This window comes from Solenopsis invicta, chromosome 5 (genome assembly GCF_016802725.1).
Source record: "Solenopsis invicta isolate M01_SB chromosome 5, UNIL_Sinv_3.0, whole genome shotgun sequence".
Lineage (NCBI taxonomy): Eukaryota > Metazoa > Arthropoda > Insecta > Hymenoptera > Formicidae > Solenopsis > Solenopsis invicta.
This window is the reverse complement of record NC_052668.1, coordinates 26356448-26428318: the sequence shown is the minus strand read 5'-3', so window position 1 is coordinate 26428318 and position 71871 is coordinate 26356448. Positions and strand designations below refer to the sequence as shown.

Genomic DNA, 71871 nt, shown 5'->3' with positions numbered 1-71871 from the left:
CACGTAGTGGTTTGTCTCTGGTATAACAGTTGCTCATAATGCGCTCATATTTTTTCGTTAATGGAAAAGTAAAAAGCAAAAGTAAAATATTGGCACTTTTAAGATAACGAAAGGAAATCGATTCTAAAGGCTAATATATATTTTTTATAGAAAAACGATAAAATAGAAAAGTGTTTGTTACAAAATGTGTCACATTTCCTGACAAGGTATGAAATTTACATGCCATCATATTAGAATTGTAGTGTTCAAATTTTACATAATTGATTACAAGTTTTAATGTGTACATTATAATTGAAAGAAAAACATAATTAATAACATAAAAAGTGAAATTTCACGTTCGTTAATTATTATTATAATTGAAACCTTTTTCGAATTTTGAAAGTACTTTTCTAAAAGGTTACTAATTTTGAACTATATTACTTTTCTGTATAACGAAACGATACATTGATTTTTGCGATTGGGATTTTAATTATAACCTTCTCAATAAGGATATTCCGCGTCTATGTTTACACTATACTTTCAAATATGCGTCTTGAGGCGGCCATGGTTAAAATCCCAATAAAAATAAGAGAATATTAATAGGAAGTCTACAATTTTTTTCTCCTGTATCAAATTAAATAAGATTGATTTAATGTCTTGAGCCTAGCGTAATTTAGATAAATTTTATTTTATATATTCTTACATTTAGAATAAAAATTGACCCAAAGTTATAACGTACAATGATTAATTGCTATGTAGTTTGGGTTTGATCTAGTTTAGGATTCCATTGTGCCTCTGTATTAATAGTTTTTTTGATATGTATTGTAAATTTTTTTATTTAACAAAAATTTGAAATTTTTTCAACCAGGCATACTTTTATTTTCGTACGTTTGTGTAGGACAAATTTTTATATTTAAAAAACGTTACATTCAATTATATTAGTTTTAGCAATATAAAAACTCTAATATTTTAATAATATCATAATACAAAAGAACATCTATTGTGTTCTTTTTGTTTAATAAAATTCAAATTTGTTTTAGCCAGGGATTCTTTTGATTTCGTAAATATGTACAAGACAAACTTTTATATTTAAAAACGTTACATTCAAATATTAATTTTAACATTCTTGAGTAATATTTAAATATTAACTGTAAAAAATTACAATTTGTATTCTTCTTTTTTTCATTGAATTTATTTTTTGTTAATGTATTACGTATGTACTGATACTCAAGAAAAAGTACGAAAAGATAATGATTTCTTCAGAAAGAGAAAATTTATTTAATTAATGTACAATATATTATTGGCTATAAGGTGTAAAATAATGTCAGTATTTAAATTTTAATAACATAAAATTCTAATATTTTGATCATATCGTAATACAATACAGCCATCACTTACAAAAAAATAATTTTACTTACGTAATTTTTTAAATTTGATCACTATCTTTTATTGTTTATATCTGCATCTTTTAAGCTTGATTAAGTACTTTATTGATTAAGTATTAAAATTTAATTCAAATTGATTAAGTATTAAAATACATTTTACTTTAACAAATTAAATGCATTTAATTTACTAATATTGTGCTAAACTTATAAATGGCACGCAATTCAATGTTGCACAAGTATAAGGTTCTTCGGTGTACACGAAGCAACAATTTACGACGTGCGAGTTTCTTAGAGTGTTTCGCTTTTAGACAAGATTTACTATTTTTTGTATAAATTATTCTGTATTACAACGATTTTTAATATGTAATCAACAGTCATACTCTCGTTTGCAAAATAATCGAGTCGACTTGCAAGATAATAAAAAGCAAAAATGGAAAAGAAGGTCCATGAGCAAGTGAAAGACAGCTCGCCGTCAATAGAGCGCATCTTACGTCCAATAACGTATACCTCCTGGCTCCTGGGTGTCGGTGTAGCACATCCGCAAAAGTGTCCTAAAGCTATAACGATAATCATACGTATAGTGCACATGGCTGTGTGTTCCTATGTCATGATACGCGAAACACAATATACCTTCACTATTCCCTTAATCAGATTCCTGACATGACATACCAGGTATACAACCAATGTACATATATATTCTAAACGAGGACGATGCAGTACATATCATCCTTTTATTACATTTATTACGGAATCGTGCAATACAATAAGTGGCCGAAACTGATGGACAGATTGAAAGAAATCGATCAGAAGATCAGGAAAGAAATATCCATGAATGACCGGTCTATAAAATTTGTCGAAGCGCTGGCAGTTTTCGTGACGTTCACTTTCTGCCCTTTGTGGCCGACTAGTCAACTTCTGTATTATTACATCTTTTCATATAATATAACTGAGATGACCATAGTAATGGTGCTGTTTTTCTACTTATTAGCGCAGTCATTGATCAATAGTTTTGTCTTTGACTTTGTCGTATATGTGTTATATCGCAGATTTCACACAATAAATAAATTGATCGGTCAGTTGGATAAGTTATCCGATGTGCAATGCATCGCGTTCAAGATTAGACGCATCAGAGAATTGCATGCCGGTGAGTTTTTGCGAATATTATATAACCCGATAATGTAGATTTATATAGCTCGAAATATAATTTAATACTATCTATGAAAAAATTGCTATAATATTATAGTCGATTTGTAAATTCTGTTATACAGATATTTGTGATCTCGCCAGCATGGTAAATGACATTCACGGTCTTCATCTCCTCTTTTGCTGCGGGAGTTGCTTCACCAGTGCTATAGTTTCACTATTAGATCTTTGTTTTTACATGTACTTTGAGCACCGTTTAATTTTTATAAATTATTTGTTATATATTGTATATTCTATGCAATTCTGTCTGATTTGTTGGATTTGCACACTCGCTTGTGAAGAATCCAATCAAACCGGGAGAATCATACACAAAATTATATTGAATTACAAATCTGAGAATCTTGATAAGAATGAGGCGAGTAATCAATCGAGTTTAGAAATGCATTCTTCACTGGAAGATTTGAACAGAGAGCAAAATTTTAATTGTAGCAGCAGTCACGATTCGTATGTCGTAGAAAATTTTTTGCGCAGAAATCTGGACCTAGAGTGTATCACAAAAGAGGTCAATGATTTTTCGATTCAACTGCAGCAGAATCGAATAGCATTTACGGCGTGTGATTTCTTCGAAATAAACATTTCTACGTACGGTTGCGTGAGTATATAATTTAATCACTTTATTACATTTTTTGTAGAAGAGAAGCTCCTTTCAAATTGCAATGTAAATAGTACGAGTTATCAGAACAATTAAACAAATTAAATTTGTTTTTCAGTTTGTCGGGGTGATCATCACTTACCTAATTGTCGTCTTCCAATTGTATCTACCAGAACTTTTTGTACGCTAAACGTATTTGAAGCGTTTTAAATGTGTTGAAGTTCAATTATTATATAGATAGCATCATTGTAAAAGTTATGTGGGATACATGACGTGCAACCAATTGCAGCTGAATTAGGTTCGTATCGCGACTCGTTACCTATACAATATAATTCAGTGATATACGTTGTTTTAATTAGCAATTAAAACTTTAAGTAAACATCAATTCGCAGAAAGTACTGTACACATAGATGTAAGATGTAAGCGTCTCGTGCTTTTAATTTCGTAGATGTTACACAGCGCTGTCGATTATCCCAATCGCTATCCTGATGCAACACATGCAATCCTCACAGAAATAATTATTTTCTTATAACAAGAGTAAAAGTACTCTTGAAGCACTTAATGTATTTGCAATTTTATGCAGTATTGGGATTTTAACTATGGCCGCTTCAATAAAGATAGTCCACGTCTATGTTCATACTACACACTTATATTTGAGAGTGTAATATAAACATTGACTTGAAATATTCTTATCGAGGCGGTCATAGTTAAAATCTTTGTTAGATTATTCATGCACACTCGATTAATATATATATATAAACGTTACCGACCGGGCTGTGGTCGTACAGCGCTATGCGCAGCGCAACACATTTATTTGTTTCTGTTTAGCTATCTCGCTCCCACATATAAGTTAGCGAATAAAGTCAGTCCATGTATGTTGCTAACAGAGTCAACACGTTTTGTATTAATCTGCCCTTTTATCCTAGCCAAGTATCCTAACAATCTTAATTGCGTCTGATTTTAGTTTTCAAGTTATAATTTCTTTAAATTTAGTTTTTAAGAAAAAAGAATAACATGAGATCAGTAATAACATTGGTTGAGCTTAATTTAAAAATTACACACAAAAATTTGTTTCAAGAGTGTAAATAATTATTTCTAATGTATGTTTTCTAAATACGAATTTGTTGTCCAAAGATGGTTAGGTTCACATCATGATTTCGAACAAAAGGGATCAAAACTGTCAAAGACACGACTTCTAAGGCACTATAATATTGACATTACATTCTTTTTACAAATTTTATTAATATACTATAGGAAAGCGTCAAGTAGTCTTCTAGCTTTAACATGCATTTTATTTTATTTTATTTTATTTTATTTTGACTTTTTATTTTTGAGTTATTATACAACTAAAGAACGCTGATCGCGTGCGTTCGATATTAACATCATAGTCAATATTATAATATTTTCTTGCAAGTGCGCACAGTTGTTTCCGAAATATTTCTCACTGCAAAATACAAATCCATTAATTTTGATTATCACTATTAAAAAAATATAGTTTTTCGGGGAAGGGAGATATTATATATGTTTTTAAAAACATTAATATTACTATTCCGGCTTTATGAGTGTGTTTTAAGTCCGACGAATATGCGACGCGTAGTTTAAATTAGAAATTGTAAAAATTAAAAATTATTATTTGGCACCAAGAACCACTGTGACTGGTATAAGCTTTTTCTTCTTGTGTTTTACAATTTCGTCAGTCCGATATAACTTATTATTGTTTAAAAAAATTTTATTAAGTTGAATAAAAATAAATTTAGATATTAAAATCACTACTATAAAGATTCTTGATACCAAATATGAATCCGCCGTCTAAATTATTTTATTAAATACTTTGAAAATGACTGTTTGTACTCATTATAAAAAAATAATACTGAATATGATATTAATATCGAACTGCAGTCGATCGATGCCCCTTATTTTAATTATATCTCGAAAACAAAAAATTAAATCGAAATAGTTGAAACTTTCGCATAATACTTAAGATTAACGAAATTTAGAGAAAAAATTTGACACCAGTGTTATAACATCCTAAAAAGTCGTCGTTATAACAACCTTCAAAGTCGTCGTTTTTTTACCTCTTTGACACCTTCTTTTCAAAATTGTGTGACGTGATAACCAACTTTGAACGACAAATTTGTATTCAGCGGACAAAAATACATTTGAAACGACTATCCGCACGCTTATAATAAAAAAAAGATCAGATTTTGCATACCCGTGTTATTCGATTTTTATTCAACCCTCTAATTTTACGATATGTATAGCAATATAAACATTAAACTGGCGAAAATCCTCTTGAGTCTCGTTCAAGATTCTCAAGCGCGCGGCTAATATTGTCAACGTTTCCGCCGTGCAAAGCGTCAAAGCAGTCTGGAATCCGTTCGGGATTCTCTTCTTTTTTTTATGTGTGTGTGTGTGTGTGTTCGATGCCGCATTTCGTCTCGAGCAATGCTGTTAAGTGGCATTTGCCGAGCGAGAAAAGCAACGCGAATGTGTGGCGGCTAAGAGAACGAGGAGGTCTCTTACGGGGGAAGAAAGAGCGAGCGGTCTGACACAAAGGAACACTTCGCTTTCTCTACGCCACCGCGGCGAGTCTCAGCTCCCTTTCGCGCGTATCGATCTTATTCGATTTCTCTCAGCCGCCCGTCGTTTCATTGCTTCATTCCGGCGAGACGATTCGCTGTATGGCGGCCGATATTAATATCGACACTTGATACATCGCGCGGCGATTTCGGACGCCGGCTACGTGCCTCACATATACCGAGTGACCTTTTAATATTCCACCGACGTCGCCACCGTCGTATGCGAATTCGAACGGCGTTCGGCCGAAATTTCGCCGAAAAGTGTCCGCGATAAACGCCGAACGTTTTCGGTTGCGGTCGGCCTCGTACGCCGTCGAAATTTTCTTCGACGTTTTCCTCGCATTTATTTTTTAGATATATCTCCTTTTTTTTATTTAAACTTTTTTTATACATCTAAACAAAAATAAATTAAAAGAAAGTGTTACATGAATTTGAGAAAAAACTCTCAAATTACGTTGTTTTATTTCATTTCAAATCTTTTATCTTTATTATGCACAGATATTTTGTTTAAAGAACATTTCTATTTTCAATTTTGGAAATTTGTAATCAGATTCTCTTCCCAAAATAAAATAAAAGTGATCCAAAATTTCTGATCATTAAAAAAAAAAACAATTTCTATTTGTTAGAGAGGGTGCGTTAAACTTCCGAGGATTCTGAAAGGATTCTCTTGACATTTTTCGTCTTTATCAAGAATAAAGATTGCGTATCAAATTTTAAAATAAAGTTGGAGGACTCTCATAAGTTTGACCGACATTTCAACGCGGGGAAGACAGTCTTAATAAAAGGATAAAGGCCGGACGGGGGTGAGACGCGAAATGAAATTCAGGACGCTGTGGACGTTCCGGAATATAAATATACTCGACGCGAGCTCCCGGATAATACATATATTATGACAGGTCCCGGCGCGCGTCCCCGGTATAAATCAAGATCCTGTTACTCTCGTGAGAGAAAAGCCGGACGAATAGCGGCGGGATGGAGGAGAAGGGTAGGAGGAGGGGAAAGTAGAGGAGGAGGAGAAGGAGGAAAACTCTCTCCGCCGGGCGAAAACGCTATCCCTCTTGGAGACCGCAAGGGTGGATAATGGCGTGGCATCTCGACGAAGAGCTTGCGGACGCGTACGAATGGTCAGCCGAAGAATGAGCTTTCGAAGTGCTGGGAAAATCGAAGCGATGTCCACGGCTTCGATCCTCTCGAGCGGCCGTTTCGAGACGAAAACTTGATGAGCGCACAACACCATTTGTATCCTTGGTTCTTTCGTTTCTCTGGCCTTCTAAGGGATCTGAGGCATCGTCCGCGAGCTTGATCCTCCACTCGCGATCGATCTGTCTTAATGTAAAAAATGGTCGAACGGCAAACGTCTGAATGCCTAAACAGGGAACTTACTGGGAACGTACTCTTTTTCTTTTTTTTAATTGTAGCGACGTGAACAGAATATTGTGCTTTGTCGCACGGACAGTATACCATTTGCTCAATCTAGCTGGACGAAAGTATTGCTACTTTGTTGAATGCAGATTTTCTGCATTCTTCAATTTTATAATTGCTTATGTTACATATATTAAAATTCATTCCTTCTTTTCGCTATGTTTCTTATATGTAAATATATACACTTTCCTCTAAAATTCCCAATTTAAATTTATAATTAGTATAAATAATGATATAAATAATCATAATATTAAATAATGCAAAATATTTACAAGATTACTAATATAATATACGTTAGATTTGAACACAAGGTGAAACAAGCTTTTAATCAAATTTGGAATTAATTACAAAGGCCAATAAGAGTCAAGCGCGATTGGTAATGCGCAAAAACAGATACATAAGTTATAGACAAAATTTTTTGATTATTTAATAAAAAGTTTGAACGTTTCGACTCAACTTTGGAGTTATCATCAGCATAGTAATAAGTTCAAGTAACAAAATTCAATTGAATATCTGGCCGTCGTCTATCTGATGTGCAGACAAGTCACTAATGGTTTCCGGACCCAAGGTGCTAATTTAATTTAATTTCAATTTGGTACTGGATATAATTGTAGGATGATAATTAGATAAGTGGCAATCATCCCAGCAAACTGAAAAAAATTTATTTTAGTCAATTGTTTTGATAACTTGTATTATTTACATTGCAATTTGAAAGAAGCTTCTCTTCTACAGAAATTGTAATAAAGTAATTAAACTACGAGTATGTACTCACCCAACCATACGAAGCATTGTTTATTTCGAAGAAATCACAGGCCGTAAATACTACTCGATTCTGCTGCAGTTGAATTGAAAAATCATTGATCTCTTTTATGACGCACTCTCGGTCCAGATTTCTGCGCAAAAAATTTTCCACGACACATGGATTGTAACTGCTGTTACAACTAGAATTTTGCTCGCCATTCAAAACTTCCAGTGAAGATCGCATTTCTAGACTCGATTGATTACTCGCCTGGTTCTTATCAAGATGCACAGATTTCCAATTCAATATAATTTTGTGTATGATTCTCCCGGTTTGATTGGATTCTTCACATGTGATTGTGCAAATCCAACAAATTAGCCAGAATTGCATGGAATATACAATGCATAAGGTATGATGTATCAGTCTTAACCACTGGAAAGGGGGGCTCATGAAAAAATAGTATAGTGAAACCACAGCCATGGTGAAGCAATTGCCGGAGCAGAAGAGGAGATGAAGACCGTGAATGTCGTTTACCATACTGGCGAGATCACAAATATCTGCACAACAGAATTTAAAATTCGACTATAATATCATCGCAACTTTTTCATAGACAGTATTAAATTATATTTCGTGCCATATAAATCTATATTATCGGACTATATAATATGCGCAAAGACTCACCGGCATGCAATTCTCTGATGCGTCTAATCTTGAACGCGACCCATTGCAAATCGGATAATTTTTCCAACTGGCCGATTAATTTATTTATTATTTGAAATCTGCGATATAACACAAAGACGACAACGTCGACGACGAAGCTGTTGATTAACAACTGTGCTAATATGTAGTAAAACACCGTGTCTCTTATAAAAGCTATGCAGGGTACCGGATATTCAAAGGTAAGATAATAATACAGAACTCGAATAATCGGTATCAAAGGACAGAAAGTGAACGTCATGAAAACTGCTAACACTTCGACAATTTTTATTGACTGGTTATTCATAGATATTTCTTTCCTGATGTTCTGATCGAGTTCCTTCAATCTATCCATCAGTTCCGGCCACTTGTTGTACTGCTTGATTCCGTGATAAATATAATAAAAGATTGATATGTAACACATCATTTTGTTTAGAAAATATAAGTACAGAAGATACGTGAATAAATCTCTCTGAATAATGAAAGAATTACTTGTGATGAAATATAGTATGTCGCGTATAGCGGCATAGGAACACGCAGCCATGTGAATTATACGTATAATTATCGTTATAGCTTTAGGACACTTTCGCGGATGTGCTACACCAACACCCAGGAGCCAGGAGGTGTACGATATTGGACGTAAGATGCGCTCTATCGACGGCGAAATGTCTTTTACTTGCTTATGGATCTTCTCCTCCATTTTCGCCACTTATTATATTTCTAGTGGACTCTGATTATTTTGCAAACGAGAGTATGACTGTTGATTACATATTAAAGATCCTTGTAATACAGAATATTTTATAGAAAAAATAGTAAATCTTATATAGATGCAAAACACTCACAGAAGCTTGCACGTCGTGAATTTTTCTCGATGCTTCATGAACAACAAAGAACGTTCTACTTATTGTGCACCAATAAAGTACGTTCCATTTAAAATTTATCACGATATTAGCAAATTAAATGCATTTAATTTATTAAAGTAAAATCTATTTTAATATTTAATCGCATTTTAATATTTAATTAATTACTAAAGTAATTAATCAAGCTTATTGAACGTGCAAATATGAACAATAAAAGATAGAGATCAAATTTAAAAAATTGCAAAATAAAATTATTTCTTTGTAAGTGGATAGATGTATTGTATTACGATATGATCAAAATATTAGAATTTCATGTTGTTATAATTTAAATATTTAAATTAGTTTATACCTTATACTCATCAATATGTTTTACATCAATTAAATAAATTCTTTCTTCCTAAAGAAATCATTATCTTTTTATGTTTTTCTTTGCGTATCAATACATACGTAATACATTAACAGAAAATAAATTCAATGAAAAAAAAAAGAATACAAATTGTAATTTTTTACAGTTAATATTTAAATATTACTTTGTGAGCAGTGTTAAAATTAATTTATTTTAATATAACGTTTTATAATATAAAAATTTGTTTTACACATATTTACAAAATAAAAGTATCTCTGGCTGAAAAAAATTGGAATTTTGTTAAATGAAAAAAACACAATACGAGAGACTAATACACATATACTAAGGTAACAATATATACACTTTATGGCCTACCTAAGCTTTGCAATTTTTTCTATTTTTTTTTTATTATTTTTATAATTAAAAAGTTATAGCCAAATTTAAAATAGGGAACATTTTTTAAAGTTAATTTAAAATGTGAAAATCAATAAAAAAATATAATTTTATATGCGTTTATATAAATAATATGTGTACGTTATTAATCATTAAATTATAATTTATTATAATTTTAAGTTTTAACAATAACGCGATCAATGCCAAGGCTCAGTGCAGCAACTCAATCTAGGTCGCTGTTGCAGTGATAAGTGGCGTCGCATGCGTCAGTTTGTTCTCGCTAACAAAGAATGATATGTTCACTTCTTCGTGACACCAGCGTAGGGGTGACCAGGTCGAACGACTAAAACTTATTCTATAATTTTGCAAAATTAAAGTTTAGTTTATTTTGGCTATCCAACAACATGTTTTAATTATATAAGTGTCATTTTTCGATAGCATATTGTTCCGCTCGCTGGATTAGAATTCACTTGCAACACTCGTAAAGAAGGAACTCTCTCTCGTTGCTTACAAAAAAACTTTATTAATACAGAGATACAACTTTATTAATACAGAGATAGAAATCAAGGCACAAGTTCAATATTTAACGAATCGAGAAGCGAATCTTTCCTACGAAAAAACGATTATTCCGCACGGTTACTTATCGGTAGTGCCTCGAACTGCGTAGCGATTAATCATTGTACATTATAACATCCTAGAAATTTTTATTTCAAATTTAAAAATGTTTACAATAAAATTTATATAAATTACTCTACTCTCAAGACAATAAATCACTCTTATTTTATTTGATAGAGAAGAAAAAAGATTGTGGACTTCATATTAATATTGCATTAATAAGTAATTTGTATAGTTGCAACAAGATTAAGTGCAACAATATTTTTACTCTTATTATTAAAAATTTTTTCTGAGAGAGTTATATCTGTTACATCGTGATTACGATTGAGATAAAAAACAGCGTCGTGTCACATCTACAAGATTGAAATTACGAGACACGTATATCCATATGTACAATCTTTTCTGCGGATTGATATTTTCATAAAATTTTAATTGCTCCTTAAATCAATAGATATCAGTGAGTTATATTGTATCGGGAACGAACCGCAACGCAAACCCAATTCAGCCTCAAATGGCTGCACATCATGTATCGCCATCTCACTTTTACAATAATGCTATTTAAATGATAATGAAACATTTGTCTTACATTTTTTACATAGTATTAGTCTCTTAATTTATTTTTACAAGCTAGACGTAAGAACATGGGATACAGTAAGACAATATTATATAATATATAGGTATAGACATTTTTCGAATAAGAAGAAATATTTACAATTAGTACTATAACGCAAAAAAAACATGACTTTGGATTTCAACACATTTTCGGTTCAAATACATTCTTAGCTTTTATTTTCAATTTTTGGGTCTTCATAAAATTGAATGAAGATAATTAAATAAGTAAAGATCACCCCGACCAACTGAAAAACAAATTTACTTTATTTAATCGCTTTGATAACTATTATTTACATTGCAATTCGAAAAGAGCTTCTTTTCTACGGAAATTGTAATGAAGTAAGTAAATGATATACTCACACAACCGAACGAAGCATTATTTATTTCGAAGAAATCGCACGCCGAAAATGCTACTCGATTCTGCTGCAGTTGAGTCAAAAAGTCATTGACCTCTTTTGTGACATACTCTCGGTCCAGATTTCTGCACAAAAAATTTCCCACGACATACAGATTGTGCCTTCTGCTACAATTAGAATTTTGCTCGCCGTTGTAATCTTCCAGTGAAGGACGCACTTCTATACGTGATTGATTACTTGCCTCGTGCGTGTCAAGATTCACAGGTTTGCAATTCAATACAATTTTGTGTATAATTTTTCCGGTGATATTGGCTTCTTGACACGCGAGTGTGCAAATCCAACAAATCAGCCAAAATTGCATGACATATACAATTTGATAAAATGAGTATATCAGTACTCGCGGGTAGCCATGGATGATGGCAATGTAAAAATTGAATAGTGCAGCGGCAGCCATGGTGAAGCAATTCATCGAGAAGAAGAGGAGATGAAGAGCGTAAATATCGTTTACCATGCTGGCGAGATCACAAATGTCTGCACAACAGAATTTACAATTTGAATATAACATCATTACAATTTTTAAATAGATAGTATTAAATTATATTTCTAACCATATAAATCTACATTATTGGGTTATATAATATTCGCAAAAACTCACCAGCATGTAATTCTCTGATGCGTATAATCTTGAACGCGATCCATTGCACATTGGATAACTTATTCAACTGGCCAATCAATTTATTTAATATTTGAAATCTGCGATATAACACAAAGACGACAACATTGAAGGCGAAGATGTTGAATAACGCCTGCGCTAATATGTAGTAAAACACTATATCTATTATAAAAGTCTTATCCCATATATTATAATTATACGATGATGTTAAGATACTGTAATAAGAAATATGAATAATCGGCATCAAAGGAAAACAAATGAACGTCATGAAAACTTCTAGCGCTTCAATTATTTTTATGGACCGATCATTTATGGATATTTCTTTTCTGATTTTCTGATCGAGTTCTTTCAATCTATCCATCAGTTCAGGCCACTTGTTATACTGTCTGATTCCGTGATAAATATAATAAAAGGCTGATAGGTAACACAACGTTTTGTTTAGAAAATGTATAAACACCATTATTCTAATATATTTCCAGAAAAAAGGACGAATGAAGAAACGTATTGTATCGTATATCATGCCATAAGAATACACAATCGTATATATTATACGTATCATTATCGTTATAGCTTTGGGATACTTTTGCGGATGTGCTATGCCGACACCCAGGAGCCAGGACATGTACGATATTGGACGTAAGATATTCTCCACCGACGATGAACTGTCTTTCACTGGCACATGGAACATCTGCTCCATTTTCGCCTCTTATTATCTTGAGAAGCAACTGTTTTTATTTTACAAACGAGAGTATAGTTGCTGATTACGTATTATAAATCCTTGCGATATAGAATATTTTATAGAAGGAATAGTAGATATTGTTTGGAAGCAAAACACTCTGAGAAGCGCGCACGTCGCGAATTTTCCTTGATGCTTCATGTACGACAAAAAACGTTCTACTGGTGCAACATTAAACTACGTGCTATTTATAAGTGTTGCGTGCATTACGAGGCACTGGAAAATACCGAGGGCGTGATCATTTAATGTAATTGTGGGAGTGTCCTCAAAATCAATATGAAATCATTTTGTAATTAGATGTAATCCTGAAGTCAAATGAAATCACCAGAAATCATAATAAAATCATATGAAATCACCATAAATCATAATGAAATCATATGTTGTTACATAAAATGTTATTAAAAATCGTAATAAAATCACCAGAAATCATTTTCGATTTTTGTGTAATCATTGAAAATTATGTGCTATTGTCATGAAATTTGTTATGAAATTAATGTAATTATTGAACTCTTTGTTCTTGTAACCAACGTTTGGTCAAAAATAGTTATTAGAAACCACATCATGCTATTTCTAAAAAAAGGATCATTAAAAATTTTTGTGATATTTCTCTAAAAAAAATTTTTTACCAATCATAATAAATTTCAATCACGAAAAATCATTGTATAATTAGACGAAATCACTGGAAATTGTGAAATCATATAAAATCACCAGAAATCTTAATGAAATAGTTTGCAGTCAAATGAAATCATGTAATCTGTGGGACAATATTTTAGCTAGTGGTTACCCCCTCGGAAAATCCTCAGTATACACACTTGAAGAACTGCTTTTTTTTCATATGACTTTGGGAATGATCACATATGGATCTTAGAGATTGTGAGAAAAATGCACTATTTGAATAATATATATCATTCATGATTTAATTGAATTCAAGGAAAGATCAGCAGTATAGATGTCCGTTACAAGAAAATTGCTCGAGATAATTATAGACTTGTATTGCTGAAATGTTTATAGCGCGTATTGCTCGAGATGTTTTCGTTCCAACGGTTAGTGTCTATTTGAATGCGCGCTGTGATATTCGCTCCTTACGACAAAAGATACTGATCACATTTAAAAAATTACAAAATAAAATTATTTTTTAATAAGTGGATAGATGTATTGTATTACAACATAATTAAAATATTAGAATCTTAAATTGCTATAATTTCAGTATTTATATTATTTTACACCTTATACCTATTAATATATTGTACATCAATTAAATAAATTTTCTCCTACTAAAGAACTCACTTCCTTTTCGTACTTTTTCTTGTATATCAATACATACACATACTCCCTTAACAGAAAATAAATTTAATGAGGAAAAAAAGAATACAAATTGTATTTTTTGTACAGTTAAAATATTAAATTATTACTCTATAATAAGTGTTAAAATCAATTTATTTGAATACAACGCTTTTTAAATATAAAAATTTGTTTTATATATATTTACGGAATCAAATGTATGGTTGAAAAAAAATTCAAATTGTGTTAAATAAAAGACTTATTAAGAAAAACTATAGTATAAATATACTGAGGTAACATTAGTGTATATGACCCATCTACGCTTCGCGATATTTTTTAATTCTAGTTCTGATTCCAAAATGAATTACTTACAGCCAAATTAAAAACAGGGAACATTTTTAAACATTAATTTAAAATGTGGAATAATTTCAAATATTTAACCCTCAACTTGCTGCAAACAAGTGAGTTAGTGCCTTACGATTAGTTGTTTATTACATAATTTTATTGTTATAGATTTTTAAAAAAACTTTTATAAATTATTTATTCAATGAACAAAAGTGAACCATCCTGTCTTTCAAAAACAGGTAGTAAAAGAAATAATATAGTTTACACTAAGCGCATCTTATAAAACAAGGTTTTACTGCGCAAGATGCGCAATGGTTGTTCAAAATACAATGCGCATCGAAACAAAATGAATTGGAATCATCGAAATAAAAAACTAATGTGTAATCATCATCGTCATTTGATTGTGAGTAAAATATGATAATAAAAGTTTAATAACAATTAATATTTAATTGTAATTTTTTAAAATTTTTCCTTTTTTCATAATTCTGATGTAATTTTCAGCTTTCAAATGCTTGTTTGTAATTAAAAATCGATTCAGTTATTCATGAGCTATGATCTGAAATATAAGGTTCTGAAAAATAAGGTTCATATACCAAAAAATCTCAAAAATTTATTCCAATGCCCACAGCAAACTGCTTACTCTCAGACGGAAATCTTTCTAGGTTGATATTTTCTTTCAAAATAAATTCAGAAAAATCATATGCGGTTGAAATCTGAGGTGGCCCAATAAAAAACTTTATTCGTAAAAGGGTTACATCCGTTAGTAAGATGATTACGATTGGGATAATCGAAAGCACTGTGTAATACCTACAAAATTGAAAGTACAAGACACATATATCCATACATATACAATCTTTTCCGCGGATTAATACTTTGGCAAATTTCTTTAATTGCTAATTAAATTACTGTATATCAGTGAGGAGGCGCAACGCGAACCTAATTCAGTTGCAATTGGTTGCGTATCATGTATCGCCACCTTGCTTTTACAATAATGCTGTCTATATAATAACTGGATTTCACATTTTCAAAGGCTTTAAATATATTTGAAGTACTTTCTTTTAATTAGTTATTGTTGTGGTAATTGTGGGATTATAATTAGATAAGTGACGATCAGCCCAACAAACTGAAAAACAAGTATACTTTATTTTTAATTGTTCTGATAATTCGTATCATTTAAATTGCAATTAGAAAGAAGCTTCTCTTCTACGGAAATTGTAATGAAAAAATTAAACTATATACTTACCCAACCGTATGAAGCATTGTTTATTTCGAAGAAATCACAGGCCGTAAATGTTATTCGATTCTGCTGCAGTTGAATCGAAAAATCATGAACTTCTTTTGTGATACACGTTTGGTCTAGGTTTTTGCCCAAAAAATTTTCCACAACATACGGATTGTGACTGCTGCTACAATTAGAATTTTGCTCTCCAATTGAATCTTCCACTGAAGCTCGCACTTCTAGACTTGATCGATTACTCGTCTTGTGCTTATCAAGATTTACAGGTTTACAATTCAATATAATTTTGTGTATAATTCTCCCGGTCCTATTAAATTCTTTACACGCGAGTGCAAATCCAACAGATCAGACAAAATTGCAAGGAATATATAATGCATAAGAAATGATATATCTGCCTTAACTGCTGGTCAGGGGGGCTCAGAAAAAGATGGTATAGTGAAGCTACAGCCATAGTGAAGCAATTCCCAGTGCAGAACAGGAGATGAAGACCGTGAATGTCGTTTACCATGCTGGCGAGATCACAAATATCTGCACAACAGAATTTAAAATTCGACTATAATATCATCGCAACTTTTTCATAGACAATATTAAATTATATTTTGTGCCATATAAATCTATATTATCGGACTATATAATATTCGCAAAGACTCACCGGCATACAATTCTCTGATGCGTCTAATCTTGAACGCGATCCATTGCAAATCGGATAATTTTTCCAACTGGTTGATTAATTTATTTATTATTTGAAATCTGCGATATAACACAAAGACGACAACGTCGACGACGAAGCTGTTGATTAACAACTGTGCTAATATGTAGTAAAACATCGTGTCTCTTATAAAAGCTATGGGTACCGGATATTCAAAGGTAAGATAATAATACAGAACTCGAATAATCGGCATCAAAGGACAGAAAGTAAACGTCATGGAAACTGCTAGCGCTTCGACAATTTTTATTGGTTGGTCATTCATGGATATTTCTTTCCTGATGTTCTGATCGAGTTCCTTCAATCTATCCATCAATTCCGGCCACTTGTTGTACTGCTTGATTCCGTGATAAATATAATAAAAGATTGATATCACATCATTTTGTTTAGAAAATATAAGTACAGAAGATACGTGAATAAATCTCTCTAAATAATGAAAGAATTACTTGTGATGAAATATAGTATGTCGCGTATAGCGGCATAGAAACACGCAGCCATGTGAATTATACGTATGATTATCGTTATAGCTTTAGGACACTTTCGCGGATGTGCTACACCAACACCCAGGAGCCAGGAGGTGTACGATATTGGACGTAAGATGCGCTCTATCGACGGCGAAATGTCTTTTACTTGCTTATGGATCTTCTCCTTCATTTTCGCCACTTATTATATTTCTAGTGGACTCTGATCATTTTGCAAACGAGAGTATGACTGTTGATTACATATTAAAGATCCTTGTAATACAGAATATTTTATAGAAAAAATAGTAAATCTTATCTAGATGCGAAACACTCACAGAAGCTTGCACGTCGTGAATTTTTCTCGATGCTTCATGAACACAAAGAACGTTCTACTTATTGTGCACCAATAAAGTACGTTCCATTTAAAATTTATCACGATATTAGCAAATTAAATGCATTTAATTTATTAAAGTAAAATCTATTTTAATATTTAATCGCATTTTAATACTTAATTAATTACTAAAGTAATTAATCAAGCTTATCGAACGTGCAAATATGAACAATAAAAGATAGAGATCAAATTTAAAAAATTGCAAAATAAAATTATTTCTTTGTAAGTGGATAGATGTATTGTATTACGATATGATCAAAATATTAGAATTTCATGTTGTTATAATTTAAATATTTAAATTAGTTTACACCTTATACTCATCAATATGTTTTACATCAATTAAATAAATTTTTTCCTCCTAAAGAAATCATTATCTTTTTAGGTTTTTCTTTGCGTATCAGTACGTACATATTCGTAATACACTTAACAGAAAATAAATTCAATGAGGAAAAAAAAGAATACAAATTGTAATTTTTTACAGTTAATATTTAAATATTACTTTGTGAGCAGTGTTAAAATTAATTTATTTTAATATAACGTTTTATAATATAAAAATTTGTTTTACACATATTTACAAAATTAAAAGTATCTCTGGCTGAAAAAAATTGGAATTTTGTTAAATGAAAAAAACACAATACGAGAGACTAATACACATATACTAAGGTAACAGTATATACACTTTATGGCCTATCTAAGCTTTGCAATTTTTTCTATTTTTTTTATTATTTTCAAAGTTAAAAAGTTATAGCCAAATTTAAAATAGGAAACATTTTTTAAAGTTAATTTAAAATGTAAAAAACAATAAAAAAATATAATTTTATATGCGTTTATATAAATAATATGTGTACACGTTATTAATCATTAAACTATAATTTATTAGAATTTTAAGTTTTAACAATAGCGCGATCAACGCCAAGGCTCAGTGTAGCAACTCAACCTAGGTCGCTGTTGCAGTGATAAGTAGCGTCGCGTGCGTCAGTTTGTTCTCGCTAACAAAGAATGATATGTTCGTTTCGTCACAGCGTAGGGGTGATCAGGTCGAACGACTAGAACTTATTCTATAATTTTGCGAAATTAAAGTTTAGTTTATTTTGGCTATCCAACAACATGTTTTAATTATATAAGTGTCATTTTTCGATAACATGTTGTTCCGCTCGCTGGATTAGAATTCACTTGCAACACTCGCGCACTCGTAAAGAAGGAACTCTCTCTCGTTGCAAAAAAAACTTTATTAATACAGAGATACAATAGAACGCACAAATCGAGGCACAAGCCCCATATTTAACGAACAATCGCGAGGCGAATCTTTCCTACGAAAGAACGATTGTTCCGCATGGTTACTTATCGGTAGTGTCTCGAACTGCGTGGCAATTAATCATCGTACCTTATAACGTCTTAGAAGTTTTTATTTCAAATTTAATAATGTTTACAATAAAATTTATATAAATTACTCTACTCTCAAGACAATAAATCACTCTTATTTTAGTTGGTAGAGAAGAAAAAAGATTGTGGACTTTATATTAATATTGCGTTAATAAGTAATTTGTATAGTTGCAACAAGATTAAGTGCATCAATATTTTTACTCTTATTATTAAAAATTTTTCTGAGAGAGTTACATCTGTTACACATTGTGATTACGATTGGGATAAAAAACAGCGTTGTGTAATATCTACGAGATTGAAATGATCTACGAAACACGTATATCCATATGTATAATCTTTTCTGCGGATTGATACTTTCATAAAATTTTAATTGCTAATTAAATCAATAGATGAGTTATATTGTATCGGGAATGAACCGCAACGCGAATCCAATTCAGCCTCAATTGGTTGCACGTCGTGTATCGCCATCTCACTTTTACAATAATGCTATTTAAATGATAATGGAACATTTGTCTCACATTTTTTACATAGTATTAGTGTCTTAATTTATTTTTACAACATGGGATACAGTAAGATAATATTATATAATATAAAAGTATAGACATTTTTCGAATAAGAAGAAATGTTTACAATTGATACTATAATGCAAAAAGACATGACTTTTGATTTCAACACATTTTTAATCGGTTCAAGTACATTCTTAGCTTTTTTCTTAAATTTTTGGGTCTTTATAAAATTGAATGAAGATAATTAAATAAGTGAAGATCACCCCGACCAACTGAAAAACAAATTTACTTTATTTAATCGCTTTGATAACTATTATTTACGTTGCAGTTCGAAAAGAGCTTCTTTTCTACGGAAATTGTAATAAAGTAATTAAATTATATACTCACACAACCGAGCGAAGCATTGTTTATTTCGAAGAAATCGCACGCCGAAAATGCTATTCGATTCTGCTGCAGTTGAGTCGAAAAGTCATTGACCTCTTTTGTGACATACTCTCGGTCCAGATTTCTGCACAAAAAATTTTCCACGACATACGCTGGACTGTACTGCTACAATACAATTTTGCTCGCCGTTAGAATCTTCCAGTAAAAGTCGCACTTCTATACGTGATTGATTACTTTCTTCGTGCGTGTCAAGATTCACAGGTTTGCAATTCAATTTAATTTTATGTATAATTTTTCTGGTGCTATTGGCTTCTTGACACGCGAGTGTGCAAATCCAACAAATCAGCCAGAATTGCATGGCATATACAATTTGATAAAATGAGTATATCAGTACTCGTGGGTAGTCATCGATGATGGCAATGTAAAAATTGAATAGTGCAGCCACAGCCATGGTGAAGCAATTCATCGAGAAGAAGAGGAGATGAAGAGCGTAAATATCGTTTACCATACTGGCGAGATCACAAATGTCTGCACAACAGAATTTACAATTTGAATATGACATCATTATAATTTTTAAATAGATAGTAATAAATTATATTTCTAACCATATAAATCTACATTATTGAGTTATATAATAATCGCAAAAACTTACCGGCATGCAATTCTCTGATGCGTCTAATTTTGATCCATTGCGCATCGGATAACTGATCCAACTGTCTAATCAATTTATTTAATGTTTGAAATCTGCGATATAACACAAAGACGACAACATTGAAGACGAAGATGTTGAATAACGCCTGCGCTATTATGTAGTAAAACACTATATCTATTATAAAAGTCTCATTTATTATATTATATGATGATGTTAAGATACTGTAATAAAAAATATGAATAATCGGCATCAAAGGAAAAAAAATGAACGTCATGTAAACTGCCAGCGCTTCAATAATTTTTATGGACCGATCATTTATGGATATTTCTTTCCTGATTTTCTGATCGAGTTCTTTCAATCTATCCATCAGTTCAGGCCACTTGTTATACTGTCTGATTCCGTGATAAATATAATAAAAGGCTGATATGTAACACAGCATCCTGTTTACAAAATGTATAAACGCCATTATTCTGATATCTTTCCAGAAAGAAGGATGAATGAAGAAACGTTTTGTATCGTATATCGTGACACAAAAATACACAGCCGTATAAATTATACGTATGATTATCGTTATAGCTTTGAAATACTTTCGCGGATGTGCTATGCCGACACCCAGGAACCAGGAGATGTACGATATTGGACGTAAGATATTCTCCACCGACGATGAACTGTCTTTCACTTGCACATGGACCATCTGCTCCATTTTCGCCTCTTATTATCTTGAGAAGCAACTGCTTTTATTTTGCAAACGAGAGTATGGCTGCTGATTACGTATTATAAATCCTTGCGAGAATATTTTATAGAAAGAATAGTAGATATTGTCTGGAAGAAAACACTCTGAGAAGCGCGCACGTCGTGAATTTTCCTTGATTCTTCATGTACAACGAAGAACGTTCTACTTGTGCAACATTAAATTACGTGCTATTTATAAGTGTTGCGTGAAGTGAGTAGTAAGTCTATGAGAGTTCTAACTATGGGGCAACGAGTAGAGGTGAGGTGCGCGGGAGAAATGTGGGTGTGGGGTGGTAGGAAGAGGGGCCCTTACAAAAATAATTCACCGTTTTGGCCCGTTTTTAGCACTCGAAAACAATCAATTTGAGTGGTGAAAACGTGCAATCCGCTCGATGAGTATGATCCGTTTTTAGGTCGCAAACAGGTAATTTTCCGGAAAAATGAGTTCTTAAAACGGATTGCACACGAGTATATCCGAGTAGTAATAACGTATAGTTGAGTACAAAGTATGTGTATTTATGAGTGATAAAAACGTATTTCAGCTACGAGTACAAAATACTCATTTAGCACTCACAAGCACTCACATTGCACATTTTGAAAAATAAAACGATTCAATAAAAATTATTAATTAATATATAATTATTAAAATTTTTATAAATCGTGCTATTTTACAATGTGCAATGTGAATGCTATATATTTTATATTTACACACATGGTTATTATTTGAAAAACGTATACATATACAATCTCGTGTGATTTTTGTAGATGTATACATTTTCAAATAATTGCCATAACAATTTTGATATATGGATAATATTTTAATGTATATTTAAACCAACTTAGCAATTATAATTTTTATTATTATTATACAAAGTAAACATTTTTATTTCTATACAAATAACCAAAAATAATTATATTAAGATTTTTAATAACAAATAAAATATTTTTAAAATCCATATTAATTGCTTAAAAATGTTTTTAATGTTACAATGTTTACTTTAGAATTTTCTTCATTTAGAAAACAGCGATAATAAATTTTAAAATAAATTGTGATAGTCTTGCAACTAAACTTAGTGTGACAAATTAAGTTCTAAATTAATAGAAAAGTTTATATAAACCAAAGAACAATTAGAGATATATAAAAATAATGAAACAAATATTATACATCAAAGATACCGGTTCAGAGGGATTCATATGTTGAAGTTGGCACAGGCATAGATAAATTGTCATTGGAATAATGATGATATTCGCCACTATCAATACAATTAGAAAAATTAGAAAAAAATGAGTAATCGGTCTTCTGTATTTTGTTTAAATGCTGCTGATCAGACGGAAGAGAAAAATTTGTACTGGGATAATTGTATGTGGAATTAGAAAAGTTATATGACTGAGAAGGAAGAGAAGGAAAAACAGGAGGTGCGGAATGAGGAGCAGAAATATAATGGAGTTGATTATGAGATGGGGCACTAGAATAGAAACCATGTTCCGTAGAAGATAGCTTATGGAGTTCGTCTTTTGAATGTACTGATGCACTATACTGAGATTCTGTGACATTTGGTTTTGTTCCCTGAGCACTGAAAAATACAGTAATATTAATATATAAACTTATAAAAAAACGATATATTTCAATCAGTTTAAATAATCAATGTCAGTTTAAATAATCAATGTAATTACGTTATGCAGGATAAAAAAATGTAATGCAGAAAACAATATTTACATCATTTGTAATACAGGATGCAATGAATTATTATTTTGAGTTGGCATACTATTATTGTAGGAATGAGTATTATCTCTTGCAAATGTTTTGTTTATTGACATATTAGACTGAGCATCTTGTAAAGTTTTCTGATCGGCACTATAAAACAAAATAAATTATTATAAGTTGAAAATGTGTGTTTTTCATTTGGTGACACAAATATCGTACTAATCATTGAATTTTAAAACAGAATGATGTTTATGTCGACTTCTGTCACAAAATATAAAGCACTAAATAATATTTTACTTCTAGATTTGTCACATGATCGAATACTTATAACAAAAGAATTGTGCTAATATTATATATTATAATATTAGACATTGTACCTCGGTGGTGTCAAAGGTGGTGTTAAATGCTTCCTTTTATTATTGTTACTCGTCTGTTTTTGATTAGTGGAAATGTCAGAAAATTGAGGCACTAGTAAGAGGCACTAGTAACTAGTAAGAAACACTAGTATTCGGTCCGAGTATTTTTTATCCGTTAGCTGATAGTTAATACTGCCTCTTAGCGGAGGGGCAAATGGTACAAATCAATTTTAGAGTCGGGAGAATTTTAGAGTGCTTCGAAGGGTGGTTTTTCGATTATAAGGGTGCCTTCCGACGCACGTATTCGGTCCGAGTATTTTTTATCCGTTAGCTGGTAGTTAGTAATGCTTCTTAGTTGAGGGGCAAATGGTACAAATCAATTTTAGAGTCTGGAGAATTTTTAGAATGCTTCAGAGGACTGTTTTTTGAGCGTAATGGTGCTTTCCGACGTTCGTATTCGTACGAAGCGTTTTGTTTTCTTGTTTATAGCATTTAACAGTCATTGTTTGACAAAGTAGAATCATGAAAAATAATTTTTAAAAAATTGCTCCAGGAACGTTCCAAACTTCAACCAGCTCGGAAAATCTTCAGTACACATACTTGAAGATCAGCTTTTTTTTCATATGACTTTGGGAATGATTACATATGGATCTTAGAGATTGAGAGGAAAATGCACTATTCGAATGATATATATAATTCAATGATTTAATTAAATTCAAGGAAAGATCAGCAGTATGATGTTCGTTACAAGAAAATTGCTCGAGATAATTATAGACTTGTATTGCTGAGATGTTTATAGCGCGTATTGCTCGAGATGTTTTCGTTTCAACGGTTAGTGTCTCTTTGAATGCGCGCTGTGATATTCGCTCCTTACGACAAAAGATACTGATCACATTTAAAAAATTTCAAAATAAAATTATTTTTTAATAAGTGGATAGATGTATTGCATTACAGTATAATTAAAATATTAGAATCTTAAATTGCTATAATTTCAGCATTTATATTATTTTACACCTTATACCTATTAATATATTGTACATCAATTAAATAAATTTTCTCCTACTAAAGAACTCACTTCCTTTTCGTACTTTTTCTTGTATATCAATACATACACGTACTCCATTAACAGAAAATAAATTTAATGAGGAAAAAAAGAATACAAATTGTATTTTTTGTACAGTTAAAATATTAAATTATTACTCTATAATGAGTGTTAAAATCAATTTATTTGAATACAACGCTTTTTAAATATAAAAATTTGTTTTATATATATTTACGGAATCAAATGTATGGTTGAAAAAAAATTCAAATTGTGTTAAATAAAAGACTTATTAAGAAAAACTATAGTACAGATATACTGAGGTAACATTAGTGTATATGGCCCATCTACGCTTCGCGATATTTTTTAATTCTAATTCTGATTCCAAAATGAATTACTTACAGCCAAATTAAAAATAGGGAACATTTTTAAACATTAATTTAAAATGTGGAATAATTTCAAATATTTAACCCTCAACTTGCTGCAAACAAGTGAGTTAGTGCCTTACGATTAGTTGTTTATTACATAATTTTATTGTTATAGATTTTTAAAAAAACTTTTATAAATTATTTATTCAATGAACAAAAGTGAACCATCCTGTCTTTCAAAAACAGATAGTAAAAGAAATAATATAGTTTACACTAAGCGCATCTTATAAAACAAGGTTTTACTGCGCAAGATGCGCAATGGTTGTTCAAAATACAATGCGCATCGAAACAAAATGAATTGGGATCATCGAAATAAAAAACTAATGTGTAATCATCATCGTCATTTGATTGTGAGTAAAATATGATAATAAAAGTTTAATAACAGTTAATATTTAATTCTAATTTTTTTTTAATTTTTTCTTTTTTCATAATTCTTGTATAATTTTCAGCTTTCAAATGCTTGTTTGTAATTAAAAATCGATTCAGTTATTCATGAGCTATGATCTGAAATATAAGGTTCTGAAAAATAAGGTTCATATACCAAAAAAATCTCAAAAATTTATTCCAATGCCCACAGCAAACCGCTTACTTTCAGACGGAAATCTTTCTAGGTTGATATTTTCTTTCAAAATAAATTCGGAAAAATCATATGCGGTTGAAATCTGAGGTGGCCCAATAAAAAACTTTATTCGTAAAAGGGTTACATTCGTTAGTAAGATGATTACGATTGGGATAATCGAAAGCACTGTGTAATACCTACAAAATTGAAAGTACAAGACACATATATCCATACATATACAATCTTTTCCGCGGATTAATACTTTGGCAAATTTCTTTAATTGCTAATTAAATTATTGTATATCAGTGAGAAGGCGCAACGCGAACCTAATTCAGTTGCAATTGGTTGCGTATCATGTATCGCCACCTTGCTTTTACAATAATGCTGTCTATATAATAACTGGATTTCACATTTTCAAAGGCTTTAAATACATTTGAAGTACTTTCTTTTAATTAGTTATTGTTATGGTAATTGTGGGATTATAATTAGATAAGTGACGATCAGCCCAACAAACTGAAAAACAAGTATACTTTATTTAATTGTTCTGATAATTCGTATCATTTAAATTGCAATTAGAAAGAAGCTTCTCTTCTACGGAAATTGTAATGAAAAAATTAAACTATATACTTACCCAACCGTATGAAGCATTGTTTATTTCGAAGAAATCACAGGCCGTAAATGTTATTCGATTCTGCTGCAGTTGAATCGAAAAATCATGGACTTCTTTTGTGATACACGTTTGGTCTAGGTTTTTGCCCAAAAAATTTTCCACAACATACGGATTGTGACTGCTGCTACAATTAGAATTTTGCTCTCCGATTGAATCTTCCACTGAAGCTCGCACTTCTAGACTTGATCGATTACTCGTCTTGTGTTTATCAAGATTTACAGGTTTGCAATTCAATATAATTTTGTGTATAATTCTTCCGGTCCTATTAAATTCTTTACACGCGAGTGTGCAAATCCAACAGATCAGACAAAATTGCAAGGAATATATAATGCATAAGAAATGATATATCTGCCTTAACTGCTGGTCAGGGGGGCTCAGAAAAAGATGGTATAGTGAAGCTACAGCCATAGTGAAGCAATTCCCAGTGCAGAACAGGAGATGAAGACCGTGAATGTCGTTTACCATGCTGGCGAGATCACAAATATCTGCACAATAGAATTACAAATTTGACTATAATATCATTGCAATTTCTTCATAAAACGTAATCAATTATACTTCGAACTATATAAATCTATATTATTAAAGTATATAAAAATAATACTAAGGTAAGTCAATATATAAGTCGCAAAACTAAATAGAGGCAATAATAATCAAAGCAACTTCCTGACATTTATTTCGACATATTCACCCTGTACATTCAGACACTTATCCAATTATTGGGGATGTTTATCTGTTTGGGCCTTTAAAAAAGCATTTGGGTGGCCATTATTTTAAAACTGATAATGTCGTAATCCAAGAGATTACACGTTGACTAAGACAGCAACTAAAAGACTTCTTTACCGCCGGCTATCAAGGACTTGTAAACAGATAGGATAAGTGTCTGAATGTACAGGGTGAATATCCCGTCAAAAAGTGAAATAAATGTGAGGAAGTTTCTTTGATTATTATTATCTCTATTTAGTTTGGCGACTTATACATATATTGACTTACCAAGTATTCTTAAAAACTTACCGGTATGCAATTTTCTAATGCGTCTAATCTTGAACGCAATCCATTGCACATCGGACAACTTTTCCAACTGAACGATCAATTTATTTATTGTTTGAAATCTGCAATATAACACATAGACGACAACGACGAAGACAAAGCTGTTGATCAACGACTGCGCTAATATGTAGTAAAACAGCAATTCTTCTATTTGTATATAGTTTGTATATAGTAAGTAATACAGAGCTTGAATAATTGGAATCAAAGGACAGAAAATGAACGTCGTAAAAATTGCTAACACTTCAAAAATTTTTATGGACCGGTCATTCATGGGTATTTCTTTCCTGATCTTCTGATCGAGCTCCTTCAATCTATCCATCAGTTCCGTCCATTTGTTGTACTGTCTGATTCCGTGATAAATATAAAAATAGCCCGATACGTAACACATCATCTTATTTAAATAATATATGTACCAAAATAAATTATTAAACTCTTTTTTATTAAAATTTGAAGAAGGGTCGGAAAACTTTATGTCACGTATCATAATATAAGAACACACGACTATGTTAATTATACGTATGATTATCTTCACAGCTTTGGGACACTTTCGCGGATGTGCTATACCGACACCCAGGAACCAGGACGTGTACGTTATTGGACGTAAGATGCGTTCTATCGACGGCGGGTTGTCTTTCACTTGCACATCGACCTCCTCCATTTTCGCCTTTTATTATTTTGCTAGTCAACTCTTATTGTTTTGCAAACGTGATTATAGATGCTGATTACATATTATCTTTGCTATATAAAATATTTTATTGAAAGAAAAGTAAATCTTGTTTAAAAACGGAACACTCTGAAAAGCGCGCACGTCGTGAAATTTCGCTGATGCTTCAGAACAACGAAGAACGTTCTATTATTGTGCAACATTAAATTACGTGCCATTTATAAGTTTAGCACAATATTGGCAAATTAAATGCATTTATTTTATTAAAGTAGAATGTATTTTAATACTTATCCGATTTTAATCGCCTTTTCATACTTAACTAATTATTAAAGTAATTCATCAAGCTTATAGAACGTGCAAATATAAACACACACACACAAAAGATACTAATCAAATGTAAAAAATTACAAAAGCAATATTATTTTTTCGTAAGTTAATAGATATATTCTATTACGATGTTATCAAAATATTAGAATTTTATACTCTTAATCTAAATATTTACATTATTTTACGCCTTATTCTCATTACTATATTGTACATCAATTAAATAAGTTTTCTCCTCGTGAAAAAATCATTATCTTTTTGCGCTTTTTCTTGAGTATCAGTACGTACATATTTTCTGTTACACTGACAGAAAATGTATTCTATGAGGAAATAAAAAAATACAAATTGTAATCTCTTTACAGTTAATATTTAAATATTACTCTATGAAGAGTGTTACAATTAATTTATTTGAATATAAAATTTTTTAAGTATAAAAATTTGAACTTGAGGAAAGTATATAAAATTACATAAACAATATAAGCACAAAGGCCTAGCTACGATCGTAGTAGGCATTCTTGTTCAATGTGTGTTGATACAGCAACGGTCAAAATATCTCTCTTTACTTTATAATAAAAATTTGTCTTAAATGTATTTACGAAATCAAAAGTATCCCTAAACAAAAAAATTCGAATTTTGTTAAATAAAAAGGACATAATAGGAAAGACTACAAATATACTACGGTAATAGATATGGCCAACCCAATCCTCGCAAATTTTTTTAATTTTTTTATTGATTTCAAAATTAAAAACTTCTACCCAAATTCAAAATGGAGAAGATTCTTAAACATTAATTCAAATCATTAAATCATTCATTGTGGAAATCTTTAAATAAAATATAATTTCAAATGCATTAATATAAATAATATGTTTAAATTATATATGTTTTAACTTTTCGATAACATATTATTGCGCGGCAGTAGAATTCACTCGCAACATTCGCGGACTCGTAATGAAGAAACTATCTCTTTTGTTGCTCACAAAAAAACTTTATTAGTATACAGGTACAATCGAACGCGTAAACCAGATCAAACCAGATCAAAGAACAAGCTCCATAAACAACTGACAACCGCGGTTAGAATTTTTCTTACGAACGCTTGATCGCGCAATCCCATATTGGTGGTGTCCCGAATTGCATAGCGATTATTTATTGTACGATATAACAGCGAGCAAATTTTTATTCCGAATAAAAAATAAATACAATAAAATTCATATAAATTACTTTAGTCTCAAAACATTAAAATCAATCTCATTTGATTTGATACAGCAGAAAAGGATTAGTAGGCTTCATATTAATATTGCGTTAATAAGTACTAGTTTACAAAGTTGCAACTAGATTAAATGCATCTAAAATATTTAACTTTGTTATTAGAAATTCTTTCTAAGAGGGTTACATCTGTTACATCGTGATCATAATTGGGATAATTGACAGCTCTGTGTAGCATTTACAAAATTGAAAGTACAAGACACGTATATCCATACAATTCTATCCGCGGATTAAAACCTTCGCAAATTTCTTTAATTGCTAATTAAATCAATGTGTATTAGTGAGGAGCCGCAACGCGAACATAATTCAGCCGCAATTGATTACGCGTCATGTATCGCCACCTCGCTTTTACAATAATGCTACTTATGTGATAATTGAATTTGAACATTGCTAAACGTTTCACATACATTTTTAGGATTTTTGAGAAATTGATAAGTGATATAATTGTAAGCTGATAATTAGATAAGTGATGATCAACCCGACAAACTGAAAAACAAGTTTACTTTGTTTAATTGTTCTGGTAACTCGTATTATTTACATTGCAATTTGAAAGGAGCATTTCTTCTAGGGAAATTGTAATAAAGCCATTAAATTATTACTTACCCAACCGTACGAAACAAGGTTTATTTCAAAGAAATCGTACGCCGTAAATGCTACTCGATTCTGCACCAGTTGAATTGAAAAATTATTGACTTCGTTTGTGACACACTCTAGGTCCAGATTTCTGCGCAAAAAATTTTCCACGACATACGGGCTGCGACTGATGCTACAATCACAATTTTGCTCGCCTTCCAGATCTTCGAGTGAAGGTTGCATTCCTAGACTCGACGAATTTGCCTCGTGATTATCAAGATTCATAGGTTGGCAATTCAATATAATTTTGTGTATGATTCTCCCAGTCTTATTAAATTCTTCACAGGCAAGTGTGCAAATCCAACAAATCAGACAGAATTGCATAGAATATACAATGTATAAAAATTCACGTATCCAATTTAACCAGTGGGCATATTTTGTGGAATCGACAAGATAGAATAGTGAGGATACAGCCAGAGTGAAGCAATTGCCGGAGCAGAAGAGGAGATGAAGACTGTGAACATCGTTTACCATGCTAGCGAGATCACAAACATCTGCACAACAGAATTTAAAATTTGGCTACAATATTATTATTGCAATTTTTTCATAGATAGAATTTTCATAGACAGTAATTATATTTCGAACCATACAGATCTATATTATCGTGTTATATAATATTTGCAAAAACTCACCGGCATGCAATTCTCTGATGCATCTAATCTTGAACGCGATCCATTTCACATCGGACAACTTTTCCAACTGTCCGATCAACTTATTTATTGTTTGAAATCTGCGATATAACACGTAGATGACAACATCGAAGACGAAGCTGTTGATCAACGACTGCGCTAATATGTAGTAAAACAGCATATCTATTATGACTTTTTCATTTATTGTATATGAGTTGATATAATAATACAGAATTTGAATAGTCGGCCACAAAAAAAAGAAAGTGAACGTCATGAAAACCGCTAGCGCTTCCATAACTTTTATAGATCTGTCATTCATGGATATTTCTTTCCTGATCTTCTGATCGAGCCTCTTCAATCTATCCATCAGTTCCGTCCATTTGTTGTACTGTCTGATTCCGTGATAAATATAATAATAGCTCGATCCGTAACACATCATCTTGTTTAGATAATATATGTACCAGAATAAACTCATGAAACATTCATTAAAATCTAAAAAAGGGTCGGAAAACATTATGTCACGTATCATGATATAAGAACACACAGCTATGTGAATTATACGTATAATTATCTTCACAGCTTTAGGACACTTTCGCGGATGTGCAATACCAACGCCCAGGAGCAAGGCAGTGTACGATATTGGACGTAAGATGTGCTCTATCGACGGCGAGTTGTCTTTCACTTGCACATCGACTTCCTCCATTTTTGCTTTTTATTATCTTGCTAATCAACTCTTATCATTTTGCAAACGTGATTATGGATGCTGATACATATTATCTGCACATTGCTGCACAAAATATTTTATTGAAAGAAAAGTAAATATGGTTTAGAAACGGAACACTTTGAAAAGCGCGCACATCGTGAAAATTCGCTAATGCTTCAGAGCAACGAAGAACGTTCTACTTATTGTGCAACATTAAATTACGTGCCATTTATAAGTTTAGCACAATATTAGCAAATTAAATGCATTTATTTTATTAAAGAAGAATGTATTTTAATACTTATCCGATTTTAATCGCCTTTTCATACTTAACTAATTATTAAAGTAATTCATCAAGCTTATAGAACGTGCAAATATAAACACACACAACAAAAGATACTAATCAAATATAAAAAATTACAAAAGCAATATTATTTTTTCGTAAGTTAATAGATATATTCTATTATGATATTATCAAAATATTAGAATTTTATACTCTTAATCTAAATATTTACATTATTTTACGCCTTATTCCCATTACTATATTGTACATAAATTAAATAAGTTTTCTTCTCCTAAAGAAATCATTATCTTTTCGCGCTTTTTCTTGAGTATCAGTACGTACATATTTTCTGTTACACAGAAAATAAATTCTATGAGGAAATAAAAGAATACAAATTGTAATCTCCTTACAGTTAGTATTTAAATATTACTCTATGACAAGAGTTAAAATTAATTTATTTGAATATAAAGTTTTTTAAGTATAAAAATTTGTCTTAAACGTATTTACGAAATCAAAAGTATCCCTGGCTAAAAAAAATTCGAATTTTGTTAAATAGAAAGGACGTAATAGGAGAGACTAATACAAATATACTAAGGTAATAGATATGGCCTACCTAATCTTCGCAAACTTTTTTAATTTTTTTATTGATTTCAAAATTAAAAACTTCTACTCAAATTCAAAATAGAGAAGATTCTTAAACATTAATTTAAAATGTGAAAATCATTAAATAAAATATAATTTCAAATGCATTTATATAAATACAATGTTTAAATTATATACGTTTTAACTTTTCGATAACATATTATTGCGCGGCAGTAGAATTCACTCGCAACATTTGCGCACTCGTAATGAAGAAACTATCTCTTTCGTTGCTTACAAAAAAACTTTATTAGTACAGAGGTACAATGGAACGCGTAAACCAGTTCAAACCAGATCAAAGAACAAGTTCCATAAACAACTTACAACCACGGTGAGAATTTTTCTTACGAACGCTTGTTCGCGCGATTCCATATTGGTGGTGTCCCGAACTGCGTAGCGATTATTTATCGTACGTACAACAGCGAGCAAATTTTTATTCTAAATGAAAAAATATATACAATAAAATTCATATAAATTACTTTAGTCTCAAAACGTTAAAATCAATCTCATTTGATTTGATACAGCAGAAAAGGATTAGTAGGCTTCATATTAATATTGCGTTAATAAGTAGTAGTTCACAAAGTTGCAACTAGATTAAATGCATCTAAAATATTTAACTTTTGTTATTAGAAATTCTTTCTAAGAGGGTTACATCTGTTATATCGTGATCATAATTGGACTAATCGACAGCGCTGTGTAACATTTACGAGATTGAAAGTACAAGACACGTATATCCATACAATCCTTTCCGCGGATTAAAACCTTCGCAAATTTCTTTAATTGCTAATTAAATGTATATTAGTGAGGAGCCGCAATTGATTGCGCGTCATGTATCGCCACCTCGCTTTTACAATAATGCTGTCTATGTGATAATTGAATTTAAACACATTGCTAAACGTTTCACATACATTTTTAGAATTTTTGAGAAATTGGTAAATAATATAATTGTAGGCTGATAATTACACGTAGAGTTTGCGTACTCATTGTATTAATTTTAGTTAGTTCGTTTATAAGAGGTTAGTAGACCTAGTACATTTATGTTATGCGAGTTCCGATCTGACTAGTTTTATATCCTATGTTCATGTCTCATGGCGCGCTGTTCTTACCGTGTACTCTCTCTTCTGCTGTAAGCCGCCAGACGACACACACCTACGCCCGTTTGTAATAAAGCTATCTTATTTACATACGCACGTATCGGAGATTTTCTCATTATAACCCAACATTACATAAGTAATGATCAACCCGACAAACTGAAAAACAAGTTTACTTTGTTTAATTGTTCTGGTAACTCGTATTATTTACATTGCAATTTAAAAGGAGCATCTCTTCTAGGGAAATTGTAACAATGCAATTAAATTATGTACTTACCCAACCGTACGAAACAAGGTTTATTTCGAAGAAATCGTACGCCGTAAATGCTATTCGATTCTGCAGCAGTTGAATTGAAAAATTATTGACTTCGTTTGTGACACACTCTAGGTCCAGATTTCTGCGCAAAAAATTTTCCACGACATACGGGCTGCGACTGCTACAACAATCACAATTCTGCTCGCCTTCCAGATCTTCGAGTGAAGGTTGCATTCCTAGACTCGACGAATTTGCCTCGTGATTATCAAGATTTCTAGGTTGGCAATTCAATATAATTTTGTGTATGATTCTCCCGGTCTTATTAGATTCTTCACAGGCAAGTGTGCAAATCCAACAAATGAGACAGAATTGCATGGAATATACAATGTATAAGAATTCAGATATCCAATTTAACCAGTTCGCACGTTTCGTGGGATCGACAAAATAGAATAGTGAGGATGTAGCCCGGGTGAAGCAATTCCCGGAGCAGAAGAAGAGATGAAGACTGTGAATATCGTTTACCATGCTGGCGAGATCACAAACATCTGCACAACAGAATTTAAAATTTGGCTATAATATTATTATTGCATTTTTTTCATTGATAGTATTTTCATAGACAGTAATTATATTTCGAACCATACAGATCTATATTATCGTGTTATATAATATTTGCAAAAACTCACCGGCATGTAATTCTCTTATGCGTCTAATCTTGAACGCAATGCATTGTATATCCGATAACTTTTCCAACTGTCCGATCAACTTATTTATTGTTTGAAATCTGCGATATAACACATAGACGACAACGTCGAAGACGAAGCTGTTGATCAACGACTGCGCTAATATGTAGTTAAACAGCATATCTATTATGACCTTCTCATTTATTGTATATGAGATGATATAATAATACAGAATTTGAATAGTTGGCCACAAAGGACAGAAAATGAACGTCATGAAAACTGCTAGCGCTTCCATAACTTTTATAGATCTGTCATTCATGGGTATTTCTTTCCTGATCTTCTGATCGAGCCCCTTCAATCTATCCATCAGTTCCGTCCATTTGTTGTACTGTCTGATTCCGTAATAAATATAATAATAGCGCGATACGTAACACATCATCTTATTTAGATAATATATGTACCTTAATAAACTCTTGAAACGTTTATTAATATCTGAAGAAGGGCCGGAAAACTTTATGTCACCTATCATGATATAGGAACACACAGCTATGTGAATTATACGTATGATTATCTTCACAGCTTTGGGACACTTTCGCGGATGTGCTATACCGACACCCAAGAACCAGGACGTGTACATTATTGGACGTAGGATGCGTTCTATCGACGGCGGGTTGTCTTTCACTTGCACATCGACCTCCTCCATTTTCGCCTTTTATTATCTTGCTAATCAACTCTTATTATTTTGCAAACGTGATTATGGATGCTGATACATACTATCCTTGCTACACAAAATATTTTATTGAAAGAAATGTAAATATGGTTTAGAAACGGAACACTTTGAAAAGCGCGCACATCGTGAAAATTCGTTAATGCTTCAGAGCAACGAAGAACGTTCTACTTATTGTGCAACATTAAATTACGTGTCATTTATAAGTTTAGCACAATATTAGCAAATTAAATGCATTTATTTTATTAAAGAAGAATGTATTTTAATACTTATCCGATTTTAATCGCCTTTTCATACTTAACTAATTATTAAAGTAATTGATCAAGCTTATAGAACGTGCAAATATAAACACACACAACAAAAGATACTAATCAAATATAAAAAATTACAAAAGCAATATTATTTTTTCGTAAGTTAATAGATATATTCTATTATGATATTATCAAAATATTAGAATTTTATATTCTTAATCTAAATATTTACATTAATTTACGCCTTATTCCCATTACTATATTGTACATAAATTAAATAAGTTTTCTTCTCCTAAAGAAATCATTATCTTTTCGCGCTTTTTCTTGAGTATCAGTACGTACATATTTTCTGTTACACTGACAGAAAATAAATTCTATGAAGAAATAAAAGAATACAAATTGTAATCTCCTTACAGTTAATATTTAAATATTACTCTATGACAAGAGTTAAAATTAATTTGTTTGAATATAAAGTTCTTTTAAGTATAAAAATTTGTTTTATACGTATTTACGAAATCAAAAGTACCCCTGGCTAAAAAAATTCAAATTTCGTTAAATAAAAAAGACATAATAGGAGAGACTAATACAAATATACTAGGTAATAGGTATGGCCTACCTAATTTTCGCAAATTTAAAAAATTTTTTTATTGATTTCAAAATTAAAAACTTCTACCCAAATTTAAAATAAAGAATATTCTTAAACATTAATTCAAAATGTGGAAATAATTAAGTAAAATATAATTTCAAATACATTTATATAAATAATATGTTAAAATTATATATGTTTTAACTTTTCGATAACATATTATTGCGCGGCACTCGTAATGAAGAAATTATCTCTTTTGTTGCTTACAAAAAAATTTTATTAGTACAGAGGTACAATGGGATGCGTAAACCAAATCAAACCAGATCAAACTAATCCAATAAACAACGAACAACCGCGCTGAGAATCTTTGTTACAAATTTTGTCTCATATTGTATCCCAAACTCGGATTAATCATAGTACTTTATAACTTTGAGCAAATTTTTATAAATATAAGAATATATAGAATAAAATTTATATAAATTACTCAAACCTCAAAACGTTAAATCAATCTTATTTAATTCGATACAGGAGAAGAAGAATTGTCTACTATTAATATTGCGTTATTTTTATTAAGATTTTAACTATGGCTGGCTCAATAATGATATTTCATTTCTATGTTCATACTACACACTTAAATATGAGTGTGTAGTATGAACATAGAATGTTATTTTTGAGGAGGCCACAGTTAAAATCCTAATATTATACAAAGTTGCCACTACATTATGTGCGTCAAAAATATTTTTATTCTTGTTATTAAAAATTATTTCTGTAAAGATTATATCCTTTACATCAAGACAGCGATTGAGATAATTGACAGCGCTGTAAAACATTAACGAGACTAAAAACTCGAATCGTGTATATCACTGTGTATAGGTACAGTACTTCCCGCAGATTGATGTTTTCTTAAAGATCTAATTGCTAATTAAATTAATGTAAATCAGTGAGTTATATTGGAAACGAGTCGCTACGCAAACCTAATTAATTGCGCGTCATGTATCGCCACCCAGCTTTTATAATAATGCTGTCTATATGATAATTAGATTTCAACACATTTTTAAATACTTCAATTACATCTTTAGTATTCTTTTAAAACCGGTACTGAATATAATTGTAGGATGATAATTAGATAAGTGACGATCACCCCAACAAACTAAAAAACAAGTTTACTTTATATAATTGTTCTAATAATTCGTATTATTTATATTACAATTTGAACAAAGCTTTTCTTCTACAGAAATTGTAATAAAGTATTTATATTATACACTTACCCAACCAAAAGAAGCATTGTTTATTTCGAAGAAATTGCACGCCGTAAATGCTACTCGATTCTGCTGTAGTTGAATCGAAAAATCATTGACTTCTTTTGTGACACACTCTTGGTCCAGATTTCTGCGCAAAAATTTTTCTACCTTACCACATACGGATTGTGACTATTGCTACAATAAGAATTTTGCTCGCTGTTTGCATCTTCCTGTGACAATCGCACTTCTAGACTCGATTTATTATTCGCCTCGTGCTTATCAAGATTCACAGGTTTGCAATTCAACATAACTTTGTATATAATTCTCCCAGTCCTACTGGACTCTTCACACGCAAGTGTGCAAATCCAACAAATTAGACAAAATTGCATGGAATATACAATGCATAACGAATTTCGTATTACACTTAACCAGTTATCAAAATTTATAGAAAAAAAGATTGAATGGAACAAAAAGTATAGTGAAACTATAGCCATAGTAAAGCAATTCCCGGAGCAGAAGAAGAGATGAAGACCACGAATATCGTTTACCATGCTGGCAAGATCACAAATATCTAAACAACAGAATTTACAATTCGACTATAAAATCATCGCAATTTTTTCATAGATCATATTAAATTATATGTCGAGCCATAGAAATCTATGTACATTATTGGATTATATAAAATAACAGATAATATTCGCAAAAAACTCACCGGCATGCAATTCTCTGATGCGTCTAATCTTGAACGCAATCCATTGCATATCGGATAACTTATCCAATTGGCCAATCAATTTATTTAATGTTTGAAATCTGCAATATAACACATGGACGACAACGTCGAAGACGAAGCTGTTGATCAACGACTGCACTAATATGAAGAAAAACGATGTATCCCGTATGATAATTTCATCTACTGTATATGAGAAGATAATATAATTATACAGAACAGGAATAATTGGCACCAAAGGGAAGAAAGTGAGCGTTATGAAAACTGCTAACGCTTCGACAATTTTTATAGACCAGTCATTTATGGATATTTCTTTCCTGATGTTCTGATCGAGTTTTTTCAATCTATCCATCAGTTCCGGCCACTTGTTGTATTGCTTGATTCCGTAATAAATATAATATAAGGTTGATATGTAACACATCATCCTATTTAGATAGTTTAGAAATTTGAACGCAAATACATTCTTGATACATTTAGGATAAAATACAAAAGGAAAGTAAAATTTTGTGTCATCTATCATGGTATAAGAACACAGAACCATGTGAATTATACGTATAATTATCGTTATTGCTTTGGGACACTTTCGCGGATGTGCTATGCCAACGCCCAGGAACCAGGACATGTACGTTATTGGACGTAAGATGCGCTCTATTGACGGCGAGTTGTCTTTCACTTGCACATGGACTTTCTCCTCCATTTTCGCTTTTTATTATGTTGCTAATCGACTCGTATTATTTTGCCAACAAAAATATAGCTGCTGATTAGATATTAAAGATTATTGTGATACCAAATGTTTTATGGAAAAAATAATAAATTTGTCTAGAAGCGTAACACTGTGAGAAGCTTGCACGTCGTGAATTTTTCTTAATACTTTGTAGCACAACGAAGAACGTTCTACTGGTACAACATTAAATTACGTACCATTTATAAGTTTTGCACCATATTAGTAAATTAAATTTTTTAATTTACTAAAATAAAATGTATTTTAATGTTTGATCGATTTTAATCGCATGTTAATGCTGAACTAAATACTAAAGTAATTAATCAAGCATATAGAACGTGCTAATATAAGCAACAAAAGATACTGATCAAATTTAAAAAATTAGAAAAAATAAAATTATTTTTTTGTAAGTGGGTGGATTGTATTACGATATGATCAAAATATTCAAATTTTATACTGTATTATAATTTAAATATTTACATTACTTTACATCTAATAGCCCTTAATATATTGTACATCAATTAAATAAATTTTCTTCTTCTGAAGAAATCATTGTCTTTTCGTGCTTTTTCTTGAATATCACTATATACGTAATACATTAACAGAAAATAAATTCAATGAGAAAAAAAATACAAATTTTTTAATTTTTTTACAGTTAAAATTTTAAAATGTTACTCTACGAAGAGTGTTAAAATTGATTTATTCAAATATAACGTTTTTTAAATATAAAAAGTTGTCTTATATAGTACATATTTAAGAAATTAAATGTATCCTTAGCTGAAGAAAATTCGAATTTTGTTAAACAATAAGGACATAACAAAAGAGACTAATACAGATATACTAAGTTAACAGTACATATTCTATATGGCCTATCTATATAACTTTCACGATTTCTTTACTGTTTTTAATGATTCCAAAATTAAAAGTTTATAGCCAAATTTAAAGTAACAATCATTTTTAAACATTAATTTAAAATGCAAAACAATTTCAAATATTTGTTAGTCAACTTGTTGCAAACAAGTCAGCCTATACAACATATTAGCGTTATTTGTTCAAATCACCATGGAATTGTTTAAAAATAGCAAGTAGGACATGTTGAGCAAGTGGGACATCTTTCTCTTATTACTACAGCCTTTGTTTGCACAATTTAATAATAAAAGAGCTAAGATAAGGCACTCTGGTTAACATGCAAATGTAGATACACACGTAATTTAAAACGTAATATTCTTTTCAATAATTTGCAATACATATGATGATAATATTCCAAACACGCACACTTGTACAATGTTTCATAATAACGTATAATTTACATTAAGTGAACAAAAAAGTGGTAAACAATTTCGAATATGTTTAGGTTTCAAATTCAACGAGTTTTAAGGAGATGTGAATGATACAGATCTCAGCAACAAGTGTCTTATTTTACGTATATTAAAGAACAATTAGAGGACAATAATTGATCGATTAAACGAACTTACCTTAAGTGAAGTTCTATCGCAATTGTATGAAGCGCCTCCTCCGAAAGATCACCATTCGTAGTACCCTCCTTAGTTCCGATGGCGCCACAAGGTTTACAGTAAAATTTTTTCGGCTCGCTACCGCTCTGTGGTTCCCGTTCCGCGGATTCCGGTCCTCTATTTTCATTATTTTAAAGAATTGCCGTACGCTATGTTGGGATTATGCGATTTTAGCATGGGAATTTAATAGGGTGGGAGTGATCTTTCGGAGGAGGCGCTTCATACAATTGCGATAGAACTTCACTTAAGGTAAGTTCGTTTAATCGATCAATTGTATTGCGCGCCTCCTCCTCAGATCACCATTCGTAGATGTTCAAAGGTGTACGGCAAGCACGGTGAACTGTGTATATCCTTTTGTTGATCTATTTATTATACACATGTATACACATGTATACGCATATATATACGTATATATTATTTTTCTTTAATACCTTTTTTTTTTTTTTTTTAGTTTTAGCATATATGCTACGATCTTCTTCGACTTGACGATCATAGAATTTTGCGAACATCTGCGAGGATGTGGTCCAGCCGGCAGTTTTTCTAATTAGATCAATATTGACGCCTTTCCTTTTTGCTGCGGACGTTGACGCGTGGCGTGTGCTATACGCAGTGAAGGTAGACGTATGTACTCCACTCTTTTGGAGTACGTCCTTTATCCAACGACTCAAGGATTGACTTGTGATGCTCTTGTATGGTTTTTTCCCCGAGATGAACAATTCGTTAATGTCTTTACGAAGGTGGCTGGTGCATTTTAAATATGTTTCCAGTGCTGAAGCTGCGCATATAGTAGGATCATCAAAAAAGAAAGATAACATGAGATTTGGTTGAAACTTTTTAGACCCAGATGTCTTCAGTTGTGCGAGAATTTTAATTTCTATGTGATTTTCTTTTTTAATAATATCTTGAATGTTAATGGCTGCTAATGTTTGAATCCTATGACCCGTCGTTAACGCCAGTAGTACTGCGACTTTTTTTGATAAAAATTCTAGTGGAATTTTTTCGTTTGGAGACCATTGTGAGATGCAGTTGAGGACAATTTTGGGATCCCATGTCGTGTCGTATTTAGGTTGTGCTGGTCTGAGTTTAGAGACGCCTTTGCAGAAACGTTTAATTGATGCATCCTCTCCTATCTGTGGTCCCAGAAGTAAGGCTATTGCTGATCTGAGGGTGTTAATGGAGCCATAAGCAGCTCCGTTTTGGAATTCGCTAGTAAGGAATTGCAAAACATCTGGAATTTCGGCGGACAAAATTGATGTTCCAGTGAAGTAGCAGTACTTCCACCATTTTCTTAGTGCTGAGTCGTATTGACGAAGCGAAGAGGTGCTCAAGGATGCGATGCAGATCTTGATTGTTTCTGGCGTCATATTTTTTAGCTGGTACGCCTATTCGATGAGATTCCGCCCACCAGGGAAAGCTGGGACCATAATGGATAAGGAGCTCTGTTAGAAGAAGATAAGAGATTGAAACTTGGTTTAAATATAATAGGTTTGGATTCAAACATCTGTATACATTGGGAGAACCAGGCTTGAGATGGCCAGTTTGGTATGACTAGAATACCTCTGGCGTTATCATTACGAATCTTTTTTAAAACTTTTGGGATTAGTGCAAAAGGTGGGAAAGCATAAAAGAATTCGTGGTTCCAATCGATGATGAAAGCATCTATTGCAATAGAACCAGGATCTTGTTTCCAGGATACGTATTTCGAGCATTTGTTGTTAATTCTGGTAGCGAAAAGATCAATAGTCGGTTTGCCAAATCTCATGTATAATTGCTTAAAGGCCTTTTGTGAAAGACTATACTCGATGTCCGGCTCTATCCGCCTAGACTCCTGGTCTGCAATGACGTTATCTTCTGAACAAATATATGAAGCAAAGATCCATATATTGCGTTGTTCACACCAAGACCAAATTTCTTTCGCTACTTTGCTCAGGTGTTCGAATTGTATTCCTCCCATCCGATTAATGTAAGAGATAGCCGTAGTATTGTCGATACGAAGTAGGATATTGCAATTCTTAAAGTCTTTTGCAAAGCATTTTAGACCAAAAAATGCTGCCTGTAATTCTAAGTAATTGATATGATGTTGTTGTTCCTCACTATTCCAAAATCCATGAGTTTTAGCGTTGTTGCAGCTAGCTCCCCAGCCTGACCGAGATGCGTCGGAAAAGATCTCTGTAACGAACTTTGGACTCAATATGAGATTAAAAATATATGAAATATTTTTCTTTCACCATATTAAATCATCGTTTACTCTAGGAGTCAATTTCATCTGTGCTTCGAAGTTATCTGCATTGTTCCTCAGGGCCAAGAATTTTTCGCGTTCAAGGTCTTTTATGTGTGGCCAGCCATATTTGGTTGCCAAACAACAGGAGCTAAGAGTACCTACTAGTGAAGCAAACTCGCGAATTTTGTATCTCGAGCCTATTTTAAAGTTTTTAATTAATTTAAGTATCTTATCGCGCTTTTCTATTGGGAGTTCTATTTTCATTTCATTTGAATTTAAAATAAAGCCTAGAAATTTTTGTTTTGTTGCTGGTTCTAAATAACTCTTGTCATCATTTATTATAAAGCCTAATTTTTCTAATAAAAGACGAGTTTCCTGTACGTTTTTTGTGCATTTTTCTTTTGACTCTCCGAGTAAAAGAATATCGTCTAGATAAATAACGGATGTGAATCCGTGTTCTCGTAACCGAGTTATTGGGGGCTTCATTAATTTGGTGAAGACAAATGGAGCAGTGCTTAACCCAAACGGTAAACAGTTGAATTCGTATATTTGTTTATCGAAAATGAACCTTAGAAACTTCTTGTTTGTCTCTGCGATTGGTACGAGATAATACGCGTCTTTTAAGTCTATTGTGGCCATGAAGCAATTTGGCTGTATGAGATCACGGGCTGTCCGAATGTCTTCTAATTTAAAGTGTTCTGTCTTTATAAACTCGTTTAGTTTTTTCAAATTTAGAATGAAATGACTGGATCCATCTGGTTTAGGGACGAGGAATATTCTAGAAAAGAATTGATCCTCGTATTTCTTGCATGGCTGGATTGCGCCTTTTTGCAGCAACTCGTTAATCTGTTTTTTCATTTGTGATTTTTCTTTATCTGACCAGCGTGGTTCCACCAACTCAGTTGTTTGAATCGGTTGGGCGCAAAACGGAATGGTGTAGCCTTTTGTCCATTCCAGGGCCTTTTTATCCATAAAAAGGCGTTTCCAAATATGCGAAAAGGATTTCAGTCGACCTTCTATGATACTTGCTATTAATGATGACGATGTCTCCTGTATCTGCTGTACCTGCTGTGGTATGACCTCGCTGACGATGACCTGTGACGACTGGAGTTCCTTACGGCTGGAGTGAATGGTCTTCGATGCCCCCCCGCCGCCGTCTGTTGTTTCTTTAGGTGGGGTCGGCCCTTCGAGTTTTTTGGCTTACTTAGAGATGTTGTCGCGGTATTCTTAGCGACTGGCTTTAGATCCTTAGATGACTTTTCTAAGAATTTTGCTGCCTTGAGTATTTCTGTTAGATCGCTCCCGAAAAGCCATTCTCCCGGCTTGGTCGCAACTAGCGTCTCCTTTAAAGTCGGATTTAGATTTGCCATGAGTATGAGGCGCCTAGTGAGCGTCTCGTCTCGTTGTAAATCTATTAACATACGAGTGACATCGCTCAAGATTCGAATTATTTCAACTCGTTCGACCGCCTCGTTTATGGATAGTTTAGACAGGGTTGAGCCCAATGCTGCCAAGCATACTGTTACCTTTTCCTGTTTTTCCGCTTATCTTTAGCGAGGATGGCTTCTGCTAGAGATGCTTTTATTTCTTTATTGAGTGTAGGAGGCTCATACTGGATGCAATTTTCCGGAACAGGGTATTTCTCGTATATTTTCTTGCAATCTTTTATGAGTAGACCTTTTTGCAATATGTCATCCCATCGAGTCACTATGTCCGCGTGGATTGGGCCACGCTTCTTATTTGGCTCTAATCGCTTGCCCATGGCTTCGAGTACCTCCTTTGTAAGAGTCGGAATTGTTAAAGTCTCCGTTGTTGCAACTTTTTCTTTTTTATTAGAAGGCATCGATGGAATTTCGCTGATTTCTGTCGATTCTATGGGAGGAGGTATCTTCTCCTCTCTGTCCTGAATTGAGTAAAGATCTGGTGACTGCGTGTATTCCCGACTATGTGACTGATCATAAGATTGACTTCGGGAACGGCTTTTGTCTGTTTTATTTTCACGCGAACTTCTCGACGACCGAGAATTCGGGCTGGAACGACTGCCATTATCTGCAACAATTTGAATATGAAATGGATAACCCGTTGGCTATTTATTCGTTTTGACCATTGGATAGTGGCTTGCACCTCCTTTGGTTATGCATCCGTGGGAAAGCATTGCCTTCCAGCGGAGACTTGTCTGCGTACGGATGTGCAATTTTGTTGTTTCGACCAATGGACAGTGACTTGCACTGTTATGTGTCCGTAGGAGAACATTGTTCTTCCGCGGAGACTTACTGTCCGCATACGGATTTAAAATTAGTCGTTTCGACTAATAACAGTGACTTGCACCTTTATGTGCGAGCGCACGTAGTGCGCGTAGTATGCGCTCGCTCGCTCGTGACGAGCGGAGCGCCGAGGATCGCGGAGGCGAGCGAGCTCGCTCCGCGATCGCGTGTGTGTCGTATCGCTGCCGCCGGCCCTCTCGGAGGTAGCCGGTCGGCGACACTGCCAGTGGGAAAACATTGTTTTCCGGCAGAAACTTGTCTGCGTCAGGATATGCAGTGTAACAAAAGTGAGGTTAGACTTACGTTTCTCTTGTAATTGACGAACTAGTCGTTCTTGCTCTTTAAGCTTTTCTTCTAATCGCTTAAGCTTTTTTCCCAGTCTATTCTCTTTTTCTTCTTCACTGGACAGTTTTCGTTTGTGTCCCATTTTTCATACACAGTTCACGCCTTGTGGCTATTCCTTAGGCACAAGGAAAAAGAATGAAGATAGAGGACCGGAACCCGCGGAACGGGAACCACAGAGCGGTAGCGAGCCGAAAAAATTTTACTGTAAACCTTGTGGCGCCATCGGCACTAAGGAGGGTACTACGAATGGTGATCTGAGGAGGAGGCGCGCAATACAATTCAAATTGTAGCATATATTTCACTTTCATGATATTATTATTATTATTTATTACTGCGTAAAATTAAATTAATAAATTGTTTTTAATAATCAAAGTTAAGGTTTTACATATTTCTATATTCTTAATTTGTCATTAAAAATGTCGAACGTGATTATACAATTAGAGAGCTTAAATGCAACGTTTCAATGCTTACTTACACTTTTTTTATAGTTGGAAAATGCTTTATGCATCCCCGTGCTTATTATCCTCGTGCCTGTGAGGACAGAATATGGGATATGTGGGACTCCCGACTTACAGGGTCGGTATACCCACTAAAACCCAATTCTTTCCGGCGTCTGGGCTAAAGACGGTCCGCAGGATCGGGCTAAGCATGCACCGCGCTCCGTTCTAATCCAAACGAGTCTCCGCCTCACCGTAGCGACTTCAATAGTTTTGCAATCGCCCTAAAAGAGATACATTGGGGCACGTGGGGTCCCCGTGACCCCACATGCCCCGCAACCCCAGTTTCTGGTGGATCAACCGGGTAGATATCCCGACGTTGACGCCACAAGGGGCATACTTCCCATCACTGTGAAGAGAAACAGAGGATATTAAAAAACTTCCGATTCCTCGTGCAGAAAAGCCAAAGGACACCCCCAACTATCCCGTCCTCCCCCGTGAGTAGGGGGAGGGGGGAAGCTTACCTACATCTGAAATTTCACAAATGCTTGATTTTTAATTAATTAATGCCTTTATAACAAATTTTTATATTATTTTTAATAGCGTTGTCCGCTTTTTTGTCAATTTCTTTAGTTCTTCAAAAGTCTTCTTTAGTTCATATGCGTACTTTCATCAATATTTCTATTTACCTTTATATAAAAGAACTACATACATGGTGATTAGACTTAAATCTTTGCAAAGACTTACAGAAAGATTTACTCTAATTATTCGTATAATTTTTATATTGAGGCATCTTAAAAAGTATCATAACGTGATACATCAATCGTTCAAGCCATCTGTAAAATGTCAAGTTTTCATATACAAAGCTCTAACTTAAACTATTATTTTGTTAGAAAACACACACAATCAATCAGTTTGACATAATTTTAATATAAAACAGTATCCTATACAGCCTATTTAAGTTTGTAAAATTTATAAACTTTGTAAATTTTTCTAATTTTTTGTTAAGTCCAAAATTAAAAATTGATGGCCAGAGTAGGAAACATTCCTAAATATTAATTTACAGTGTGGAACAATATAGCTTCATTGTAAAAATAATACTTTTTTGTATTAACTATATATTTATTTTACATTAATTGTCTTTTTGAAGTGTTTTAAAAGAATATTTATTTTTTAGGATTAATTTAGCATTAATTTAATATATATATATATATATATTTTACATAAATTATTTTTTTTAATAATTCAAAAAAATGTTTATTGAACATTTATTTTACATTAATTGTTTAAAAAAAATAAATTAAATATAAATACTAAATATATTGTTGATATTTCATTTAATTTTTGTGTTCATATTATCATTTTCTAGTTGTACTCTTACTTAAATAAATAACAAAAAAGTTATCAGATGTTATAACGCATTTGTGGAAATCAGTAAAAAAAATATAATTTTATTACTTTATATAAATAATGTGCTTTAATTATATACGTTTCATCTTTTCGATAACATATTATTACGCTCGTAGGATTAGAATTCGCTCGCGGCACTCATACACTCGTAATGAAGGAACTCTCTCTCTCGTTGCTTACAAGAAAAGTTTTATTAATACAAAGATACGATAGAACATATAAACCAGATTAAAGCACAAGTCCCAGATAAAAGCTCAAGTAAACAACGAACAATCGCGGTGAGAATCTTTCTTACGAACGCTTGTCCGCACAGTCTCATATAGGTGGTGTCCCCAAATGTGTAGTAATTAATCATTGTACGTTATAACATCAAACAAACTTTTATTCTAAATGTAAGAATAATACAATAAAATTTATATAAATTACTATAGTGTCAAAACATTAAAAACAATCTTATTTAATTCGGTATAGCAGAAAAGGAACTGTAGGCTTCATATTAATATTGCGTTAATAAGTAGCAGTTCATAAATTTGCAATTAGATAAAATGCATCAAGAATATTTTTACTCTTAATATTAAAAATTCTTTCTAAGAAGGTTACATCTGTTACATCATGATCACAATTGGAATAATAGACAGCGCTGTGTAACATCTACGAGATTATAAGTACGAGACACGTATATTCATATATACAACCAGTTCTGCGGAATACCTCCGCAAATTTCTTTAACTGCTAATTAAATCAATGTATATCAGTGAAGAGCCGCAACGCGAACCTGATTCAGTCGCAATTGGTTGCGCGTTATGTATCGCCACCTCGATTTTACAATACTGCTGTCTATACGTTAAATGGATTTCATCACATTTTCAAACAATTTAAATATATTTTTAGTATTTTTTTAGAAATTGGTTACGGATAAAATTGTTGGATTATAATTAGATAAGTGATGACCAGCCCAACAAACTGAAAAACAAGTTTCCTTTATTAATTGTTCTAATAACTCGTATCATTTACATTGCAATTTGAAAGGAGTTTCTATACTACGAAATTGTAATAAAGTAATTAAACTATGTACTCACCCAACCGTACGAAGCATTGTTTATTTCGAAGAAATCGCAGGCCGTAAATGCTACTCGATTCTGCTGCAGTTGAGTCGAAAAATCATTGACCTCTTTTGTGATACACTTTTTGTCCACTCTTTTGCGTAAAAAATTTTCCAAGACGTACGAATGGTGACTGCTGCTACAAGTAGAATTCTGTTCACTGTTCCAATCTTCTAGTGCTGATCGCATTTCTAGACTCGATTCATTACTCGCCTCGTGCTTATCAAGATTTGAAGGTTTACAATTCAATATAATTTTGTATATGATTCTTCCGGTCTTATTGGATTCTTCACAGACAAGTGTGCAAATCCAACAAATCAGACAGAATTGCATGGAATATATAATGCATAAGAAATAATGTATCTTTGTGAACAAGTGTAAATAGAAAAAGGGCCCCATGAGAAGATAGTATAGTGAAGCTACAGCCATGGTGAAGCAATTGCCGGAGCAGAAGAGGAGATGAAGACCGTAAATATCGTTTATCATTTTGGCAAGGTTACAAACATCTGCACAACAGAATTTACAATTCGACTACAATATCATCGCAATTATTTCATAGATCACATTAAATTATATTTCGAGCTATATAAATATATATTATCAAATTATATAAAAGTAGTATTCTCGAAAACTTACCAGCATGCATTTCTCTAATGCGTCTAATCTTGAATGCAATCCATTGCACATCAGATAACTTTTCCAACTGATCGATTAATTTATTTATTGTTTGAAATCTGCAATATAATACATAGACGATAACGTCGCAGACGAAGTTGTTAATCAATGTCTGCGCTAATATGTAGTAAAACATCAATTCTTCTGTTCGTAGTGAATATCGTAGTAAGTAACACAAATCTTGAATAATTGGCATCAAAGGACAGAAAATAAACGTCGTGAAAATTGCTAGCGCTTCAATAATTTTTATGGACCGATCATTCATGGATATTTCTTTCCTGATCTCCTGATCGAGTCTTTTCAATCTATCCATCAATTCTGGCCACTTGTTGTACTGCCTGATTCCGTAATAAATATAATAATATGCTGATACATAACACATCATCCTGTTTAGATAATATATGTACCAGAATAAACTTATGAAAAGATTATTTAAATCTAAGAAAGGGTCAAAAAATATTATGTCACGTATCATGGTATAAGAACATACGGCTATGTTAATTATACGTATGATTAGTTTTATAGCTTTGGGACACTTTCGCGGATGTGCAATACCAACGCCCAGGAGCCAGGCGGTGTACGATATTGGACGTAAGATGCGCTCTATCGACGGCGAGTTGTCTTTCACTTGCACATGTACTTGCACCTCCTCCATCTTTGTTTCTTATTATTTTGCTAATTGATTCTTATTATTTTGCAAGCAAGATTATGGTTGCTGATTACATATTATCTTTGCTAGAATATTTTATTGAAAGAATAGTAAATCTAGTTTAGAAACAAAACACTCTGAGATGCGCGCACGTCGTGAATTTTTCTTGATGCTTCATGAACAACGAAGAACGTTCTACTTATTGTGCAACATTAAATTACGTGCCATTTATAAGTTTAGCACAATATTAGCAAATTAAAAGCATTTAATTTATAAAAGTAAAATGTATTGTATTATTTTATAGATTTTAATCACCTTTTTATATTTAATTAGTTATTAAATTAATTAATCAAGCTTATAGAACGTGCAAATATAAACAACAAAAGATACTAATCAAATTTATCAAAATAAAATTATTTTTTTTCTTAAGTTGATAGATGTATTGTATTACGATATGATCAAGATATTAGAATTTCATGTTGTATAATTTAAATATTTACATTATTTTACATCTTATACCCATCAATATATTGTATATCAATTAAATAAATTTTCTCCTTTTAAAGAAATCATCATCTTTTTGTGCTTTTCCTTGCGTATCAATACATATGTAATACATTAACAGAAACTAAATTCAATGAGAAAACAAAATACAGATACACTAACAATACACACTGTATATTGCCTATTTAAGCTTCGCGATTTTTTCGAAATTCTTTACTGATTCCAAAATTATAATCTTATAGCCACATTTAAAATAGAAAATATTTTTAACCATTAATTTAAAATGTGGAACAGTTTCGCATATTTACGTGAAGATTTTTGAATGAAGATTTTTAGGAAAAGTTTTATTTAATTTTTATTAGGTACACGTGTACTCAACATGGGTCTTATGTTTTTTTTTTCACAAAAAGAGTAAAAATGATGGATAATGAAGTGATCTAATTATTACAGTTATATAAGTTTATTAACATATGACATTCTTAATGACATGTTAACATATAAGATTACACTAAGGGTGTAATTATTTAAAATGTCTTATTGATTATATAACTTCATTTGATTTTATATGATTTCATTTAATTCCGCAATGATTTTTCATGATTGCACATGTAATTATCAGATTTCTTGTGAATAAAAATGATTAGACTAGAAACACCATTATTGATTACATATTTCTACTAGCTACTTCCAGTAAATAGGCTTACTTAAAACGAGATGCACGTTTTGTTGTAAAGCGGAAAATTCTCGATTAGAAAGGGATTATTCTCGTTAAAAATACGCTACGCAAAGCTTCACCAAGTCTTCATCAGTTCTAATGGAGAAGTGTCAATTCCGTCGACACTATGATAAAGATCTCACCACGGATTTGGCAACCGTTGGTGACTTGAATAGGGCGTTATGTAGAGGAGAAAAGAGTAATTTGGCACCCATTTTTATTTTATTGTATAACTTTGTTTATAATTGATGTTTTCCATTGAAACTTAGACGATTACATTCATCAAAGTATTGCTTGACAGATTCTAGACTAAGTAATGAAATATTTATTATTTAGAATGTGATTTATAAAAATCTAATGCACTGCATAATCGGTGTAAGAAAAAAAGTGATTGTAATATGGCTATCCATAAAAAAATTTTTTTAAATTAGTTTAGTTTAAAAGAAACACAGTACCACAATACCACAATACCACAAAATTATATATTTTATATATATTTTTAATTTTCCATATTATATAGAATTTTCCTGCGTTCAGAAGCTTTAGAAATACCATTAAAAATTTCATTAAAAAATATCATTTTAACATTAAACAACAAGCATAAAATATCTCTAATGTTTCTAAATACCGCTCTTTAGAATGACAATCGATTTATCGAAGAAATATTTCGATATGAAAATTTCCCTTAAAAATTATATTAACAAAATTCCATGCTATTGTTTTAATTTTGTATAACTCGAAATGCATACGGCCGAATAAAAAGTTAAATAACAAAAAAATACTCGAATGTACTTGTATGTACCTTCGTGTGATAATACACTCAAGTTTAAGAATAATGAGGAAGTATAAGTAATTAAAGGTTAAAAGTGTACCTTGACAAAGTTGAAAAGTGCTCAAAAGTAAAAATGTCTTACACAATTATCAATTATTATGTATTGTCATATTAGCATCACTAAAAAACGGTGGGCTACTAAACGAATAACTCCATAAGCAATTGTTAGAATACGTTACCTAATAACGGAAATAATAGAGGTAGCCGTATTGTCGACAGTAGCCATAATACCCTCTTCTCCTCTACTGATGTTGGCTAGATAATTTCTTTTACGTACAACGCTGAGAATGACTTCAAAGAGAGTTGCAACTTTTGCTTATGTAACTTAAAATAAATAAATAATTTGTATAATATTAATACCTGTGATTACGCACTTTAACTTGCGCTGGCTTTCATTAGCCTAATTTCCAATTACTAATTGTTTTTACAATATTATTATACAATAAAAAGGTATACACATTTAAAAAAAAATAATATTTACAACTGGTACTATTACACAAAAAAAACATGACTTTGGATTTCAACACATATTCACACGCTTCAAATACCTTTTTAGTATTTTCTTTGCCGCCCTAATTGTTGAAAGAAAATTAGATAAGTGACGGTCACCCCGACAAACTGGAAAACAAGTTTATTTCATTGAATTGTTTTGATAACTATTATTTACATTGCAATTTGAAAAAAGCTGCTTTTCTACGGAAATAGTAATGAAATAAGAAAATTATATACTTACACAACCGAACGATATATTGTTTATTTCAAAGAAATTGTAAGCCGTAAATGCTACTCGATTCTGCTGCAGTTGAGTCGAAAAATCATTGACTTCTTCTGTGACACACTCTAGATCCAGATTTCTGCGCAAAAAATTTTCCACGACATACGAATTGTGACTGCTACAATTAGAATTTTGCTCGCTGTTCAAGCCTTCTAGTGCAAATCGCATTTCAAGACTCGATTGATTACTCGCTCCGTTATTATCAGGATTCACAGGTTGGCAATTCAATATAACTTTGTGCATAATACCGCCGGTCCTATTGGATTCTTGACAAGCGAGTGTGCAAATCCAACAAATCAGGCAGAATTGCATGAAATATGTAATACATAAAAAATGATGCATCAGCGGTAACCAGGCAGGGTCCCTTACATTAAAAAGATAGAATAATGAAGTTATAGCCATGGTGAAGCAATTCCCGGAGCTGAAGAGGAGATGAAGACCGTGAATATTGTTTACCATAGTGGCGAGATCACAAATATCTATACAACAGAATTTACAATTCGACTATAATATCATCGCAATTTCTTCGTAAATCGTATTAAATTATACTTCAATCTATATAAATCTATATTATTAGATTATATAACAGATATATTCGTAAAAACTTACCAGTATGCAACTCTCTAATGCGTCTAATCTTAAACGCGATCCATTGCACATCGGATAATTTATCCAACTGGCCGATCAATTTATTTACTGTTTGAAATCTGTTATATAATACGTAGACAATAACAACGAAGACGAAGTTGTTAATCATTGACTGCGCTAATATGTAATAAAACATCAATCCTTCTGGTCGTGATAAATGTCTTAAGTAATATAAAGCTTGAATAATTGGCATCAAAGGACAGAAAATGAACGTCGTGAAAATTGCTAGCGCTTCAATAATTTTTATGGGCCAATTATTTATGGATATTTCTTTTTTGATCTTCTGATCGAGTTCTTGCAATCTATCCATCAGTTCCGGCCACTTGTTGTACTGCCTAATTCCGTGATAAATATAATAATATGCTGATACACAACACATCACCCTATTTAGAAAATGTAGATCTTGGTACGGGAATACTGGTATGTAACCATAAATAAATGGATGAAATATAAAAAATATTATGTCGTATTTCATGGAAAAGAAACACACAGTCACGTGAATTATGCGTATGATTATCGTTATAGCTTTGGGACACTTTCGCGGATGGGCTACACCGACACCCAGGAGCCAGGAGGTGTACACTATTAGACTTAAAATGCGCTCTATTGACGGCGAGTTGTCTTTCACTTGCACATGGACCGTCTTCTGCATTTTCGCCTTTTATTATCTTGCTAGTCAACTCTTATTCTTTTGCAAACAAGAATATGGCTGCTCAATGCATATTATAAATTCTTGCGATATAAAATAGTTAAAAAAAAAATAGTATATCTTGTCTGGGAGCAAAACACTCTAAAAAGCGCGCACGTAGTGAATTATCCCTGATACTTCATGCACAACGAAAAACGTTCTACTTGTGCAGCATTAAATTACGTACTATTTATAAGCTTAGCACAATAGTAGCAAATTAAATGCATTTAATTTATTAAAGTAAAATGTGTTTTAATACTTAATCAATTTTTTAATCGCATTTTAATTTTTATTTAATTAATGAAGTAATTAATCAAGCTTAGAACGTGCAAGTATAAACAACAAAAGATAGTGATCAAAATAAAATAATTACAAAAGTAAAATTATTTTTCCATTAGTGGATAGATGTATTTTATCATGACATTAAAATATTAGCATTTTTATATTGCTATAGTTTAAATATTTACATTATTTTACACCGTATACCTAATAATATACTGTTAGATAAATATATAAATAAATAAGTAAAAATAAAAATAAAAGTAAAATTAGTGGTAAGTAAACACAACTATTACAATTAAAATACAGAGCATATATATTAATTTTATTAGAATTTATCCAATAACAAGAGATACGCATGAATAAAGATGCTACGACGGATTTGGCAAACCGTTGGTGACTCAACTGCTTCTCGTTTTCGGTAACTGATGACAGTTAGATTTTTTTGACTTTTATTATTTATATTGATACGCTGAAGATGACTGCAAAAGTGAGTCAAAACGTTCGATTGTAATAGAAATAAATAAATGATTTATACGTGTGTTTGCGCACTTTTATCCGCGCTGATATTAGCCTATTTCAAATTTAATGGGATTTTAATATTTAAATATTATTCCACGATAAATAAAAATTAATCAATTTAGATATGACATTTTTTAAATATAAAAATTCGTTATACATTAAAAAAATTGAAAGTATCCCAAAAAAAAATTTGAATTGTGTTAAATAACAGGGAGAGACTGATATAAATATAATATAAGTGAGACCGAGGCTATTTAAAACACTTTTTTCTTCTTTTACGACTCCTAAGACCTGTATTCATATAAAAAGAAAAATATGTTGGACGGTTTGAAAAGTTGAACCTTTATAACACTTTTTTGATAAAACACGTAAATGTACTTGTTTTGAACTACATATGAAAATATCGAACAGTGCAAAATGTTTCGAACCGCCCCGAGCCTGAGGAAATTCGAAACAAGTCCGGGTTTATTCGAATATTTGTGTCTTAAAATCAAAGAATGTAAAAAACTATTTTTAAGACTTTATTTTATTGAGAATGAGAGATATATAATATAATATTATTAAGAAAAATTGCATACAATATAAACACACAATAAAGAATTTTATTGCTTCAGCGTGTTCGGAACGAGTCAGGGACTTTTCGTATTTTGTGTAATTACGTTGAATATTAAATTTTGGTACATAGAACGCGAATATGAAAGAAAAAAATCGTACAAACGACAATTCGACATTTGGTGTTTTGAATACCGCCGACGTCAACTGTACGCATTATTGCGCATGATCTACGCAAGATAATAAACAGCAGATAATAAACACACAGCAAAAAGTAAACACAAAATGTTTCAAATACATTTAACTGGACACGATATATTCAAAGTTTTCTAAAATAATCTTATATACTTAAATTTCGCAGAAATACTAACTGTCAGAAATTACTTCTATGGTCGCAGAACACATTTTTTACTGCTACTACTTCAATATGACGCCGTTGCCAATGAAACATTGTTAATGCAGTGTCGTTACATTAGGACGTACAGTAATTAAAGTAAATTTTTAACATGTACCCATAAAAAGATATTTCCATTTTTCGAATCGCTCGGTCTTTTAAATAGCCCCGGTCTCCCCTACAATAAAATTTATTATATAAATTACTCTAATCTCAAGACATTAAAATTAATCTTATTTAATTCGATACAGGAGAAAAGGAATTGTATACTTCCTATTAATATTACATCATATTTATTGGGATTTTAATTATGACTGCTTCAATAAGGATATTCCACGTCTATGTTCATACTACATTTTCAAAAATAAGTGTGTAGTATGAACATAGTGGAATATTCTTATTGAGGCGGCCGTAATTTAAACCCCAATACGGCATAAAGTTGCAACTACATTAAGTGACGCACTTGTCAAGAGTATTTTTACTCTTAATATTAGAAATTATTTCTGTGATGATGTCATCTGTTGCATCTGGATAGCGATTGAAATAATCAACAGGGCTAGGTAACATCCACAAGTTTGAAAGCACGAGACGCGTAAGTCTGTAAGTTCAGTACTTTCCGCGGATTGATGTTTTCGTAAAGCTCTACTTGTTAATTAAATCAATGTAAATCAGTAAGTTATGATGTATCGGGAACGAGCCATAAACGTGAACATAATTCAGCCGTAATTAGTTGCGCGTCGTATATCGCCTCGCGTTTACAATAATGCTATCTATATGATAATTGAATATCAACACATTTTCAAACGCTTTAAATACATTTATACTATTTTTCAAAACTTTTTGGTGGATATATTTGTAGGATGATAAGTAGATTAGTGATGATCACCCCGACAAACTGAAAAACAAGTTTACCTTATTCAATTGTTCCGATAACTCGTATTATTTACATTGCAATTTGAAAGAAATTTCTCATCTATAGAAATTGTAAAGAAGTGATTAAATTATATACTCACCCAACCGTACGAAGAATTGTTTACTTCGAAGAAATCGCACGCCGTAAATGCTACTCGAGTCTGCTGCAGTTGAATCGAAAAATCATTGATCTCCTTTATGACACACTCTTGGTCCAGATTTCTGCGCAAAAAATTTTCCACGACATACGGATAGTGACTGCTGCTACAATTAGAATTTTGCTCGCCGATCTTATCCTCTACTGAAGATCGCACTTTTATACTTGATTGATTATTTGCCTCGTGCGTATCAAGATTCACAGGTTTGCAATTCAATATAATTTTGTGTATGTTTCTTTTGGTCCTCTTGGATTCTTCACACGCAAGTGTGCAAATCCAACAAATCAGATAGAATTGCATGGAATATACAATGCATAACAAATGCTCTATCAGATAAAATCGGGAGGAAATGTTTTCGTCTTGAAAAAAAGAGAATAGTGAAGTTAAGGCCATGGTGAAGCAATTCCCGGCGCAGAAGAGGAGGTGAAGACCGTGAATATCGTTTACCATGCTGGCGAGATCACAAATATCTGCACAAAATTTACAATTCGACTATAATATTATCGCAATTTCTTCATAGATCATATTAAATTATATTACGAGCTATATAAATCTATATTATTGGATTATATAACAGACAATATTCGCAAGAACTTACCGGTATACAATTCTCTGACTCGTCTAATCTTGAACGCAATCCATTGCACATCGGATAACTCATCCAACTGGACAATCAATTTATTTACTGTTTGAAATCTGCAATATAATACATAGACGACAACGTCGAAGGCGAAGCTGTTGATCAACAACTGCGCTAATATGTAGTTAAACATCATTTTTAATAGGTCTAATTCGTCTATTGGATTTAAGAAGATATGGGAATGATACAAAGCTTGAATAATCGGCATCAAAGGACAGTAAGTGAACGTTATGAAAACTGCTAGCGTTTCAACAATTTTTATGGACTGGTCATGCATGGATATTTCTTCTCTGATCTTCTGATCAAGTTCTTTCATTCTATCCATCAGTTTCGCCCACTTGTTGTACTGACTAAGTCCGTGATAAATATGATACAAGATTGATATGAAACACATCATCTTGTTTAGAAAATCTAACAATAAATGAAAACGATATGTCAATATGTAGTTCTTATCAACGTCACTATTGTAAAAATATTTGATAAAACGTAATGTTTGGCATGTCGCGACATAGGAACACACAGCCATATGAATTAAACGTATGATTATCGTTATAATTTTAGGACACTTTTGCGGATGTGCTACACCGACACCCAGGAGCCACGAAATGTACGATATTGGACGTAAAGCGCGTTCTATCGACGGCGAATTGTTCTTCACTTTCACATGGATCTTCTCCTTCATTTTTACCATTTATTGTCTTGCTAATCGACTTATTTTGCAAACTAGAGTATGACTGCTGATTACATATTAAAGATCCTTGTAACACAGAATATTTTGTAGAAAAAATAATAAATCTTGTCTAGAAGCAAAACACACTGAGAAGCTTGTACGTCGTGAATTTGCCCTGATGCTTCGTGCACTACGAAAAACGTTCTACTTGTGCAACGTTGACTTACGTGCCATTTATAAGTTTAGCTTGATATTAGCAAATTAAATGCATTTAATTTATCAAAGTAAAATCTATTTTAATACTTCAACGATTTCAATCGCATTTTAGTATTTAATTAATTATTGAAGTAATTAATTAAGCTTATAGAACTTGCAAATATAAATAACGAAAGGTATTGATCAAATTTCAAGAAAGTGAAATTATTTGTTCGTACGTGGATAGATGTATTGTATTACGATATGATCAAAATGTTAGAATTTTATATTGTTATAATTTAAATATTCAAATTGTATTACACTTTATACCTATATTAACATATCATATGTATTATACATCAATTAAATAAATTTTTTCCTTCTTAAGAAACCATTATCTTTTTGTGCTCATTCTTGAGTATGAATACATACGTAATATATTAACAAAAAATAAATTCAATAAGAAAAGATGAATTCAAATTGTAATCTTTGTACAGTTAATGTTCAAATATTGCTTTATGAAAAATATTTATTTAACATTTATTTTACATTTATTTTGAAAAATAAATTAAAATAAAATAATAAACATTATGTTCATATTTTATTTAATTATTGTACCATATTATCATTTTCTAATTCTATTCTTATTTAAACGAACAACAGAAAAGTTATCAGATGTTATAGCGCATTTGTAGAAATAAGAAGAAAAATATAATTTTAATACGTTTATATTAATAATATATTTTAATTATGTTTCATCTTTTGGTAATACACATATTGTTGCGCTTACAAGATTAGAATTCATTTTCGGCACTTGCGCACTCCTAATTAAGGAACTCTTTTCCGTTGCTTACAAAAAAAGCTTTATTAATACAGAGATACAATGGAACGCGTAAACCAGATCAAACTAGATCAAAGCACAAATTATATAAACAACGAACAATCCGGCGAGAATCTTCCATACGAAAACAAGCCCGCACGATCCCATATCCGGAGCTGCGTAGCGATTAATCATCGTACATTATAACATCGAGCAATATTTTATTTTAAATTTAAGAATAATACAACAAAATTTATATAAAATTATTATAGTCTCAAAATCAATTAAAATCAATCTTATTTATTTCAATGAATCAGAAAAGGAATTGTAAACTTTATATTAATATTCTGTTAATAAGTAGTATTTCATAAAGTTGCAACTAGATTAAGTGCATCAAGAATATTTTTACTCTTAATATTAGAAATTCTTTCTAAGAGGGTAATATCTGTTACATCGTGATCACGATTAGGATATTCGACAGCGCGGTGTAACATCTACGAGGTTGAAAGCACAAGACACGTATCCATATGTACAATCTTTTCCGCGGATTGATACTTTTGTACATTTCTCTAATTGCTTATTAAATAAATGTATATCAGTGAGAAGGCGCAACGCAAAGCTAATTTAGTCGCAGTATTAAAATATTAAAATGTTAAAATTTTTATGTTGCTATAATTTAAGTATTTACATTATTTTACACCGAATATCTATTAACATATTGTACATTAATTAAATATATTTTTTTCTCCTGAAAAAATCATTACCTTTTTGTGCTTTATCTTGAGTATTAATACATACGCAATACGTTAACAAAAAATAAATTCAATAAGAAGAGAATACAAATTTCAATTTTTTTACAGTGAAAATATTAATATGTTACTTTATGAAGTGCGTTAAAATTAGTTTATTTGTATATAACGTTTATTAAATATAAAAATTTGTTTTATACGTATTTACGAAATCAAAAGTATCTCTGGATGAAAAAATTCGAATTCTATTAAATAAAAAGACACAATAAGTAAGTCTAATACAGATATACTAAAATAACAATATAAACGGTATATGACGTAACTATGCTTCGCGATTTTTTCTAATCTTTTCACCAATACCAAAATTAAAATCTTACGTCCAAATTCAAAATAGGGATCAGTTTTAAACATTAATTTAAAATAAGAAATAATTTCAAATATTTACGTGAAGATTTTTAGAAAAAATTTTATTCAGGTCATACTGGGTACGTGTGTACTTAATGAGAACTAATTATGTTTTCTTCTTTTTTACATAGAGTGTTAGAATAATCGGTAATAAACTGATCCAATTATTATACTTATAGAAGTTTATTAACATATTTAACAACATATTAACGTATAACACTACACGGAGGGAGTAATTACCTAAAATGTTGTCCTACTGATTACATGCCTTCATTTGCCACTACGGATTTGGCAAACCACTGGTGACTTTATTGCGTTATGTACTAATGCCGGATAGATAATCTTATTTTTTATGTAAAACGCTGAGGATGACTCCAAAGAGAGTTGAAATTTTCATTTATGTAATTTAAAATAAATAAATAATTTGTATAATATTAATATTTGTGATTGCGCACTTTCACCCGCGCTCTTATTAGCCTAATTTCTAATTACTAATTGTTTTTACAACATTATTATACAATGTAAAAATATAAAACTTTTTGGAAAAAGAAAGAAAAATATACAATTGGATTTCAACACATTTTCAAACACTACAGATACATTTTTAGCATTTTTTAAAATTAGTTATTGATATAATTGTTGGAAAATAATTAGATAAGTGAGTGTCACCCCAACGAACTGAAAAACAAGTTTACTTCAATTAATTGTTTCAATAACTATTATATTACATTTCGAAAGAGCTTCTCTTCTACGGGAATTGTAATAAAGTAAAGAAATTATATACTTACACAACCGAATGAAGTATTGTTTATTTCAAAAAAATTGTAAGCCGTAAATGCTACTTGATTCTGCTGCAGATGAGTCGAAAAGTCATTGACCTCTTTTATGACACACTCTAGGGTCAGATTTTTGCGGAAAAAATTTTCCACGACGTACGGATTGTGACTGCTGCTACAATTAGAATTCTGCTCGCTGTTCAAATCTTCTAGTGCAGATCGCATTTCGAGACTCGATTGATTACTCGCCTCGTGATTATCAAGTTGGACAGGTTGGTAATTTAATATAACTTTGTGCATAATTCTACCAGTCCTATTGGATTCTTGGCACGCGAGTGTGCAAATCCAACAAATCAAGCAAAATTGCATGAAATATACGATGCGTAAGAAATGATGCATCAGCTTTAACCAGTGATTACGGTATGTTACATTAAAAAGATCTAATAGTGAGGTTATAGCCATGGTGAAGCAATTCCCGGAGCAAAAGAGGAGATGAAGACCGTGAACATTATTTACCATGCTGGCGACATCGGAAATACCTGCACAACAGAATTTACAATTCGACTATAAACAATATCATCGCAATTTCTTCATAAAAATTATATTTCGTTTTAAATTATATTTCGAGATATATAAATCTATGTTATCGGATTTTATTATTTTAGATAATATTCGCATAAACTCACCAGTATACAATTCTCTGATGTATCCAATTTTGAACGCAATCCATTGCACATCGGATAACTTGTCCAACTGGCCAATCAATTTATTTATTGTGTGAAATCTGCAATATATTACATAGACAATAACCTGGAAGACAAAGCTGTTAATCAATAACTGCGCTAATAATACGTAATACAACAGCAATTCTTCTGTTTGTAGTGAATATAATAAGCAAGATAGAGTTTGAATTATCGGCATCAAAGGACAGAAAATAAACGTCGTGAAAATTGCTAGTGCTTCAATAATTTTTATGGACCGATCATTCGTAGATATTTCTTCCCTGATTTTCTGATCAAGTTCTTTCAATCTATCCATCAGTTCCGGCCACTTGTTGTACTGCCTGATTCCGTGATAAATATAATAATACGCTGATACACAACACATCATCCTATTCAGGTAGTGTAAATATTGGTACGGTAATGCATACTTGAAGCCTTTAGTAAAAAATGGAAAAGGCTGAACAAATTTTGTGTCTCTTATCATGACATAGGAACACACCGCCATGTAAATTATACGTATGATTATTGTTATAACTTTGGGACACATTCGTGGATGTGCTGCACCGACGCCCAGAAACCAGGAGGTGTACACTATTGGACTTAAAATGCGCTCTATTGAAGGCGAGTTGTCTTTCACTTGCACTTGTACTTCCTCTTCCATTTTCGCCTCTTATTACCTTATTAATCCACTCGTGTATTTTGCAAACAAGAGTATGGCTGCTGATTACATATCAAAGATTATTGTGATACCAAATGTTTTATAAAAAAATATAGTAAATCTTGTCCAGAAGCGTAACATTCTGAGAAGCTCACACGTTGTGAATTTTCCCTGATGCTTCATGCATAACTAAGACTGTTCTACTTGTGCAACGTTAGTTTGCGTCATTTATACGTTTAGCCTGGTATTAGCTAATGCATTGCATTTGTAAAATTAAAATGCATATTAATACTTAATTAATTAATTTAATAATTAATAAAGCTTATAAAACGTGCAAATATAAACACCAAAAGTGATCATTTTAAAAAATTACAAAGTTTTGTAATTATTTTTTTGTAAGATGTATTGTATACCAATATTATTAAAGTATTAGAATTTTTATATTGTTATAATTTAAATATTTACATTATTTCACACCGTATATTATACCTATTAATACATATATTATACATTAATTTAAAAAATTTTCTCCGCCTGAGGAAATCACTATCTTTTTATGCTTTTTCTCAATACATACGTAATACATTAATAAAAAATAAATTCAATGTTAATAAAAAAAATACAAATGTTAATTTTTTTAGTTAATATTTATATATTACGCTATGAAAAGTGTTGAAATTAATTTATTTGAATAAGACGTTTTTTAAATATAAAAATTTATCTCATACATATTTACGAAATCAAAAGAATCCCTGGCTGAAACAAATTTGAATTTTGTTAAATATAAAAAACACAATAGAAAAGATTAATACAGATATATTTACGTAACAGATACGGCCTACCTAAGCTTCACAAATTTTTCTAATTTTTTTACCGATTCCAAATTTAAAAATTTATGGCCAAATTCAAAACAGGAAATATTCTTAAAGATTAATTTAAAATGTGAAAACCATTAAATAAAATATAATTATATATACGTTTATATAAATAAGAATATGCTTTAATTATATATGTACATGTTTCGTCTTTTCGATAACATATCGTTGCGCTGCTGAGATTAGAATCCACTCCCGGCACTCATACACCCGTAATGAAGAGACACTCTTTTGTTGCTTACAAAAAAGCTTTATTAATACAGGAATACAATGGAACGCGTAAACCAAATCGAAACAGATTGAAGCATAAACAACAAACAATCGTGGTGAGAATCTTTCTTACGAAAGATCGTCCGCACGATCCCATATCAGCGGTGTCCCGAACTGCATAACGATTTATCAATGTACGTTATAACATGCAGCAAATTTTTATTCTAAGTGTAAGAATACAATATTGTTTATATTAATTATTACAGTCTCAAAATCAATTAAAGTCAATCTTATTTAATTCGATACAAGAGAAATGGAATTGTAGACTTCATATTAATATTGTATTAATAAGTAGTAATTTATAAAATTGCAATTAGATTGAATAAATCAGGAATATTTTTACTCTTGTTATTAGAAATTCTTTCTAAGAAAGTTACATCTGTTACATCGTGATCACAATTGGAATAATCGACAGCGCTGTGTAATATCTACGAGATTGAAAACACGAGACACGTACAGCCATATGTAAAATTCTTTCCGCGGATTAATATCTTCTTACGCAGACTAATTTCTTAAATTTCTTTAATTACTAATTAAATCAATATATATCAGTGAGGAGCCACAACGCGAACCTATTTCAGTCGCAATTGGATGAGCGTTATGTATCGCTACCTCGCTCCTACAATAATGCTGTCTATATGATAAATGGATTTCAGCACATATTCATGAATATAATTGTGGGATTAAAAGTAGATAAGTGACGATCAGCCCAACAAACTGAAAAACAAGATTATTTTATTTAATTGATAATTTGTATCATTTACATTACAATTTGAAAGGAGCTTCTTTTCAACAGAAATTGTAATGAAGTACTTAAACTACATACTCACCCAACCGTACGAAGCATTGTTTATTTCGAAGAAATCGTAGGCCGTAAATATTACTCGATTCTGCTGCAGTTGAGTCGAAAAATCATTGACCTCTTTTGTGATACACTTTTGGTTTATTTTTTGGCGCAAAAAAATTTCCACGACATACGAATTATGACTGCTGCTACAATTAGAATTCTGCTCGCTGTTCAAGTCTTCCAGTGCAGATCGCATTTCTAGACTCGATTGATTACTCGCCTCGGGCTTGTAAAGATTCACAGGTTTGCAATTCAATATAATTTTGTGTATGATTTTCCCGGTCTTCTTGGATTCTTCACACGCGAGTGTGCAAATCCAACAAATCAGCCAGAATTGCATGGTATATACAATGCATAAGAGAAAATGTATCAGCCTTAACCACTGGTCCACTGGGGGATCCATGAAAAAATGGTATAGTGAAACTACAGCCATGGTGAAGCAATTCCCGGAACAGAAGAGAAGATGAAGACCGTGAATATCGTTTACCATTCTGACGAGATCACAAATGTCTGCACAACAGAATTTACAATTCGACTACAATATCATCACAATTTGTTCATAGATCATATTAAATTATATTTCGCGTTATATAAATATATATTATCAAATTATATAAAAGTAGTATTCTCGAAAACTTACCGGCATGCATTTCTCTGATGCGTCTAACCTTGAACGCGATCCATTGCACATCGGATAATTTTTCCAACTGATCGATTAATTTATTTATTGTTTGAAATCTGCAATATAATACATAGACAATAACGTCGCAGACGTAATTGTTAATCAACGACTGCGCTAATATATAGTAAAACGGGAATAGTTCTATTTGTTGTGAATATAGTTTGTAATACACAGCTTGAGTAATTAGCATCAAAGGCCAGAAAGTGAACGTCGTCAAAATAGCTAGCGCTTCAATAATTTTTATGGACCGGTCATTCAAAGATATTTCTTTCCTGATCTTCCGATCGAGTTCCTTCAATTTATCCATCAGTTCTGTCCACTTGTTGTACTGCCTGATTCCGTGATAAATATAGTAATAGGCTGATATGTAACACATCATCCTATTTAGATAATACACATACCAGTATAAACTTATGAAATGTTTATTAAAATGTACAAAAGGATCGTAAAACTGTATGTCGTGTATCATGATACAAGAACACAGGGCTATGTGAATTATACGTATGATTAGCTTTATAGCTTTTGGACACTTTCGCGGATGTACAATACCGACGCCCAGGAGCCAGGCAGTGTACGATATTAGACGTAAGATGCGCTCTATCGACGGCGAGTTGTCTTTCACTTGCACATGTACTTGCTCCTCTCCCATTTTTGTTTCTTATTATTTTGCTAATCAATTCTTATTATTTTGCAAACAAGATTATGGCTGCTGATAACATATTATTCTTGCTATATAGAATATTTTATTGAAAGAATAGTAAATCTAGTTTAGAAACGAAACACTCTGAGATACGCGCACGTCGTGAATTTTTCCTGATGCTTCATGAACAACGAAGAACGTTCTATTTGTGCAATATTAACTTACGTGCCATTTATAAGTTTAGCACGATGTTAGCAAATTAAATGCATTTAATTTATTAAAGTAAAATGTATCGTAATATTTTATAGATTTTCATCGCCTTTTTATACTTAATTAATTTTTAAATTAATTAATTAAGCTTATAGAAATATAAACAACAAAAGATACTAATCAAATTTAAATAATTACAAAAATGAAATTATTTTTTCGTAAGTTGATAGATGTATTGTATTACGATATGATCAAAATATTAGAATTTCACGTTGTTATAATTTAAATAGTTTCGTTATTTTACATTTTATATCCATCAATATATTTTACATCAATTAAATAAATTTTTTCCTCCAGAAGAAATCATCATCTTTTCGTGCTTTTTATTGAATGTCAATACGTATGTAACACATTAACAGAAAATAAAGTCAATGAGAAAACAAAATACAGATACACTAAGGTAACAATACACACTGTATATTGCCTATTTAAGCTTCGCGATTTTTTCTAATTTTTTTACAAATTCCAAAATTAAAAAACTTATAGCCAAATTAAAAATAGGGAACATTTTTAAACATTAATTTATATTGTGGAACAATTTCACATATTTACGTAAAGATTTTTCAGTGATAATTTTTAGGAAGAGCTTTATTTAAGTCGTACTGGGTACATGTGTACCCAACGTGGGTCTTATTTATGTTTTCTTTTTTTTTTTTTTCATAAAAAGTGTTAGAATAATAAATAATAAAGTGATCCATATATTACACTTATATAAATTTATTAACAAATGACATTCTTAATGTTAACATATAAAATTAGACGGATGGGGTAATTACCTAAAATGTTGATCTACTTATTACACAACTTCATTAAACTTTATTTGATTACAAATGATTTCATTTAATTCCGCAATGACTTTTCATAATTACACATGTAATTACCAAATCCCTTGTGAATAAAAATGATTTTATTTGAATAGAAACACCTTTATCTGATAATAACAAACTTGTAAGAATCTTTTTGGTACCTCTTTTATAAGTTTTTCAAAATTTTTACCATTATTAGTTTCTTTACCATTTTTTAAAAATATTGATAAAGATAATTAGATAAGTGACTGTCACCCCGACAAACTGAAAAAAAAATTTACTTCTTCTAATTGTTTTGATAACTATTATTTACATTGCAATTCAAAAGGAGCTTCTCTTCTACGGCAACTAATAACGTAAATTATATACTCACACAACCAAACGAAATATTGTTTATTTCAAAGAAATTGTAAGCCGTAAATGCTACTCGATTGTGCTGCAGTTGAGTCGAAAAATCATTGACTTCTTCTGTGACACACTCTAGGTCCAGATTTTTGCGCAAAAAATTTTCCACGATATACGGATTGTGACTGCTGCTACAATTAGAATTCTGCTCGTTGTTCAGATCTTCCAGTGCAGATCGCATTTCAAGACTTGATTGATTGCTCGCCTCGTTATTATCAAGATTCATAGGTTGGCAATTCAATATAACTTTGTGCATGATACTGCCGGTCCTATTAGATTCTTCACACGCGAGTGTGCAAATCCAACAAATCAGGCCAAATTGCATGAAATATACAATGCATAAGAAATATTGTATCAGCCTTAAACAGTTACAGTACGGTAAAAAATTAAAAAGATAGTACAGTGAGGTTATAGCCATGGTAAAGCAATTCCCAGAACAGAAGAGGATATTAAAACCGTAAATATCGTTTACCATGCTGGCGAGATCACAAACACCTGCACAACAGAAGTTACAATTTAACTATAATATTATTGCAATTTCTTCATAGATCGTTTTAAATTATATTTCAAGCTATATAAATCTATATTATTGGATTATATAACAGATAATATTCGCAAAAACTCACCGGTATGCAATTCTCTGATGCGTCTTATCTTGAACGCGATCCATTGTACATCGGATAATTTGTCCAATTGGCAGATCAATTTATTTATTGCTTGAAATCTACAATATAATATATAGACAATAACCACAAAGATGAAACTGTTGATCATTAACTGCGCTAACAATATGTAGTACAACAGCGATACATCTATTTGTAGTAAATGTGGTAAGTAATACAGAGCTTGAATAATTGTTATCAAAGGACAGAAAGTGAACGTCGTAAAAATTGCTAGCGCTTCGACAATTTTTATAGATCGATCATTCATGGATATTTCTTTCTTGATGTTCTGATCGAGTTCTTTCAATCTATCCATCAGTTCCGGCCACTTGTTGTACTCCCTGATTCCAGGATATATACAATAATAGACTGATACACAACACATTATCTTGTTTATAATGTGAAAAGGCGGAAATGTATATACGAAATATTCAGGAAAAAGTGGAAAAGGGAAGATAAATTTTCGGTCGCTTATCATGACATAGGAACACACAGCCATGTAAATTATACGTATGATTATCGTTATAGCTTTGGGACACTTTCGCGGATGGGCTACACCGACACCCAGGAGCCAGGAGATGTATGTTATTGGACGTAAGATGCGCTCTATTGACGGTGAGTTGTCTTTCACTTGCACATGGACCGTCTCCCGCATTTTCGCCTTTTATTATCTTGCTAGTCGGCTCTTATTATTTTGCAAACGAGAGTATGGCTGCTAATTACGTTTTCTAGATCCTTGCGATACAAAATATTTTATAGAAAAAATAGTAGATGTTGTCTGGAAGCAAAACACTCTAAAAAGCGCGCACGTCGTGAATTTTCCCTGATACTTCATGCACAACGAAGAACGTTCTACTGGTACAACATTAAATTACGTGCTATTTATAAGTTTAGCACGAGATTAGCAAATTAAATTCATTTAATTTATTAAAGTAAAATGTCTTTTAATACTCGTTTAATTCATAAAGTAATTAATTAAACTTAGAATGCAAAATATAAACAACAAAGATAGTGATCAAATTAAAATAATTACAAAAATAAAATTATTTTTTTTGTAAGTGGATAGATGTATTGTATCACGATATTAAAATATTATTCAAATATTAGAATTCTTACATTGCTATAAATTAAATATTTACATTATTTTACACCGTATACCTATTAATATATTGCACATTAATTAAATAAATTTTTCTAAATTTCCCTCTTAAAGAAATCACTATCTTTTGTTTTGCTTTCTATTGAGCAGTATTATTAACGTAATTAACAGAAAATAAATTTAGTAGGAACAAAAACAATACAAATTGTAATTTTTTTTACAGTTAATATTTAAATATCATTCATATGAAGAGTGTTAAAATTAATCTATTTAAATATTACATTTCTTAAATATAAAAATTCGTCTTACATAAAAAAAAACAAATGTGTTCCAAAAAAAATTTGAATTGTGTTGAATAGAAAGAAGAAGCTAATATAGATATAATTTACATAAAACTGAGGTTACTTGAAACATTTTTTTTCTTTTGTGTCTCCTAAGCCCTGTATTCATATAAAAAAGGAAACGTTGGACGGTTTGAAAAGCTAAAACTTACCCTTTATAATGCCATGTTGATAAAACATGTACTTGTTTTGGAAATGTACTTGTTTTGAACTACATTTGAAAATGTCCAACAGTGCAAAGTGTTTCGAATCGCCCCGAGCCCGGGGAAATTCGAAATAAGTCCGGATTGATTCGGATATTTGTGTTTTAAAATCAAAAAACGTAAAAAACTGTTTTTAAGACTATTTTATTAAGAAAGAGATATATAATTAATATAATATTATTAAGAAAAGTTGCATACAATAAAAAAAAATAAGCCCACAATAGAGAATTTTATTGCTTCAGCGTTTCGCAACAAGTCAGAAACTATTTGTATTTCGTATAATTACACGTGTTAGATATTCAATTGTATATTTTGATACACAGAATATGAAAGAAAAAACCGTCCGACGATTCGACGTTCAGTGTTTCAAATAGCCCTGGTGTCAGCTTCGCGCATTATTGCGTATGGTCTACAAGAATAGATATTACACAGTAAAAAGTAGACACAAATTGTTTCAAAAACATTCAATTGACTTGATATATTCAAAGTTTTCAAGAATAATTGTATTTTTCTTACGTAATCAAAGAAATGCTTATTGTCAGAAATTATTTCGATTGTCGCAAAACACATTTTTCATTGCCACGACTTCAATATGATGCCGTCGCTCATAAAATTTTGTTAGCAGCGTCGTTACATTAGGACGCATTTATAGTATTTAAAGTAAATTTTTAACATGTACCCATACAAAGATATTTCTATTGTTTCGAATAATCTGGTGTTCCAAATAGCCCCAATCTCTCTTACTAAAGTAACTTAATAAAGAGACTCTTGTCTTTTATCATTATATCTTATAAAATAAACAAAACATCAAAAAATGTTTTATACCAAAATATTTTAGCAAAAACATCTCTATTTAATTACACTATTTATTATTATTCAAAAAATTTTTTTCCCAAGTTTAACTTTTATACTCTTTATTTACAGTTTATTTATTACATTAAATTTCCAATTTTAATAAAACTTGGCATAAATGTAAAGAGGGTAAATAAACGAATTTAGAGATTTTCAGTTGTGTCTAAAAAAACGGTTTAAAGGGGTAAAATCACGTTTCAAAGGTAAAGAGACTTTTGCTTTTTTCAATAAATCTCTAAACTAAACAAAATATCAATAATTTAAACCAAAGTTTTACAGCAAAAATGTCTATATTTAACTATAACCAATTTATTTTCAAAAAAAAAAATTTTATCTCAAATTCACCCTTTAAACCCTCATTATTTATTGCATTAAAATTCCAATTTTTATGAAACAATTAAGGTATAAATGTAGAGAAAGCCAGTACATAAAATTAAAAATTTTTAATTATGACTAAAAAACCGTTTAAAGGAGTGAAACCATTCTTTGAAAATAAAAAGACTTTTGTCTTTTTTCAATATATATTTCGTAAATCAAACAAAATGTTGAAAAATATTTTATACCAAACTTTTGCAGTAGAAATATCTATTTAACTACTTTATTCATTTTCCAAGAAAAAATTTTTTTCAAAAATTCACCTATTACTCGTGTACTACTCCTTATTTATTACAATAAAATTCCATTTTTAATAAAATTTGACATAAACGTAGAGAGGATAAATAAATGATATTAGAAATTTTCAATTGAGACTAAAAAACAGTTTGAATAGGTGAACTAGTTATAAATATATAGATTAGGGTGGGCCAAAAAAATCGACTATTTTTTTTTTCTCTTTATACTCCGAAAACTTGATTGGTAGAGACCTCAAAAACATTCTCTCCAAGTATGAGCTCTTAATTTTAATAGGAAAGTCCTCCGCCTCTCAGTTTTCTATTTTTTTCTTATTATGAGGAAGAAAAATATATATCTACTATTTGAAAAAAAATATTTCGTCTCATATTTTCGTAGGAAATTGAATTCTCTACAAAAAAGATCTCTTACAATGTTTTCGTATACCGTTCAGAAGTTATTAAAGGTTAAAATTTGATCATTTTAAGGTAGATTTCTTTTTTTTTATGAATTTTATAACTCCTTAACAAAAAATCATTATGATACGCGCAACTCATGGTTTTGTCGGAAATTTACTGCTCTACAATAATAGTTTCTTATGATTAGTCGATTAAATTAACTGTTCAAAAGATATTCACCGTCAAACTTCAATGCACACTATTTTTAACAGTTTTTGATTAATAATTCAAACAATTTTAATTTAATTCATGAGTTTCGGGGAAATGTTTACGAATTTCAGTTTCTCTGAACATGAAAATGTTTTAAACCTTTTTTCTAGTTTTTTTTTTAATCCCAAACATGTTTGAGTACATTGAAACAAAAAATTATTGCATTTTTTCTAACTTAGAGTCAATGATTCATTAAATTTCGAGTAAATATCTTTTTGTGTCACATTTAATATAAAAAGTATTGATAGAAGAAAAAAAAATTCTCAATTTGTTTTAAAAAAGTTTTTTTTATTTAATTGTCAGCTGAGATATAATTATCAACATTTTTAACATAATCGTACATTTCTACTGTAAAAAATTTTCTTTATTGCAGTTCGGGTATTTTTTGCGATGTTCTTTTATAGCTTGCAATAAATATTGAAATTGTTCTTCATTTCTCGTAAAGCATTGGTTATTAACCAATGTACTCAATGTACTCAAACATGCTTGGGACTAAAAAAATAAACTATAAAAAAAGTTTAAAACATTTTCATGTTCATAGAAACTGAAATTTGTAAAAATTTCCCCGAAACTCATGAATTAAATTGAAATTGTTTGAATTATTAATCAAAAACTGTTAAAAATAGTGTGCATTGAAGTTTGACGGTGAATATCTTTTGAACAGTTAATTTAATCGACTAATCATAAAAGACCATTATTGTAGAGCAGTGAATTTCCGACAAAACCATGAGTTGCGCGTATCATAATGATTTTTTGTTAAGGAGTTATAAAATTCATAAAAAAAAAAGAAATCTACCTTAAAATGATCAAACTTTAACCTTTAATAACTTCTGAGGTATACGAAAACATTGTAAGAGATCTTTTTTGTAGAGAATTCAATTTCCTACGAAAATATAAGACGAAATATTTTTTTTCAAATAGTAGATA

At 31.4% G+C, this 71871-nt stretch overlaps 9 protein-coding genes across 10 annotated transcripts; all 9 read right to left on the bottom strand.

The window, feature by feature from the left end:
* Window positions 1-10694: 10694 nt before the first annotated feature.
* On the bottom strand, window positions 10695-13623 carry LOC105195382. Of its 2 annotated transcripts, XM_026130999.2 has the most exons (4): window positions 13032-13623; window positions 12433-12530; window positions 11782-12308; window positions 10695-11666 (listed from the first exon to the last, which is right to left on the bottom strand). In XM_026130999.2, exons 1-4 carry the CDS (start codon window positions 13145-13147, stop codon window positions 11589-11591), a joined length of 819 nt encoding a protein of 272 aa, XP_025986784.2. In that variant the 5' UTR covers window positions 13148-13623; the 3' UTR covers window positions 10695-11588. The 2 variants fall into 2 exon arrangements, with proteins under 2 accessions (XP_025986784.2, XP_039305703.1); XM_039449769.1 differs by having other exon boundaries at window positions 12433-13623.
* Window positions 13624-22345: 8722 nt separating this feature from the next.
* LOC120357950 lies at window positions 22346-23099 on the bottom strand. The gene is made up of 2 exons (XM_039450070.1): window positions 22982-23099; window positions 22346-22838 (listed from the first exon to the last, which is right to left on the bottom strand). The coding sequence occupies exons 1-2, from the start codon at window positions 23080-23082 to the stop codon at window positions 22445-22447; spliced, it is 495 nt and encodes a 164-aa protein (XP_039306004.1). The 5' UTR covers window positions 23083-23099; the 3' UTR covers window positions 22346-22444.
* A 9334-nt stretch (window positions 23100-32433) lies between these two features.
* LOC120357939 lies at window positions 32434-35227 on the bottom strand. Its single transcript, XM_039449993.1, has 3 exons — window positions 34234-35227; window positions 33572-34095; window positions 32434-33453 (listed from the first exon to the last, which is right to left on the bottom strand). Exons 1-3 carry the CDS (start codon window positions 34931-34933, stop codon window positions 33379-33381), a joined length of 1299 nt encoding a protein of 432 aa, XP_039305927.1. The 5' UTR covers window positions 34934-35227; the 3' UTR covers window positions 32434-33378.
* Window positions 35228-41366: 6139 nt separating this feature from the next.
* Window positions 41367-44909, bottom strand: LOC120357772. Its single transcript, XM_039449266.1, has 6 exons — window positions 44786-44909; window positions 43745-44267; window positions 43423-43601; window positions 42542-43375; window positions 42246-42415; window positions 41367-42176 (listed from the first exon to the last, which is right to left on the bottom strand). The coding sequence occupies exons 1-6, from the start codon at window positions 44907-44909 to the stop codon at window positions 41367-41369; spliced, it is 2640 nt and encodes an 879-aa protein (XP_039305200.1).
* Window positions 44910-51298: 6389 nt separating this feature from the next.
* On the bottom strand, window positions 51299-53413 carry LOC120357847. Its single transcript, XM_039449593.1, has 3 exons — window positions 52537-53413; window positions 51886-52406; window positions 51299-51770 (listed from the first exon to the last, which is right to left on the bottom strand). The coding sequence occupies exons 1-3, from the start codon at window positions 53225-53227 to the stop codon at window positions 51705-51707; spliced, it is 1278 nt and encodes a 425-aa protein (XP_039305527.1). The 5' UTR covers window positions 53228-53413; the 3' UTR covers window positions 51299-51704.
* A 2068-nt stretch (window positions 53414-55481) lies between these two features.
* On the bottom strand, window positions 55482-57760 carry LOC120357857. Its single transcript, XM_039449627.1, has 2 exons — window positions 56679-57760; window positions 55482-56550 (listed from the first exon to the last, which is right to left on the bottom strand). Exons 1-2 carry the CDS (start codon window positions 57409-57411, stop codon window positions 56012-56014), a joined length of 1272 nt encoding a protein of 423 aa, XP_039305561.1. The 5' UTR covers window positions 57412-57760; the 3' UTR covers window positions 55482-56011.
* Window positions 57761-59701: 1941 nt separating this feature from the next.
* Window positions 59702-61881, bottom strand: LOC120357875. Its single transcript, XM_039449681.1, has 2 exons — window positions 61022-61881; window positions 59702-60874 (listed from the first exon to the last, which is right to left on the bottom strand). The coding sequence occupies exons 1-2, from the start codon at window positions 61716-61718 to the stop codon at window positions 60336-60338; spliced, it is 1236 nt and encodes a 411-aa protein (XP_039305615.1). The 5' UTR covers window positions 61719-61881; the 3' UTR covers window positions 59702-60335.
* An 896-nt stretch (window positions 61882-62777) lies between these two features.
* Window positions 62778-65243, bottom strand: LOC113003088. The gene is made up of 3 exons (XM_026131037.2): window positions 64348-65243; window positions 63691-64217; window positions 62778-63577 (listed from the first exon to the last, which is right to left on the bottom strand). The coding sequence occupies exons 1-3, from the start codon at window positions 65036-65038 to the stop codon at window positions 63524-63526; spliced, it is 1272 nt and encodes a 423-aa protein (XP_025986822.2). The 5' UTR covers window positions 65039-65243; the 3' UTR covers window positions 62778-63523.
* An 833-nt stretch (window positions 65244-66076) lies between these two features.
* Window positions 66077-68024, bottom strand: LOC113003090. Its single transcript, XM_039449646.1, has 2 exons — window positions 67137-68024; window positions 66077-67005 (listed from the first exon to the last, which is right to left on the bottom strand). Exons 1-2 carry the CDS (start codon window positions 67825-67827, stop codon window positions 66467-66469), a joined length of 1230 nt encoding a protein of 409 aa, XP_039305580.1. The 5' UTR covers window positions 67828-68024; the 3' UTR covers window positions 66077-66466.
* Between the last annotated feature and the right edge of the window lie 3847 nt (window positions 68025-71871).

What these genes read in the sequence shown, in the direction of transcription:
- LOC120357847 (XM_039449593.1), bottom strand. Translation starts at nt 53,227, where the DNA reads ATGCAGAAGACGGTCCATGTGCAAGTGAAAGACAACTCGCCGTCAATA. An exon ending in CATTAGAGAGTTGCATACTG is followed by an intron (nt 52,407 to 52,536) that starts GTAAGTTTTTAC and finishes TCTGTTGTATAG; the next exon opens with ATATTTGTGATCTCGCCACT. An exon ending in ACAATATATCGTTCGGTTGT is followed by an intron (nt 51,771 to 51,885) that starts GTAAGTATATAA and finishes CTTGTTTTCCAG; the next exon opens with TTTGTCGGGGTGACCGTCAC.
- LOC120357950 (XM_039450070.1), bottom strand. Translation starts at nt 23,082, where the DNA reads ATGTCAATAAACAAAACATTTGCAAGAGATAATACTCATTCCTACAAT. An exon ending in CATCCTGTATTACAAATGAT is followed by an intron (nt 22,839 to 22,981) that starts GTAAATATTGTT and finishes TGTATTTTTCAG; the next exon opens with TGCTCAGGGAACAAAACCAA.
- LOC105195382 (XM_039449769.1), bottom strand. Translation starts at nt 13,147, where the DNA reads ATGGAGCAGATGTTCCATGTGCCAGTGAAAGACAGTTCATCGTCGGTG. An exon ending in CATCAGAGAATTACATGCTG is followed by an intron (nt 12,309 to 12,432) that starts GTGAGTTTTTGC and finishes TCTGTTGTGCAG; the next exon opens with ACATTTGTGATCTCGCCAGC. An exon ending in ATAATGCTTCGTTCGGTTGT is followed by an intron (nt 11,667 to 11,781) that starts GTGAGTATATCA and finishes TTTGTTTTTCAG; the next exon opens with TTGGTCGGGGTGATCTTTAC.
- LOC113003088 (XM_026131037.2), bottom strand. Translation starts at nt 65,038, where the DNA reads ATGGGAGAGGAGCAAGTACATGTGCAAGTGAAAGACAACTCGCCGTCG. An exon ending in CATCAGAGAAATGCATGCCG is followed by an intron (nt 64,218 to 64,347) that starts GTAAGTTTTCGA and finishes TCTGTTGTGCAG; the next exon opens with ACATTTGTGATCTCGTCAGA. An exon ending in ACAATGCTTCGTACGGTTGG is followed by an intron (nt 63,578 to 63,690) that starts GTGAGTATGTAG and finishes CTTGTTTTTCAG; the next exon opens with TTTGTTGGGCTGATCGTCAC.
- LOC120357772 (XM_039449266.1), bottom strand. Translation starts at nt 44,909, where the DNA reads ATGGGACACAAACGAAAACTGTCCAGTGAAGAAGAAAAAGAGAATAGA. An exon ending in TCGTCAATTACAAGAGAAAC is followed by an intron (nt 44,268 to 44,785) that starts GTAAGTCTAACC and finishes AAATTGTTGCAG; the next exon opens with ATAATGGCAGTCGTTCCAGC. An exon ending in TACCGCGACAACATCTCTAA is followed by an intron (nt 43,376 to 43,422) that starts GTAAGCCAAAAA and finishes AAGAAACAACAG; the next exon opens with ACGGCGGCGGGGGGGCATCG.
- LOC120357875 (XM_039449681.1), bottom strand. Translation starts at nt 61,718, where the DNA reads ATGGAAGAGGAAGTACAAGTGCAAGTGAAAGACAACTCGCCTTCAATA. An exon ending in CATCAGAGAATTGTATACTG is followed by an intron (nt 60,875 to 61,021) that starts GTGAGTTTATGC and finishes TCTGTTGTGCAG; the next exon opens with GTATTTCCGATGTCGCCAGC.
- LOC120357939 (XM_039449993.1), bottom strand. Translation starts at nt 34,933, where the DNA reads ATGGAGGAGGTCGATGTGCAAGTGAAAGACAACCCGCCGTCGATAGAA. An exon ending in CATAAGAGAATTACATGCCG is followed by an intron (nt 34,096 to 34,233) that starts GTGAGTTTTTGC and finishes TCTGTTGTGCAG; the next exon opens with ATGTTTGTGATCTCGCCAGC. An exon ending in ACCTTGTTTCGTACGGTTGG is followed by an intron (nt 33,454 to 33,571) that starts GTAAGTACATAA and finishes CTTGTTTTTCAG; the next exon opens with TTTGTCGGGTTGATCATTAC.
- LOC113003090 (XM_039449646.1), bottom strand. Translation starts at nt 67,827, where the DNA reads ATGCGGGAGACGGTCCATGTGCAAGTGAAAGACAACTCACCGTCAATA. An exon ending in CATCAGAGAATTGCATACCG is followed by an intron (nt 67,006 to 67,136) that starts GTGAGTTTTTGC and finishes TCTGTTGTGCAG; the next exon opens with GTGTTTGTGATCTCGCCAGC.
- LOC120357857 (XM_039449627.1), bottom strand. Translation starts at nt 57,411, where the DNA reads ATGGTAAAAATGAAGGAGAAGATCCATGTGAAAGTGAAGAACAATTCG. An exon ending in AGTCAGAGAATTGTATACCG is followed by an intron (nt 56,551 to 56,678) that starts GTAAGTTCTTGC and finishes AATTTTGTGCAG; the next exon opens with ATATTTGTGATCTCGCCAGC.